Raw genomic sequence first — 71,662 nt, forward strand, 5'->3', positions numbered from 1 at the left:
TCCATGGCCTGGGCGTCTACAGTCTCAGGTCTGGTTCTGGAGTCTGGAAAATTCAGTCTACATTGGATTCTTGAAGAAGTTGGACTTCTTCTGGGTGCAGCAACAGGATGAACAAATTTTCCAGTGAGAGTGAGGGCAGCAGGCAAAAGCAAAGCTTCCATTTTCCGTGTCCTTCTATGTGGGTGGCCACAGGAAGCTGTTGCCTAAATATAGGGTGGGTTTTATGCTTCAAATAATTTCACTAAGGAAATCTCTCATAGGAGTTTCTAGAAGCCTGGGTTTTAGTTGATTTTAAATACAGACAAGTGAACAACCAAGATTAGCCATTTACTGATTGGATTTAATGGGCATTTTATTTTTTGAGCGCAACTACAGTCTACCTACCAATGCCTTGACTATGTTGCTGGGAAGGATGTCTTCTCCCTCTGTAAGCCATGTTTTCATTCTGAAGATGTTTCCATTCTTATGCAGAAATTTTGTAATTTCATGCAATCTCATTTGCCAGTTCTTGCTATTATTTCCCGTGCTACTGAAGCTCTTTTCAGAAAGTCCTTGGCTACGTTCATATCTTGCAGTATTTAATACCTGTGTTTTCCTCTGGAGGTTTCAAACTTTTCAATCTTACAAGTATGGTCTTTGATCCAGTTTGAACTGATTTTTATGCAGGGTGAGGGATAGGATCTACTGTTTCATTGTTCTACAAGGGGCTATTCAGTTTTTCCAGTGCCATTTGTTGAAGAGGCTGTGGTTTTTTTCCCCCGATAGATGTGTGGTGATTTGAGTGAAAACATCCTCTATAGGCTCATATGCTTGGATAATTGGTCCCCAGTTGGTGGAACAGTTTGGGAAGAGTCAGGAGGTGTGGTCTTGTTGGAGGAAGTGTGTCATGGGAGAGGTTTTGAGACTTCAAAAACCTCTTGTTGTTTCCCGATCAAGATGTGAACTTTGAGCTGTTCCTGCCCCCATGCCTTCACGCTCCCATTATGGACTCAGAACCTCTGACACCGCAGGCCTGTTGGAGGAGGGTCTTGCGCATTGTGCTTCCAGATGCTGATGTCACTGGCCTGAGGTCTGGTCGCAACCCAGACAAGCACTTTCTCACATCCAGCTGTCCTTGGTGTGTACACCTTGCTCTACCTAATTTAAAGTTGATTGGTTAATAGAAATGCTGAAGCCTGGGACTTGGCAGAAGAGAAGAAGGCAGAGATTAGCATCCTGGGCTTGGGAGTAAGGGGATCAGTAGGCAGGGAGAGGAGGAGGAGGAGCCGAAGATGGAGAAAGAGGACATGGCCTGATGGAGCAGATCTAGCCCAGAGAGGACAACTTTTGGCAAGTAGCTTGGGTTGTGTAGCTGAGAGATAGCTAGATAGCTTAGAAGGTTGTCATCTGCCCAGCCCCAGGGCTTTAAGCTTGTAATGAGTCACAGCCTCGGTGTATGGCTATTTAGGAAGCTGTCGAGGTTAAAGAAAACAGTTGCTTTCTTAACTGGCATCTGACACGAGCCCAGTGAAATGCCGTTTTCAATAAGTTGCTTCAGTCATGGTGTTTTGTCACAGCGATAGAAAAGTAAGTAATACTGTATTTGACACCTCAGTCAAATCCTGTGTGGCTGTAGCGACATGCTCTTATCTCTGGGTCCCCCATTATCATCTATTCATCTATTTTTGTTGTTGTTGTTGTTGTTACCTGTACCGTACTGTTTTTATCACTATGTCTCTGCGGTATAATTTGAAACCACTGCTAATTTTAATTTTGATTGCTTTAGCAGTTTGGGGTCTTATGTACTTCCATATAAATTTTAGGATTTTTTTTTTCTGTGAAAAAGAAACAGATTTTAAGGTCTCTTTTCTTTTTGGATTACTCTGTTACTCTGAATTTTCCTGAGTACAAGTGTTTCTTGTTTTTTGTTTCTAGTTGTTTGACATGGTAACTCATGACCACAAGACGCTGGCTTTCTTCAAGCATTTTATTAAGAGTTGTGGTCCTGTCTTCCAAGATATTTTCTTACACCTTTATTGAGAAATACTTCACGAGCCTGACAGATTTCTTTTCGTGCTGGAAATGGAACTACTGAAGCCACATCTCCTGACTTCACTCAGTGGCTTTTAGAATATTCACATACTGGGCTAGGATACAGCTCAGTGACAGAGAACTTTCCTGACGTGCAAAAAGTTCTTGGTTCTAGTTCCAGGGCTACGAGAGCAAAGGAAGAGGAATTCACATCATCTGTGACTCCCATCACGAGCTTTTTTTGGCCTTTCCACCATATGCTGCACCTTGGGGATCCCTGCGCTGTTAGGACTTCATTGCACAGCTCTTTTTGCTGTTGTAACGCGCAGACCAGAATACATGTTCTGTGTGAGATTTGCTGAAGCTTTTGGCTCTAAGAATATAGACAGACACAGAGCTCTGAACTCATCACAAAAGTATGTGCCTGAGTGTTATTCTAGTGACTTTTTTTCTTTGGTCACTCATTGGGACCATGTTTCTGCATTCAGCTCTAGGAGCAGTTCCTCCAGAGGCTCCCACTCCGACACTCCACACTTTGGACTCTCACCCATCCCTGTAGGACAGGCTCTCAGGAGGAAGAGTATGTTTGTGGTTTTGATGCAGAACCAAAGGATCAAACTTGTGTCCCCAGTATGCTTGCAGGTCAGAGCCTCCATCCCCCTGTCTTCTCTAGCATAGTAAGATGTCTGTAGGGAGATGGAGGCAGCTTACAGAAGATCACTGCTTATCTTTATCATCAAACCCCTCCCTCCCTGACCTGCTCAGACGGAAGCAGAAAGGACCGCATTAAAGCTGGACCCATCATAGGTCAGAACATCAGACTAGAAGCAGACATGAGAGTCTAGCTGCCTCCATACTCCTACCCCCAACCCTCTCTAACCAACTAGCTCTAAGGCTTCAGAAGAAAACACGTTGCCGCTTCAGCTTGTGAAGCGGAATAACGGTGATAGCAGTTTATAGTTGCCGTCATTTCATCCGTGCAGCAAGTGTGCCAGAGCGCCTGGTCTGGGCAGTGGTGGGGTTTTGCAGCTCTGCTACTGACTCTAATGCACTGAGTCACTTTGGGCAACTCAAGCTGGGTGGAATTCCAGGGACAAAGATTTCAACTGGGGGGAAAACCGTCAACTAAAGATTAAAATAAACACCAGGAGATGTCTTTTAAAAGCTCTCTGCAGGTGAGCAGGGAAATGACAGGAGTAACTAGAGTCTGTGAGGCCATTGTGGAGTTGGATGCTGCCTCTCTGTCTCACAAGAACTCGAAGAAGTCAAGTAAGGACCAAAGCTGGATTCTGCCTCCAGGGCTGTGAAGCCAGGCCAGCTGAACCTGAGCACCCTGCTGCTGTGAAGCCGGGACAACCAAGCCTACACACCCTGCCGTGTTGGTGGTAGAAATGTTCAGAAGATGACAGCTACGAGGCAGAGCTCCCAGCAGTACGTGGGAACTAAAGCCAGGCTGCTCGGCCCCAGGGTTCTAGAAGTTTGGCTGTTTTCTTGACAAGAAGAGTTCCATTTGTATTGCTCATAGTTCCCCCCGATTACGGAAGCCAATGGGCCGTGGGTGAGAGACAGAAGGTGACAGTAAAAAATGTCAGGTCATGGGCATTTAACCCAGCTGCCCATGACCCACTGCTCTGCTGTGTGCCGGCGCACGGAGGGGGAGTGTTGGGAGTGAGAGGGGCTTAGATTGGTGGGGTCTAAGTAGGTGCCAGGGAGAGGAAACAGAAGAACGGCGACGGAAAAGCCAGAGGTGTTTCCCTTTGAAAGCTCAGCCGCCACACAGCCGTTCTGTCTGCACCCTGACAGGTCGCAGCCCGGCTGTCAGAGGGCACCTTTCACTCTCTCTCACCAGCTGAAGTGCCCTGGCCACCTTGAGCTCAACACCTCCGCAATCTCAGCCCTCTTGCCAGAGCCACAGAGGAGAGAGAAGCCACCACGACTGTGGTCTTTTTCCACCTCCAGAAACCCCTCCAGATAAAAAGCTGACTCATGGCTCACAGTAAAGGTCCTCGCCACAAAGCTGACACCCGAGTTTGAGCCCTGAGATCCACGTAGTGGAAGGAGAGAGCAGGAGAGAACCAGCTTCCATAAGCTATCAGCAGACTCCACACACAGGGGCTTCCTTAACCATCTTATGCTCTCTCTCTTTGTCTCTCTCTCACATACACACAAACACACACACACAGAGATCACCCACACATTTATGCATGGACACAAATAAGTAAATACACTTTTTAAAAACCTAAAGGCTGATTGAAATTTTAAGATGGAGCCCCCAATAAGTGGTGTGTGTGTGTGTGTGATTTTTAACGTAACTGAAATTTTGAGAGCACCTAGGGTATAGCCTTTTATTAAGTGGGAAGGGGAGAATTGCTTCTCTTATTCCTTTCCCCCTTTCCAACCAAAAATCAGAGAGAAAGGAAAAAGCAACAAGTGAGGGCTATCAGTAAGGAAGGGGATTTCAGAGTGCAGAGTATCCCACAAAGGCATGATAATGGCTACGTGTTTAGATATTCCCCAAGAAGGACTCCAGATCCACTGCCAGGAATGGGATGTATCATTGTATGATCAAAGTATGTGCTGGATTGTGAGCATGCTTTGTGTTTCATGGAAGTTTCCATCCACACTACTTCAGCAGACACAAGCAGCAAAAGGCAGGAAGGAAATGCCATTTTAAAAAACTGGTCTGTCAAGGCTGGGGAGACAGCTTATTGGCTAATAGCTAGTACCCAAGTTCATTTCCCAGAACCCACATCAGTGGCTTACAACCACCTGTAACTCCAGCTCCCAAGGGATCCAATGCCTCTGGCTTCCAGAGACATCTGCACCCACATGTACACACAGACAACATACATCATACATGTAATTAAAAATGATGAAATTAAATCTTTAAAAAAGCAATAGTTATGTATAAAGCCAGGCAGCAGGAAAATGTAGAGCCCAGGGAAGTAAGAACAATTTCAAGTTGGCAGATATTTTCAGGCATCTCTTGCCAGCCCTCTGTTGTCCTAGTGACGCGGTGCTGTGTGACATGGGCTCCTGTAAAGTTGCAGTCCCGCAGACTGACACAGGACGTCACGAGAATCCCGACAGCCCCACGTAAATGCAGAACAGATACCTCCAACATCAGAATTATTTTTACCTGCACATGTATACTTGCTATAGAAATGAGATGTCACTGTTCCGGCCTTGGCCTGAACACTAGAAGACAGTTTTATTGAGAAAAGCTAGATTCCAAACAGTCCTAGCATTTGGAACGGAGAACGGGCAGAGGCTGGTGTGTTGATTTGTTATTAGACCTGCAGTTCTAGAGACAAGAGTGGAATCAGGAGGAGAGAGGCAGGAGAGTGGCGAAATCAATAGGAAGATGCAAGTAAGTCAAGTATGTCCAAGTGGGGCTGCTGCTCAGTCGAAAGGCCTTGCACCCCCAGGAAGAGCTATGGACCAGGGTAAGCATTGCCGGGATGGTGGGACCAGGAGTGGTACGGGGATTCTGCCCAGCACTGTTCAGAGGTTTGGCCCATCTGGCTCTGATTCCACCCTTTCAGGTTGCTCATGTGTTGGTACAAGCCCTTTTCAGGTGTTATCACCGTGTTGTGGGGAAATTTCTGGGTGAGGAAAGGAGCCGGTCCCGTCACTGCTGGATCTCACAGCATCCAGGCAACGGGAACAGCTTGGATCTCACAGCATCCGGGCAACGGGAACAGGAGGCAGGTAAGGTGGGAAGCACCTGAGGCGGGACTGAAGAGGGGTCTAACGTATTTATCACCCTCTTGCTGCAAAATGATCAGCATGGCTTCTTATCTCTGAATCCCCGTGTCCTGTCCTGACGCCCCTAGAGGCACAGACTAAAGGACCCCAGAGACTAACCCTCTTACTTGTCTCTGACATTCTTCTGTCACCACCCCTCACCCCAGACCTAACCAGTCCCTAGGTCTCCATGATTGGAGTCCTGCCTTTGTCCCTCGCTCCTGCCTGGCCACCCTCCCAGGCTCAGGGGTCAGAAAAGCTGCCATCTTTAACCGCTCCAAAGTATAGCTCCTACAGCTCCCACAGAAAGTTGGTTTCTAGTCTTTCAAAAGGATGCCATCCTCCTGGCCCCGTCATCCCCCTAACTTCCTCTCAAAATTTCTTCCAGATTCTGAAACAAACCACACCAACTCCGTCACTTGTTCTGCTCAAGTGTGGTGTGGTGTGTGGGGGAGGGGGTGAAATTGTGCTATTTGTCCCCACTCAGAGTCCCGTCTGACATGAGAAAACCACATTCCTCTCTCCTGCCACCCCGCATGGCCCCTCTTCCTAAGTGTGTCCTTCTGAGGCCCTCTCCCCTCTGGCCACACCGAGCTCTTCCTTCTTGTAATGCAGTCAAGCCTGGACGCTTGGCTTGGGTCAGGCTTCCCAGGTGACGGCTGCCTCCGGAGCCCTGACCTCTTGGGAAGCAGGGCGCTGTGCACACTCACCCCACGGAAGGCGTGTGAGGCCGCGGGGTGGAGGTCGGCCTCCCACACTTGCTCCAGCGCACAGCTGGCGGACCCTCTGCTGTCACAGCCGCAGCCTGGTTCCGGGACGGCGCCTCTTGCTAACCTGATTCCATTTAAGGGCGACGGTCAAAGCTCAGGCAAAGAAAAATGTTCCCAAGTATACGTTCCGTGGAAATGGGAGAAGGCGGCTCCTGGCAGCCACCCAGGGTGGCACCAAATTTAGTCCAAAGGTTGACTATAAATACATTCAAATTTTTATTGCAAAAATAACATGACAACACTAAAATAGCTCATAAAAGAAAGAGAATGAAGGCACCCCCCCCAAAGACCTGTCACACAGGCACAGCTGCCTTCATTCGGGTTGCTCTGGAGCCTTTGTTCTTGTAGGCCTATTTCTACACCTTAAAGCGTGGTGTACATATAATTGTCCGGCCTCCCCTTTCTCCCTAAGAATATATGATAAACACCGAAGACAAATATAACATTGATGGATATGTGAGTGTGGTGTGTCCGAGCTGTGTAGGCACGGCTCTTTCTTGAGCCTCTGTTTCCCCATCTGTAAAGTCCAGTAAGTTCATGGGATCGTCGTAAGGATGGATCTCAGCCCAGTGCCTAGCAAACTGTGAGTGCTTTACTGCAAGTCCCTTTTATTCCTGTTATCCAGATCTAAGAGGTTTTCAAGTTGACCTTCTCCCAGCCAACCATACCCTATACAGGTTTTAATGCTGGTTTTCCAATTTATACCTTTAAATCAAATACTTAGAAGCATAAGCCTGTCCAGGTCCCATCCCACTGAAATGACAACCCCAGGAAGGTTTAACATAAGTTCCCACCCAGTCCTGAGTCCCCATGTTGTTTGGGAGCACCCAAGGGCCTTGGCTTGGCTACAGAGCTCAAGTAAATGAACATTTCTGAAGGGCTTCAGACATGCATCTTTTTCTCTGGGGAAACCCTTGTTATCAAGTCCACAAGGGCCTTGAATCAGGGTGATGGAAAATTAGCCAGGGTAAGGGTATGGACAGGAGAACTTGAGCCTTGTTACCAAGCTATGACTTCCCCAGGGTTACAGGTAGAGTGATTTCAGAGTGACATTGGGATTCATGATAAAAATGACCCCCTCCCCCCATCTGCTACCATGGCTTGATGAGGTACCTGGAACTCTCACTATCGGTCCCCCTTTAGTTTTCGGGGTCAGCAATTCATCTGCATCTCACTGTGATTCTGCTATCAGCCTGACCTGGTTCTGCACCAGGGCTCCGAACTGGTGCCCTGGTGAATGAGCCAGCTCTCAAGAGAAAGCTTGGCTTTGCCCACATCAGTCTTTCTCCACTGGGTCTGCAACCGGCCAATCCAGACCAGGGGCTGCGGTCTGAGCTATGTTCCAGACATCCTGCCTGCCTGGTGTCATGGCTTCTACGGTCTGGCTTCCCTGCTCCGCCCTCATCCCCACTGCCCACTGTGTGCTGAGGTCTCATGCTTTGACTTCTCTGATGCCAAGGCTGCTCTGGAACACACAGTAGGTTCTTTCCCATCCCCTTTCTGCCAACAGGTCTGGTATCCACCTGGACCTTATGGCTAGGTTTGCCCTGGAGAAACCCCCATCTCCCTTCCCACGCCCTCTCCAGGGAACAAGCCTCACTTTGAAGACCCAAGGATGTAGACATTGGTGGAAATAATCATTGTAGTCTTAATTAAGTGGGGGCCTTTTGTCCAACCAGGTGTTGGTGTTTAGTTGATTTCATTGAAATCTTTTCTGAATGTTCTTTCCTTTGCTACAATGAAAGGTTTCTGTCCTTAAGATTTTCCAGAAAAAGGTATGTTTGCTTTGCAACAACTGGGGCCCAATTTTGTTGTAGGTGTCACTTGAATTCTGCATCTCTCCAAAATGTTAGGCATTACTGAAATAAGGGACAACTGTATTTTGGAGTTTCCTAGAAGGAAATTGGATTTTCTTCCTGGCTCATCAGCAGCTGGCTTTTCAGTTGTCAGATGTGAATTTCACACTACTTCCTCAGAAAGGACTTCACACTCGCCCTGCCCCCCCGGCCCCCGCAGCCCTGGTCTGCCCTAGTTTGCTTCTTTCATTGCATTTAACATGATATGAAATTCTGTAATCTCTATTCACTTGCATCACAGGGCCCTCCCTCATTAGAAGCTAGAAAAGGCACGGGCCACATCTGCTTTGTAATTCCTTTTCCTTTTTAAAATTAATTTATTTATTCACTTTCTATCCTGATTATTGCAGCCCCTCCCTCCTCTCCTTGCAGTCCCACCCTCCCTCCCTTTCCCCATACCCCCACTCCTATTTCTCAGAAAAAGGGGACCCCTCCCAGCTCATCAAGTCACATCAGGACTGAGTGTGGACTCTTCCCCTGTGGAGTCCATGTTGGAGACGGAAAGCTGTACTTCTAAAGAATGGTACAAGGCCTGCTTAGTGCAACTGTGAGCCCACTTGGGAGGCAGAAGTAGGAGGATCAGGAATTTAAGATCATTTTCGGCTTCAGAGAGTTTGAAGCTAGCCTGGGCTACGTGTGACCCTACTTCCAATGCAAAAACAAACACAAATTGTTAAATGCAAGTTTTTCTCCTTCCCAGTTAAGATAATGAAAAAAAAAAAGTGGATTGTCCACCAGTGTCTGATGACTATCAAGACAGCACCCTCCAACCCTGTGCTTTCTACTGATCTGTCATTTTCAAGTTCTGTTTGCTATCTAGGGGCCACTCTGAGGGCTGGCTGCAGGGCTGCCAGGACCTCCTGAAAGGGCCACTCATTTTGGCAGCTTCCCCCAGGCTCACTATTTTTCTCATTTACATATCATGGAAACAGTTCTTCAAAGAATCTCCAAAGTACCTAATGCCCTCGGTCATTTGTCTCTGGGCTGCCACATTTGCTATTTACAAAACCAAACCAAACCTGAGACTTTCCCCACTCTGACTCATAGCAGTGATGATAACATCGAATCACCGAATACTCTCTGGCCAGTGGAACGTGTCACCGGTGCTAGGAATTACTGCTTTTAGGATTGTTTTTTATTATTTACTTCTTTGTGTATGTGTACGCGAGCACATGTGTGTAGATGCCTGAGAAGACATTGTCAGTAACTGGAGCTGGAGTTACAGATGGCTGTGAGCCACTCCGTGTGGGTGCTGGGGACCACACTTGGCAGCCGTCACTCTTTACTGCCGAGCCATCGCTCCAGCCCAGGTAGAAGTTCTTAACTGACCTTCGAGGAAGAAAGGAAGGGAAGGGACCTGAAGAGGCCCCATCTCAGGATGTGTGTACTGTCTTATTAGTCAGCTGGTGCTCTTGCTGATGAAACAGTGTGCGGTGAAGAGAAACTTAGAGCAGCCAACCTCAAGGTTAAGATTTTACGTAAATCACCTAGATTTCCAAGGTCTGAGCGCCATCTGAACCATTCTATGCAGAGCCATGATTATAAAACCACAAGATGTATTGTAGATCCCTTTCCACGGGAACTACTTAGGCCCTGCAGGGCTGGAAACTTACCTTACTTGTGGGCAGGTGCCAGTGAGGTCTAAGTCCCAATACACACGTGATAAGGACATATCTTCGAGACCTCTGCAAGGAGCTCGTCCGCCATGACAAACAGGATCTGCGGGCACTGAAGATGATGGCGCTTCTGTTTTTTCCCTAGCCTTCGCTTCCTCCCTTCAGAAATAGCAGCCTATTTAGCGACAAAGGGCTAGGGTGCCCTTTTGACCCTGGTTTGGAGCTTGAATTACTTCACCGTTTTCAAAGACATCTGATCGCATTCGGGGGCCAGAGAGAAACCACCTGGCTGCTGAAGAACCTTCCTGTGCCTCAGTTTCCAGGACTCTAAAGCGGGGGCGCTAAAACATGTGGACAGCGGACCACAGATGTCTGTGTCATTCTTCAGGAGCCATTCACCTTGTTTGCTGAGACATGGTCACTCACTGGCCAGGCTGGCTGGCTGCTGAGCCCCGGGATCTGCTTATTTCAGCTCCCCCGGGCCTGGATTACAAGCACATGCCACCATGCCCCCCCCCTTTTTTTTTTTAAATATGGGATCTGTGGCTAGAGCTCAGGTCCTCAGGCTTACAAGGTAAGTGCTTTGCCTAAGTCGAGCTATCTACCTGGCCCACACCTCTGAGTCCAGGTCAGGGGTCTCCCATATACACTAATTTGCTTGTATCACTTACTGGAAACTGATGGTTCTTAGAATCAATAAAAATTAACATTCCAGTTATATTGGCGTGAGTGTGTGATGTGTGTGTGAGCATTCAGGATGTACATACATAAACACAGGCCAGAGGATAACATGGGGTATCCTGCCCTGTCTGTCCTCTAAACCTAGAGTTAGGCGGGTGTCTAGCAAGCCTCAGCAATCCTTGTTCCCACTCCCACGGTGCTAGACTTACAAGCCGATCACCATCGGTAGCGTTTTGTGCAAGTGCTGGGCTCTGAACTCACGTCCTCAGGCTTGCATATCAAGTGCTCTTATCCACTGAGCTCTCCTGGGTGCCCCCGACCCATAGTTCTTTTTATGTGAGTTCATTTGTTCACTTCAGGTAGATCATCCCATGAGCTCCCAAAGAGGAAGTTCTAGAATCATCCTTAAAACTTTGGGCTGGTATCCACTCCATTAAAGATACCAACAATTGCCACTCATCGCAAACTCTTACGCCCTAAATAGTGTGACATTCTCCTCTTAAGCGGGTTTGCATTGACAGCCTAATGGGGTGGCTGTCACCAGATCCTATTTACAGGTGAGAAACGAAACTTCAGATGTGCAGGGCCTCACAGCAGGCCAGGTGTAAACCAGCAGCTGGGATTTTTAACCCTTGGAGTCTTACTCCATGCTCTCCCTTCCCCTCAACCCTGCCTTCCTCTTAAGGACATAAACCAGAGTGAATGTGTAGAGACAGATTTTATTTCAGAGAAGTCACACGCATTATTTTCTTTTTCTCTTCTGAAAACCCTCACCACCAAAGGCTTGCCTCAGAGTTTGCTGATTCAAAAGCACTAACTTCAGAAGACATACCAAAACAGAGAAGCAGAATCTTAATGCCAGTGTCAGGTAATGCATGAAACGTTTTGAGGCTAGAACAGCCAGCCAATCTTTCCCAAGTAATCTTCATCTCTTCCTTTCTAACCATCAGTAGCATCCACATGCCATCAGAGGGACCCAGAGATGGCTCACGAAGGCAGAGATTGACCTCTGAACTTCACCCTCCTGTACTGATTTCTCATGCCTGTCCCTTAGGCTGATAAAACATGTAAGCTTGGCCCTCCCGCCAGACAACTGAAAATGAGGCAAGGAGACCCAACTTTCTCTACGAGTTTCCTTACCATTCTTTAGGACTTTCCTTCACCATTCTATCAGCATTATCATGTGTGTGCGCGCACACACACACACACACACACACACGGATGGACAAGCATGCGCACACACTTCTATTTTAATGTAGCAATGAGTTTATAAGTCTTGGTATCTGATTGTGAGCATCTTTCATCTACATAAAAAAATGGAAGACAACTAATATGGGTCCATTCAGTAGAGACCCCAGGCTAGACCCTGAGGAAGGCAGGGCTCTTCTACAGTCCCCCTTCGTAGTTCTCCTAAGGGTACCAAGGAAACACAGGAATCTTTGCCGAAAACAACTGGCGATCCCTCCCTGCTTCCATGACCCCTTGATGCCTCTGAGAGAGAGATCTGGAGCCTCAGTTCCCATCACTACCTCTTTGTACTCAAAGTTGGCAGACAGTGGAAGACATATATAGGATGGAAAATAGTTTTCCAGTGTTCTCCCCCTTCCCCCATTTTTCATCTTCACAGCAGAATTGTGGGGGACGGGGGTTCCCCAGAAGAACCTGAGAGGCACAATGCTCTCTTTGTTTCATTAAATCCTGGGAAAATTCCACTGAACTTGGTGGCCGGTCCCACGGCCAGGATCCACGAGAAGAAGGTGGCTTCAGACGTTCCTGTTAATAGGTTTTAGAGGAACTCTGGGAGAACAGGCAAGGGTGGATTTATCATAAAGGGCTGCAGGGTGACTGGCGGTGGCGGTTCCAGCGATACGTGTGCCCAGTGACTCCCTAGAGGTCTTGGCACCCTTTGAGCCGGGTGTCTAGCCTGGCAGAAAGACGGCAACATCATCAACGTGAGATGTTTGCCAAAGGCACATACCAAGGCACTTGTAAAGCTGATGGCTGGCGGAGGTCCAAGGATACCCTGGGAGGAGGGGCTGGGAGGAGGGAGATGTAGCCAATGGCAGCCCACAGTTACCTCACCAGTGCTCCAGGGTATAACCCATGGAAACAAACGAAAGATACAAGAACGATACAATGCAAATTATTTAATGAATTCTCTCAACCTTGGTCTCTTCCTTTAAAAAATAAAAATAAAAAAGGATAGGCCTAGTACCAAAGAAGCCAAGACTGGGGGTCAGGGCGGGAGTCTGTCTGGGGTGTGTTGCTGGTGTTAAATCCTCGTGTCTGTCCTCCCAGGCCATGGTTCCCGTCCCTGCCCACACTCTATTCAGCAAATACTGGTATAGGATGAGGAGGGACGGGACCCGAGGAGTAGTCCTGTCTTTGAGAACTCTCTTGGAACTGTAATTTTGAGGACTGATGAGCAAAGCCATCCAGAGCCGGGACAGAAGGATCACAGCGGTCACCAAGGACTGCTTCGCCCCTGCCTCAGCCTCCTGAGAGCCCCGGTGGATCACACGGACAGGTCATCTGACCTTGCTTTGCTGCTGGCCTTGCTAAGGCGGCGCTTGTCGCTGTGGTAGCAGCCGGGTGGAAGGCGGTGGCCGGGGGAGGCTCCGTTGGGCTCCTCGGGCTTCTGGCCGTACTGCATGTGGATGAAGCCCTCCCCAGGAACCTGCGGCTGGCCTGGCCCTTCCTCGGTGGCCAGAGGGTCTGGGTTCTTGCGGGAGCCCACATTGCCGAAGTCGCCGAAGAACTTCTCGCCGGGGCTGTTCTTCAGGCACTGGTTGAAGTCGGGGGGAGGAGTGAGGCCCTGAACGAGGCTGGCGGAGGGGCCGAGGAGCTGGCGCTTGTCCGCGCCCTGCCGCGACTTGAAGCGCTGTCGGAGCTTCTTCCAGCCCAGGTGGTAGAGCTCAGCCAGGCTGAGAAAGAGAGACAGCCCCGCCACGGCCATCATGAAGACGATGAAGACGTTCTTCTCCGTGGGCCTCGAGACGTAACAGTTGACCGGGTGGGGACAGGGGCTCCTGCGGCAGACGTGCAGGGTGTCCAGGAAGATGCCGTAGAGGAGGTACTGGCCCACGATGAAGGCCACCTCCATGGTGGTGCGGATGAGAATGGCGCAGACGTAGGTGTTGAGCAGAGTGCCCTGGAGGACGATCTTCCCGTTCCCTTCATGCCAGCAGGACAGCTCGGCCTTCTCGGCCGCCGCGTACTCGTAGGCCCCAGGCCCACGGTCCTCCTTGGCTCTCTCGGCATCCCGCAGCCTCTGCTTTTCCTGCATGCGCACCGTGTGCACGGCGTGGCCCATGTACACCAGAGACGGCGTGGACACGAAGATGATCTGCAGCACCCAGTAGCGGATGTGGGAGATGGGGAAGGCTTGGTCGTAGCACACGTTCTGGCAACCGGGCTGGATGGTGTCGCACCGGAAATCGGCCTGCTCATCGCCCCAGGAGGACTCCGCGGCCGTCCCCAGGACCAGCATGCGGAAGATGAAGAGGACGGTGAGCCAGACCTTGCCGATGACGGTGGAGTGCTTGTGGACCTCCTCCAGGAACTCCCCCAGGAAGCTCCAGTCGCCCATCTTGCCGAGCTTGGCAGACCGGTGCTTAACCTTCTGCAAACAGAGCAGAGAGGAAAGGATGTCTGTGAGGGACGTTTCAGGAGGGTTAGGAGGTCCCATCATGCTCTGGGCCATTGATCCATAACAATGTGTGCTTTAAGAAAGCGTAACTTTTGCTGGGTGTGGTGGTGCACACCTGTAACCTGGCCGCTTGGGAAGCGGATGCAGGAGGATCAGGAGTTCAAGCTCCCCGTGGTGTCATAGGGAGTTGTCTGGAGGCTAGCCTGGCCACACATGACCCTAGCTCACAAACAAATACGGACCGTTAAACATAAATCTTACATCCGGATGTGGTGGCACACGCCTTTAATCCCAGAACTCAGGAAGGCATTGGCAGCCTCCAGGACAGCCAAAGCTACACAGAGAAACCCTATCTTGAAAAACCTGATGATGATGATGACGATGATGATTTTTATAAACAAATAAATTTTACATGTCTACAAGATACCTTCTAATTATTAGAGGCTGCTTGTGTTTTTTTTTTTTTTTTGTTTTTTGTTTTTTGTTTTTTTTTTTGTGCTGTGACCTGGGCCTCTGGAGTTAGGTCCTTAGTAGAGTAGATCTGACCCACTTTTGTCCACGTGAACTGACAGAGGCCATGGCTACAGACACAAGCCAGGCAAAGTCCAGGTGGGAATGGGAGTGATGAAGTCCCCTCCCCTCAGCTAAGGAGTTACTGGCAACTGATGGCTTCTGGGCAAGAAGGAGACAGTTTGCTTCAGAGTTTTGCCCCAGGAGCTACCCAGCTGCAGGAGATGGCCCTTGCCCATGCTCATAGTGGAACTACTAAATGGTCTCAGTCAAAAGCAGAGCAGATGGAGTTGGGAAGAAAATGGGAGGATTGAAGGGAAGGAATGGGGGTGGGATGGACTTAGGGATTTTTTTTTTTTGCAAACACAAGTTGAATGAGGACAGACGCTGCAGAGATGGCTCAGCAGTTAACACTCCCTGCTCTTGTGGAGGACTCAGGTTTGGTTTCTAGAATCCACACCGCAGCTCCCAACGTCCTGCAACTCCAGTTCCGGGGAACCCAATGCCCTCTTCTGGCCTCCTGGGCTGCTACATGTGTGCTATTCATATGAACCCATGCAAACACACCCTGGCACACACACACACTGAAACATGCACACACACAAAATAAACAACTTTAAAAATGACGACAGTGAAATTTTCTTCAAGCCAAATGTACTGGAAAGTACCTTCCCATTCAGAAATTAGAGAGGAAGCTCTCAGCATGACATCCACAGCCACTAAGGTGTGGATTGCAATGTCAAGTCCATGTCTTGCCCCTAGACATTCCATTTCAGAAGGTGAAGTGTGATACATCATAGCCTGGCCTTTAAGACATTAGTCTCTCTAAGAGGACAGACCCCATCCCACCCCCAATTCCCAGCACCCCTATGAGCCCCTATGTTCCAGTGCTGGGACAAGAGAGTTAAGACGACTTGTGATAAGACCTAACAGCAGCCCCTAACTAATAGTCTTAACCAGTACCCGACTCCTCCATTCTCTTTGTCCTGTATATTACGCTGAACTAAATCATGGAACATGAAAGATTCCATCACCCCCTGTTAAAGATATAAAACTGGTTATTGCTTTTGCTTAGGGATTTCTCTGAGGGCTTTCTTTTCCGGGTCTCCCTCACTTTCATTCTATCATAATGGCTACCTCACATTCTTTTCTTTAAAAATTTATTTATTTTTATTCTATGTCTACGAGGGTTTTGCCTGCATGCATATATGTGCACCAAATGTACTCAGGCACCCAGGGAGGCAAGAAGAGGCCACTAGATCACCTGGAGCTAGAGATATGGGTGGTTATAAGCTTCCATGTTGGTGCTGGGAACAGAATCTGTGTCCTCTGCAAGAACAGCAATGTTCTTAACCACTGAGCCATCCCTCCAGCCCTTCTCTTCTTTCTTTAAGCTAACTCTTTTAGCAAAGCTCTTATGTGGGCTGTAACCTCTGAGGCCTTGTCATGTTGTATGTATGATTGTTCGGTTCTTTTCCTTCCTTCCTTCCTTCCTTCCTTCCTTCCTTCCTTCCTTCCTCTTTCTCTCTTTCTTTCTTTGTGTATGGGTGTTTTGCCTATATGTCTGTGTACCATATGTATGCAAATGCCTGCAGAGGGCAGAAGGCAGCATCATTTCCCCTGGAACTGGGCTCATAGGGGTGCTGGGAATTGGACCTGGGTCCTATGAAAGCGAATCTAATGCTTTTATCTGTTGAGCCATCACTCTAGCCCTGTGGTTGTTTTCTTCGAATGTCCCCTCCCCTCAAGGCCCAATCATGGTTTTGAGAACCTTCCTCCTAATAAAGCTAATTCCTGAAAAGTAATTATACAACAGTGCCTTTCCTAAACTAACCATTTCTGTTCCGTTCTTATATATGATGGGGTGGTCTCTTATGAATCTGGATTTGCAACAAGCATTTCGGATAACCGGCAGCAGTCCAGGCACTATGCCTGGAGCTAGGAAATTAAGCTTGGAGTTTGCAATGTGCCTCTGAGCACTTGCTTTCCTGAATCTGTTTCCATTTACTCAAGCAGAGCTAGGAGGAGCTATACCAGAGGATCCGGAGGGACAGATGCAGTGAAGAGTGTGACATCCAGAAATTCATACCATAAATCCTCCATATGTTTTGAATGGCTGCTAGGCAGAAAATAATTTTTCAAAGACTCCAAACATCAAACTGAGGTGCAGCAGGATCTAAGGAGTGAGGGAGGGATTAGCAAGCTGGGCTTCTCCAGAGGCGGCTTCTACTGACCAGAACCATCTGGAATGCACCAGCTGTGTGGAAAGACAGCAAACAAAAGCACACGTCGCTCACTCCAAAGGTAACACAGGCTCTCAGTGTGTCCCCACTTTCCACGCCCACAAGCTTCAAGCAGCATGGCAGACCTCCATGTCAGCCCTACAGTGCGGCCATTACAATGGTGGCTCCATTTGCTAAGAGTTCTGCTTACAAAAAAGTCATATGAATTTTCTTTGTCCAGCCATACCAAGTCCCACCAGATTCCCAGATGCTCTGTGGCGGTTTGAGTGAGAATGGCCCCTGTGGGCTAATAGGTTTGAATGCTGGGTCCCTGTTTAGTGGAACCATTTGGGAAAGATTAGGACGTGTGGTTTATTGGAGGAGGTGTGGCCTTACTGGAGCAGGCATGTCACTAGGCTTTGTGGTTTCAAAAGCCTTGTTACATCAGGCCTAGCCTCTCTCTCTCTCTCTCTCTCTCTCTCTCTCTCCTCTCTCCTCTCTTTTTCTCCTCTGCCTGTAGATGAGCATATAAAGCTCTCAGCTACGGCTCTAGTGCCATGACTATCTTCTTCCCACCCCGATGATGATGATGGACCAACCCCCTAAAACTGTTATGCTTTCTTTAGAAGACCTGCCTTGTTTATGGTGTCTCTTCACAGCAATGGAACAATGACTGAAATATCCTCCTTCCAGCTACTTCTTACGTAGCCCTGCACCCAAAGCTGAATCCCACGTGCAGCCAGTGCTTTCTCTAGGCTCCCATGCTGCCTCCTCGGCTAGCTTGGTGATGCTCAAGATACTCTTTTTCCCACCCGGCACTTGTTATCTTCTCCCCAGCAGGGAGATCTGTTCTCCCAGGATCGGCCATAGGTAGGTGCTTAATAGATCTTAGCTGAGCAAGAAAAGGAATAAGATGCACTGGTGATCCTGTCCAAGAGTAAAACAATTGCCTATTCCTTGCCTGTGTCCTATTAGCATATTGAACAACCCAGACAGATGGAGCCAGAGAAGTGGCTCAGTGGTTAAGAGCACTTGTTGCTCCTACAGAGGACCCAGGTTCAGTTTCTAGGACCCACAAGTTGGCTCACAACCATCTGTCACTCTCAAGGGATCTAAGACCCTCTTCTTTCCTCTGTGGGCACCAGGCAATTAAACGATGTACATAAATACATGCAAGGAAAACAACTCACACACAAAATAAAATAAGTAATAAATCTAAAAAACAAAAAGAGCCAGATGGCATTTTCTCAGCCTCTACCAAAGCTGGTGCAGGGCACTGAAGCATGGGGCAGCCACGTGTGGAAGGAGTGCTCTAGGAAAGAATTTTCATCCCCCTCACAATCCTTCTTGTCCCCGACGCTTCCTGCCTGTGGATGGGGTGATGTGAGTCCGAAGCTGTCCAGAGAATCTCAAAAATGTTGCCCAGTGCCCTGAGGTCTCTGAATAAATTTTTATCTACCTCCAGGTTCTTCTATGGATACCAAATGCCCTTACACTAACCACTCCTAGTCAGTAGATCAGGAAGAGAGGAAGGAAGGGAGAGAGAGAGAGGAGAAGAGAGGAGAGGAGAGAGATGTCCCCTTAGGGTAATATATTCAACTTCGAGTGAGACAATAGAGGTTTAACAATTTTGATCTTCATGTCTTGCAACCAACATACTTCTGGTTCCTATAGAACATTCTTCTTGTTTTAATCATGTGTGTGTGTGCTGTGTGTGTGCACACACGCGTGTGTGTCTTGTGTTCTGTTGGTACCTGTGAAAGCCAGAGGCATCAGATCTCCTGGAGCTAGAGGAATGGGCAGTTCTGAATCACCTGATGTAGGTGCTGGGAATTGAACTCAGGTCCTTATGGAAGAATAACACGTGCTCTTAAACACAGAGCCATCTCTCCAGCCCCAACAGAACATTCTTTGTGCTGCATTTCATAGCCCTGGCTCCCTCGACTACAGACTAGATGCCTTGAGGATGACCAGTCACCCAGCCAGGCTCTGCTTCTCCTCCCTGTTCTGTCTCCAGATCTCAGAATGAAAGGGGGTTTATCTCTGCTCCTCTACATATCAAACACCAGAGTCTTGAGGACTTCCTTCTGGGTTGTAATTAGAAATCTGCCCCTTAGGTGGTAAAGGGCCTACTCCTTCAGCCTCCGAGCACAGGAAACCGTAGAGCGTTTCCTCAAAAGGAAAATGGCTGATTAGATAAGAATAATTTAGAATAAATTAGAATTTGAATAATCTGTCATCCCTTCTGGACCTAGTGTGAGGTGTGGAGCGCCTTCAGCGACAGCCATAGATGTTATCAATTAGACATGAGGGAAGATTTGAGCGGAGTTGGACAGAAGCTGAGAGGCTGAGAAAATGACAGTGAAGGACGGAGAGGATGTTCAGCAGCTAAGAGCCTGTACTACTCTTGCAGAGGACTCACTTTTGGTACCCAACACTCAGAACTGTCTGCAAAGCCAGCTCCAGGGGATTCAACTTTCTTGTGACATCGTGGGCATCTGCATTCACATGCACACAGAGTTTAAAAGAAAAATAATGATCAAAAGGTGAAAATGAGAAGGGGAAGTTGGAAATGGAGAAAAAGAAACTATATAATTACTAGTTAAGAGAACATGGGTACAGGAGTTATTCAAACTTCAAATTCTTGTTGTTATGTGCTTAGCTTGAGCAGAAATAAGAGAGGCTGAGGCGCAGATGTGTAAAGATGTGGCAAATGTATGTGCCTGGAGAACTGTTGTGTCTCAAATAGTGAGCATGCGAGGAAGAGAGAGATCAGACAGTGCCGTGAAGGGTCTCGTAGATTCCAGTGAGGACCTCAGCTGAAGCAGAGAGGGAAGTTGCCACTGCATTCACTGCATTTATTCACGGAATGGGCAACTTCCTTCTATCCCCTACCCCCTCCCCACCAACATGCTTCCTGTCAAAAAGCAGAAAATGTCTAGAAAGCATCTCATGTGCTGTATACCCAGATAGCTCACTTAGTAGCTAATCTACAAACTTTTTTGGCAGAGATTGTCTGGACCCCAAAGGGACTCAGTGTAGCTACAAAGTTGGCTCCAGCCATGGACATTTCACATTTAAAACCTGAGCAGCTGGGATGTGGCAGCAATTTAAAATCGTTCCGACCTAGTCTGAAGGTCAGAAGGAAGTCATAAGTGAATGGTTCTTCATGTTCTTTCCTTTGCTAGAGACCTGGGGGTCAGCCTTACTCCGACGGCTCCCTAGAGAACTTGTATTATTCCCCTTAATGAGACATCCTTCCTAATACCGTGTTTCTGGTCTTCCATTTTTTTTTTTTTTTTTTTTTAACCTGGGAATTGCTTCTTCTAGGCATCACCCCTTGACCACAGCAAGGGACCCAGCAGTCAAGCCTCTTGACGATCAGACCAAAGCCTCACAGCGGTTGTCTGGAATTATTTTTATACTTCCTTGGGGACTTGCATGGAATGAGTGACAGAGCAAAAAGATCAAGAGAAAATTCTTCAAGGATTAAGTGTGGGATACTTGTCCCAAATCCTGGAAGACTATGTCATCTATTTTATTTCTTTTGAATGTCTGTTTTCTTCTCATGTCTCCTCCCTTTCTGTTCTTCCTTCCACTTCTCCTTTCTCTGTGCTAATGCAGTTTTCTCTCCTTTCTTTTTCCTAACGATTGTAGTTATTGAGGCTTTGGGTTTTGTTTCTCGTGTTCTCTGTTCTCAGTGTTCTTTGTATGTCACCCAGAAGCACTCTCTTAGTCCCATCTCTCCATCCACTTTGCCCGTGAGAGCCGTAGAACACAGACTCTTGTAAGTAACCCCACTAAAACTTACAAGCTTATCAAGCTGGACTCTGGTGGTATCTATCTGTACTTTGGTCTGTCCTTGGTCCCTAGGTGAGGTGAGCGGACATCTGTGTATGTGCCACCAGGAGCAGTGCCACACAACAGTGTTAGAATTTGGATTTAACGTGTGTTTGCCCCAAAACTCATGCTCCATTGAAAGCCTGGTCTCCAACTGGTGGGTCCGGGAACTACTGGGAGGCCCTTGGGACATGAAGGTATTAACCTAATCAACAAATTAGTAATTTCTGAGATCATAGCTGAATGTGCTATTAGGACGTTGGACTTAGTTGGAGGAAATAGCCAACTTTGAGTGTAACATTAAAGCATATGTCTTAACCATAGATGCTGTCTGCACACTCCCTCCCTCTTTCTTTCTCTTCCTCCCTCTCTGGCTGTCACAAGGCGAGCAACTTTCTTCTGTCATGCCCTTATACCACAATGTCCTGGTCTTGTCACAGATCTAAAAGCTATGAAGCCAAGCATAGACTGAAATCTTCGAAACTACGAGTCAAAAAAGTCATTTTCCCCCTCAGTTGTTTAATTTAGGTACCTTGTGAGAGCAACACAAAATCACTAACCTCTGACTAGACCAAGGACCAAGGATTATGTGTAGAGCAAGAATGGATCATTTCATGTTTTTATTTCATGGATGACGTGGCTAGAGATGAAGCTCAGGTGTCTGCTCTGGCGCAATCCAGTGTTTCTCCAGACACTACACTGTTTCACCCTATACAGCCAACGGTTTTATCAAGGAAACTCAAAACAACAACCAGATAAGTCATACACTCATAATCAGGACCCCTTCCTTTTCCACAGAGGAAGGATGAAACTGACACATCTTCTTAATAGGTCTCATCTCTTTGATGTCTCCTTGTCCCTCAATTATCTCCCAGCGTATTGGGTGCATTCTCGTTCTTGGTTAAATGCTGTCTTAGATTTGTTCTCTGAAACAGTTTTGTCCATCAGCCAACTCACAACCACTTTCCTGGGTTCTTTTCTATATTTCCACCATTGCTCTGGGTACTAGGAACATTGTTTGGGCAATGCCAGGTATGACATGATTTCTTTCCTTGTAGATTTAAGAGCTTTTCCTCTTTGAATACTCAGTAAACTCCTTAAAAACAAAAGGCCCATTTTCTTACTTACATTGCATTAGATTATCTCCTCAGGAATGCAACAAATACTCTCTTAGTGGCTGAAGAAACGTTCTTACCTAGCAGTATAATTAACCTTCATGGTCAACGTGACTGGATTTAGACTCACCTCAGATACGTGCCAATGGGTATATCTTTGGGGAGTTTCCAGTTAAACCAGAGAGCGTTAACTGAGGGGGTGGAGAGATGGATGAAGTGGGAAAGTGCTGTGCCGACATGAGGGCCTGAGCCTGGATCCCCAGCACCCACAGAGAAAGCACAGGGCTGCAGATATAATGCAGCAGTTAAGAGCACGTACCTGCTCTTGCAGTAGACCCAAATTCTGTGCCCAGCAACCACACCAGGCACCTTACAGCTGCCAGTAACTCCAGGTCTAGGGAATCAGACTCAGTCTTCTGGATTACAAAGAAACCTACACTCACTTGTACACAGACACACACACATACACAGACACACATGTACACAGACAGAAACACACAGATATAAAGAGCTGATGATGATGGTAGATAGATAGATGATGGATAGATAGATAAATAGATATAAAATAAAGTATTGTTACTCAAGGAAGGAAGATATGTCTTGAGTACACACGGTACTGTAAGTGAGGCCCTAGAATGAACAAGAAGGGAAGAGGATAAGCTGAGCTGAGCACCAGCCTTCATCTCAACTACACACAATGTGACCAGCTAACTTCCCTCTGGTGATTAGTTTTTGTCAACTTGCCACAAACTAGAGTCACCTTGAAGAAGAAAACACCAATTCAGAAATTGCCGCCATTGGATTTACCTTTGGGCAAGTCTGTGGGGCATTTTCTCAACTACTGATTGGTGTGGGAGGACCCAGTCCACTGTGGGTGGGGCCAGCGCTGGGCAGGTGGTCCTGGACCGTGTAAGAAAGCCAGCTGGGGGGTCCGTGGGGAGCAAGCCAGTAAGCAGTGTTTCTCCATGGTCTCTGCTTCTGTTCCCGTCTCCAGGTTCTTGTCTTCCCTCAACAATAAACTGTCACTTGGAAGTGTGAGCCAAATAGACCCTTTCCTTCCCAAGTTGCTCTTGGTACGTGCTTTATCACAGCACCGAGTAGCTAACTAGAACACTTCCACTCCCACCGCCTCGCCCCCACCACCGCAGAACTGTGTCTTGTTAGCCAAAACAAGCCTTTTAGAAATTACTTCTGTAAGGTGTTTGGTCACAGCAATGAGAAAAGTTACACAAATAACAACATCAAGGCCAAAGTGGTTCTGAAGAGGTTCAAATCCCCTTCCTGAAACCCTGTGATACAACTAAAAACCTATCCCGGCTCAAAACGTGCTTCTCTGAAGGCTTGGGCCAGCTCAGTGAACAAGCACCATGTTTTCTCTATTCAAGACTGAATTTCACCTTCGGGGTTACAGACATTCAGTTTTTGCTGTTGAATGGATGAACCCTTGTGAACACCGTTCGGTGACTACTATTATCTGTTTGGTGGAGGCGGAAACAGAGATGAGGTGGTGAACAAAGCAAAGACTATGTCATGAAGCAGACCCAGGGCTTCGGTTCGTCTTCAGTCTGGCCTACCGGTTCTCAACCATCCCAGCAAACTCTTAATACAGTCCCTCATGTTGTGGTGACCTCCAGCCATAACGTTATTTCATTGCTGCTTCATAACCGTAATGTTGCTATGATAAATATCCAATATGCAGGATAGCTAATAAAGGGGTCACAACCCAGAGGCTGAGAACCACCACTCTGTGCAATGCCCATAAGCCTCTTTCCATCTTTCCTGCAAGCATGGAGCTCATCAATTCTCAGGTCTGTGCACTTGGATCTCGACAAACTCCCATGAATGTTGGGTCACTGAGTGATTTCAGACATGAATCTGCTGTTTAGCGATAATGTCCAGGGTCAGCTTTTATGCAATCAAGCAAATATTTATTATGCTCCCTTGACTATGCTATATATAGTGCTGGGGAAAGTATGTAGGAAAGCATAACTCATATCATCTTCATAAACATTTCCTGAGTGTCTCTTACGGTAGCCCAGTGCTAGAACTTGGAGACCCAAAGTCACTATGCCTCTAGGTTAAAGAAACATTGTCCTGTGGAGGAATACAAATAAAGCCAGAGGCCGACTAGAAATTAAGTGTGGTGTGTCATACAAATGAGAAAAATAGCATTGCCCTCCCCTAGAAGGGAGAGTTGGAGCAGGAGGGTGGGTGAGAGGCCATCCCAAATGAGAGAACCTAAGCAGGTGTGATGTTTACAGGTGAAGGAGAGGCTGGAGAGATGAGGGCATTTCAGACCAAGAGAACTTCAGAAAGGAATGCAGTAGGATAAAAACTGACATGGCTTTGGCGTGCAAAGAAAACAAAAGGAGGGAGTTTTCTGAGGGGACCCAGGGTCAGATCAGGGGAGACTTCAGAGGTCACGCCTCGGAGTCTGGAGTAATCCTTAATCCAGTGTACACCGAGCCCAGCATGTGCCTTGCTTCTGAGGGCCCACCCTGAGAAGCAGCCCTCCAAGGCAGCTTGGGAGGATAGAGAGTGCACGGTTCATGATCTCCGTTTCTCTAACTTCAGTAACGGCTGAGGCATAAACGAGGCAGGTGTCCCCCAACACGCTTCCTAGATCGCGTCCTCGTCTCTCCTGTTCGAGAGTGCCTGCCGATTCTGAGTGAACAGGCAGCTTCCAAAGGGATAGCTGAGAATTGTCTATATTCTTGGGTAACAGTCTTATTCTTTGGGGTCACATGTAGCAAACTTGTTAACCTAATCTCTGACAACCCAGCTGATCCTCAGGGTGCACTGGAAAGTCTTTGGGGTCTCACAGACATACTGAGAGCTGCTTGCTCCACTGGCCATTGTAGTCTCCTTGAGGAACTTCCTCCCACGCTGAGCCATGCACCTGGTGGTACTATGCCGTAAAAACAACAATGGGTGAAGGATAGCATTCATGAGTCTCAAAACAACAAGTACCAAGTGAATCGAGGCTGAGCCTCCTCAGCTGCTTGAAGAAAAAGACCAAAATGAAGGCAAGTCACATTGTGTGCCAGTAGGCTCATCCTCCTGGGAAGCTGACTCAGGGACTCTTGTCCCAAGACAGAACACCAAGAAGATGGAAGCCACTGAACCGTCCTTCTGCCCGTGAGAGGGACCTCTATGTGACTAACCAGGATGGACTGTGTCTACGGCAAACGACTGCCACTGTGGACTGTCCCTTCATGCCTCCTCCCCTCAGACGACTAGGAGAGTTTGTCAAAATTAGATTATCAAACCCCTCCACAGAGGCTAATTCCGGACAGTGACACATGTTCTGGACAGTATCTTATAGATCTCTGTTTCTCAATAAAGGCTATTATTCATAGCAGTAATAATAGTCCCCCGGGCCTCTGCTGCAGTCTCGCTCGCCATGCAGTGGAATGCAGCACGGGGAAGGGTTGACTTGCTTCCCAATTAAGAAAATTGTGTCGTAAAGGGACCCACCGGGCCTCCTCAAAGAATGCCTCAGGCAGAGCCTCCTGCCGGTTCTGTTTCTGCACATAAAGTGTTTACTGAGTAGCTGTGCTCTGCCAGACAGCAAAGGTGGCTCTAAAGTGCTGGGAGGAAAGCCATCTCAGAGTGTACTTATTCACTCGTGTACGGTTTTCTGATTTCTCCCTTCCTAGTAGTTTCCCCCCCCGAAGACACACGGGAAGAATTACAGTAGTCTAAGTACTCTGCTATCACAGCCATCTTTCCTTCATCCTCGGAGTTCTCAACCACACCTTCTAGTTTATCTAGTGTTTTACACACACACACACACACACACACACACACACACACACACTGAATGTAGATGATGATGGTGGTGGTGGTGAGGAGGAGGAGGAGGAGGAGGAGGAGGAGGAGGAGGAGGAGGAGGAGGACATAATACTTACTGAGTTATTTCTGTGAACTGAACACCCACCCCATAGACGTTAAAGGCTGTTTTCATTTGAGTCTCCAGCAAGCTAAGGAAATAGAGCCATCCCCATTCCCTTTTAGAGCACAGAGTGAGATCACACTACAGCTAAAACATGGAGTAGAAGTCAAACAAGGATCCTGGAACATCTGAAGCCAAGTCCCATCTTAACAACTGTGCTAATTTCCACGTAAATCTCCTATCCTTCCTTTTGGCAAAATCTCCCCAGGAGAAGCTGATCACTGTTGTGTGAGGTCAGTGGATACTCATGGGACAATCATCACACTGGGAGTTGATTTAAGTGGTTGGTTACATTTCAGATTTAAGTTCTCAAGGGCGTGACCAGGCACCTGACAATGGCTACAGCTACTGAGCGAGCTGTGAGCTACTTCCTCGGCTTTAGAAGTTGACTTGCATCCCCGAACCTCTATCACTATGTAAGAGAGAGAAAGACAGAAGTGACAAAAAGGAGGAAAGAGACAGATGGGTGAGACACAGTACCCAAAACAGTTTTCCTCCTACTCAAGCCAATGGCAGATAATTGACTCTCTTTAAAATCTAATTATTTTATTCTGGCAAGGACAGATTGGTCGGTTCAAAGACACCTGCTGGCGCATTGTTGTTTTGAAGCCAAGAGGGTGAAGGGAGCAGGCAAAGTGAAGAAAGAATTATGTTAGGAAAAACAATCATTTTCTTCTTGAAATGTTAAAAGAAATAGAAGTGGGTGGTGTATAGAAATAGTCGATTGAGAGGTCCTTATTCATTACACCATGGGAGTTGATTAATTCCTGTGTAATTAGTAATGAAAACTCTCTTCATGATAATACTCCAATCTCTTTGTTGTTCCTATGGCCTTGTAACAGATTCACACAGCCTTGTAGCTGAAAGACACAGAGCCCGCTCAGACTCAACCCTTGTTTTCATATGAGACCACTGTAGAACAGGGACCTAGAACGCACAGCGTGATCGAGAGCGCAGCGCCTTTACATGTGCACACCTCTTCACACACCCTAACTTAAAGCCCATCCGTCAGCTTTCTTAGGGAAGTCCCGTTGTTCAGCTTCACAGAAAAGAAAATGGAGGTCCAAGGGTTTAGTAGCTGCTTAAAAGCCCCGTGATTAGCAAATGCTGCAAATGGACCTGAAGGTTATCACTCCGGCTCCAAAGCCCACACAACAGAAGTGCCTAGGACTGACAAGGTGTGATGAACCCGTGTCCACAGCACCAGGCTCAACCTGTGAGTGGACTTTGCTCACCTTATCCCATCCCACAAGAACCCCGGGGCTTTCTTCTGCTAGCTTCTGTTTTATTGGCAGGCCAGCTCTTGCCTAGGCTGTTTCTGGCATTCGTCGCTGCATCAGGGGCCTGGGCCCACAGTGGTCAGACTCTCCGGCATCTGCCACCATTTGGCTGGAATTCACATATAGAAAGTTATTTCCTTTTTTAGCCAGCAAGTGCTCTTGGCTGTGGCAGTGTCTGCTGCTGGCCTTCTAGCTAGCTGAACAGCAGGCTCCGAGGTCCCCTGGCTGTCGCATCATAACAAGGCCTACAGGAACAGTCACAGCTAAATGATGGACTCACAGTTTCTAAGAAATAGTGGGGCTAGACCTCTGATTTCATTGTTAGTTGAGTGATCTCCATTTCCAGCTCAGAAACAAGTGGGAATGGTTAATTATGAGCACTGAAGAATATATGCATATGAGGAAGCATCTAGAAAACTATTTGGCATACTGGAGGCATTTATTAGTAGCTTGTATTTTTTTTGCAGGGGGGGGGGAGGTTTCTGATGTTTCCAATAAGAACCCTCAACCATGACCTAATGACCTAACTTGGTAATTCAGGTAGCGAACCTGAAGGTACAAGAAACAGGTTGGTGACACTGCAAGGCTCTCGTGGCACTAGGTACTGGAAGGCAACTATCAGGGACGAGGAAAACATGGGTGATTGGAAGGACCCTCATGCGTCTGTAAGATGGACATTTCACTAGGCTTCAAGGCCCTCTGGGAAAGACCGGGGAAGCACAGAGGGGTATGGAGGTCCACTCAGATCAGGCCCCTCTGGTTCCTGAGGGAAACCCATATACGTTTGGCACTTGAGCATGTTCCATAGGACTGAGGAACTAAAGGCCTTTGAATGTGTTCAAAGCTCAAAGCATAGGAGAACCCAAGCATACTAGATCTGCTGGAAAGAGAAAGGGGACCAGAGACATCTTGGCTGGCCACTTCTGCCTTCTTCTCAAGTTCTGAACTGAGAACTTTGCAGGCTGGCATGGGATTCTCGAAGTCTTTTGCGGACACCCAGTGTTACCATCTCATGGAGGAGGCTCTTTCTGGCTCCAGCCACGTTGCTGTGGCGTTAAGACAGATTCATTCCTTTCCCTGAACCACAGTGCACGGGTGTAGCCAAAAGCAGTTGGGTGGAATAGTTGCCAGGAATAGTTGCCTCAAGCTGGTGTGTCTAGGGAGCCTGGGACTTGCCCAGCTCTGAGAGGTTGGTAGCTGAGTGACAAAGTCAAGAGATAAATCAGACTCCCTAACTCTTAGCCTAGAGAGCAGCAAGAGTGGTCATGGAGGAAAGAATCTGTGGTCAGGTCAAGCAAGCAGTATGTTCTCAGAACCGGATGCCACTGCTGGTCATCAGTACAAACAAACAAACAAACAAAAAAACAGCACTCTTGTATCAAGTGAGATGTAACTCAAAGAAGCTGGGGCTGAGAACTTGCATTGGACTCAGCCTTGTTCTGTTGCTGGTTGAACAGCCAGCATGTGATGGCCATTTATACCAGGCCGGGGACTACCTCAGCAGCTGGGAACCTGTGCTCATGTACCTGGACCCCAATGTGCAGCAGATGCTGACTAAGCCTTACAGAAGACTTCTTCCTCCCCCTGAAGCTGAGGATCAGAGACATTCAGTAATTTGCCTGAAGTCACCCAGCTAATTTCCAAACACACACCCAGCCTTTTCCTTTTGCCCTACATCTCAATTAGATACTGTTATACTCCTCTGGGTGAGTTCAGTCCCACTGATTCTGAAACCTCAAAGCTCCATTTATTTATCAAGGTGAATGGATTGCTGGATTTTTCTTGCCCGTTATTTGTTAATATGCCAGGAACAATTGATTCAGAAGGTGGCTTTAAGCTGTCATTCATGAGTCAACCTCGCCTTACAATAGAAAGGAAGTCATCTCTTCTTACACAAATCTCTAGACCTTCCAGGAAAATGGGCCTCTCTCCTCTCTGTCCAACTCAACTCCTAACCCCAGAGCCAGGCCTGAGTATACTAGTCCACACAGAGAGCTACTGAAATCCTCCGTGGAGCAGTCCTTCCCTGGAAAGCAGAAGCTTGACCTCAGTGATCTCAGATCCCCCTGCTCAGGGGGTTGCAGGTGTCCCACTTTCTGGGTGATAGACGGCTCACCTGTCCTCCTTTAATGGCCAATCCCCAGAGATGTGATCAGCCAGTACCTGAGAGGTTAGGTGGCATGGTGACAGCCTTGGTAACTGCTGGAGTCTGTACCCCCTAGCAGCCAGTGGATGTGAGGAGGGCCAGGCAGGCAGGCAGGCGGGCCAGCAGGTGGGTGTCTACCAATGGTCAGAACTGTTGAGCTGCTTAAATGAAGCATCGGGGAAAGATGGGGAACGATGGAAGAAGCAGAGCTAAGAATAGGGAAGGAGCAGGGTGTTATCTCTGACAAGTCACGTTCCCTCTCTAGGTTTTGGTCTTCTGCTCAAGGAGGAGTTTCCCTGGCCACGATGAGACCTCTTCCAGTTTTAATAGCCTATGGCATTAGGCTGGTAATAGGAGGGGGCATAGGAGTGGCAGCTGAGAGGTGAGAACAGTGGCCAGTGTCAGGAACACCTCTGGAGTTCTAAGACAGTGGCAAGGCAGAGCAGTGGGACTTGGTGAGTGTCCTGGCTGTGTGGACATCACATGTGTTAGAAAAGCAGGACCCAGAAAATATCCCTCTTGGAGTTTTCCACTCTGTACTATAGACTGCTCACTGGCAGCTGCTGCCTGAAGAAAGGGCCTGGAGGGCCAGCCAGGGGTTGCAGGCTCCAAACAGCTCTGCTGCCCCGGGGGTCAGGGTGGAGACCTGACAGGAAGGTAGAAAGTCCAGAGTCGTCCCTAGAGAGCAGTGAATCAGGCTCTGGCCTGGGCTATGACTCTGGGGACAGCAGGTAGAGTAGGTGGAGGCCACTTAGCCTGCTACTGTGAAAGTCAGGCTGGTGAGCCGGCTGGTCACAGGGTGAGGCCAGTAGAGAAGCCGCCTGCACACAGTGGCGGCCTGGGTCTCCACTCTGCTCAGCATCTCCTGGCCTCAGCTCTCTTGACTCTCTGTCCAGTGCTCTTCCACCATCCTGCCTTCTCTCAGGCCACTCTTGGCCACGCCTTCTCTAAACCCTGACCAGAAAATGTATGCCTTGCTGATGAGCTGAGTAGTGGCCAGGAGTCCTTATGGTGATGGGCACTGGGAAGGGGGTACAGGAACCAAGGGAACAGAGGCTGGAAATGGTGTCGAGTGTTGCCTTTTAAGTGGTTCTGGGTTACATAGGAGCCTACAGAATCACAGTTTTACATGGTGTTGCTACAAATTGGACAAGAGAGGGCCCCTTGGACTTCTAATATTTCATGGGAGAACAATGAGAACCAGAAGGAGGAAGTGTCACACCCAAGGTCAGAGAGCCACTCAGGGGACCAGCTCCAGGTTTCCTACCCACAAGTTCGGGTTATATCGTCACGTGGTCAGAAGAGAGGTAAGGAGCTCCCAGAAGCCTTGGCCTCACACTGCTGTCAGGTAGGATGGAGCTCTTCAGGCCTCCTCCCTTCGGCTACTTCTCTGGGTCTCATTAGCTTCAGTTACCCGACCTCAGGGACAGATGGGATTCTTGTATATAGGCATTGCACACTGGGGACATGATACACTGCAGGAAGCTAAGCAGAGAATATTTTTAAACAGTCCAGCATGCCTTATGGAGGAAAAAAAAAAAAAACAAAAAAACCCTCAATGCACTTTCTTAGATGCTGTGGAAAGCATTTCAAAAGAGATTCCATGCCTAGAGAAAACATCGTAGAACACTGTTGGCTTTTTTTTGTTGTTTTTAAAGGGCCAATTGCCACTTAACAAAAGTTCTTGGAAATGGACCAGTGACCCACTTCTTAAGATGCCCCCAGAGCACTGACTGCAATCCCGCAGGGGCAGACTGTGACCTGAAGGACTTCCCTCCCCACTCACATTTCTACAGCTCCTTTAGATCAAACAGGAGTCCGTAGCCTTCCTAAGCCTTCCTGCTTATGTTAGCCACGCTTCACGATGGCAGGAACAGAGTCGGGGAGGTATAGACTCACAGGTAGAGACGGAGACTAGCATCTTCCCCAGCCTCTGGAGAGGCAAGGCTCTCTCTTTCTGAGCTATTTCCCACTGATGTGTAGTTTTAGCTTTTAAAGTTCAAGGCCACCCTTACCTGCTTCTGTTCCTCCTCCCAGGAGCTGGCTTCCTCAGGCTCTGGCTGCTGTTCAACTGCCCACTGTGATTTGCTCTTGAGCCTGTCAGCTGCTCCCCTCCCACCCTCTTTTTAATCGGGATCCCCATAGCCCTCCCTCCTCCCACTTCTTCCTCCTCTTTCTCTCTCCACCCCTTTCCCACTCTGGGTCCCTCCCCCCACTTGTGCTCTTAGAATTTTGCACTCATTTTAAAAGTCATCTTCTCTCCCTCTCCTCATCAGCCTCCCTAAACCCCCGACACACCCCACTCCCCTACCCCCCCCCCCCAACTGCTGTCCTGGTGGCTGTCCTTGTCGCAGCAGGGCAGTCTGGGGCTGTCTGTGCACTTGCTCTCTCTCTCTCTCTCTCTCTCTCTCTCTCTCTCTCTCAGCTGGCTCAGCCACAGCCTCGCTGGGTCTTTTCCTGCCCACCCTCTGCTGCTGAGGCTTCATAATACTGCTTTCCTGAAGCACCCTGAGGAAAATCCCTCTTCCCCATCCTTTTTCTGTTACCAGAAAAGAAGGCGTCCATCCACACAGCAAGCCCTGAGAGAGCCCAGGAAAATGTACTTCTCCCAAGCCATAGCCATTCGGACCCAGACTAGGCACAAGGTTGACCTGAGATGGCAAAAGACCTCAACCCGGAGTTTCAGGTGGCGGAGCTGTGCTCTCCACCACCCAGAACCCCCTCCCTCCCTCGATCCCCTCCCTCTTCCCCTTCCCTCTTCTCTAACCAGAAGACAGCATCTTTTGTGTGTCTGGGCACTGGGCTAGGGGGCCACATTTACCAATGCCGAGATTCACCTACTCGGGTGATCTAAGGAAGTGTATGGGTGGAAGCACGCAGATGTTCCTGGTGTGGCTGGACCAGCCAAAGGCCTTTGTATAATATTTGTCACAGGAGAGCAAATTCAGAAATTGTGGTGTACCATTGCCTCAGACCGCCCCCTCCTCCCTCTTGTACCAATTCCTCTATTTGAGCATTAAGCAGTGGGGCCTGGTGGCTGTGTGTGTCACACACATGGGGGTGTGACAGATGTCAGAGGTGGAGGTTACTGAAGTCAGGAAAAAACAATGACTAAGAGCCCACAGATAGGACAGCTGAGGAAAAGAATCTCAGAACCCTCTGGCAAAGCCAGGGAAACTGAGGACAGTCTAGACTCCTTGACAGCGTCACACGCCGCATTGGGCGTCCGGTGCCGGGTCACCACTCGGCTCGGCCCCCTGCTCCCCACAGCCATCTACCCGGTGCCTTCCCCATCCAGAGCTAGTCACAAATGAACTCTGCTTTCCACTGTGGATGAGCTAAGGAACAGCAGCCGGGGACAGACCGTGGGGCTTCCTCTGCTGGGTCAGGAGAAGGGAAATAGCTCTGATGAAAACAAACGCAGGAATCTGGATTCCTCAGCCACAGGTTCCTTGCCAGAATGCTCTCTGCCAGCCTATCTGGGGTTCAAATCCTGGCTCTGCCACTTGACACCAGGCGAGCCACCCTCCACGAAGCCCGGGTTCTTCAGCTGTGAATTGGGGGTTAATAATGTCTTCTTCTCGGGGTTGTCACAAGGACTGACAGAGACCTGTGAGGACTTAGGTGAGTGCTAGCACAGGGAGATGCTGTGGGCCCGGCTGCAGAATGCAGCACAGAGTGGCCTGACAGCGAGCTGTGCACCCTGGGCTGCCTTCCTCCTGTGCTGACTGCGGTTGGGACCGAGGTCAGCCTGGGAAACCAACACAGATCCCTGGGTCCTCGGGGCCCAGCCACACCACAGAACAAGGTGCTAGACACTCATTGTTGTCTCCAGCCAGGGACAGCCGGTTAGGATCCCACCTGGGGGTGACCTGAAAGTGGGGAGGGTTTAATGGAATATTAATTCCTAGATCATGGGCTGCCAAAGGAGAAACTGAATGTCAGTAATTCAGTTCCTGGATGATCAGGGATACGGGGACAGTACCATTTCCCTTTGAGTACCCAGCAGGGAAGACATGCCTAGATGTAGGCCCAGCCACGAGGCTGGCCAGTCCAGGGTATAGCAGGAAAATGCTACCATCCTAGGATTAGCCGGCAGAGACATTGAGTGTGGCCAATAGAGACACTCCAGAAAGCCGCATCCAGGAAGCCATGCACACGGCTCAGCAATGGCGTCTAGACGGAGAATATTTTGATGTACACAAAATACTATGTTTTGGAAGGACTTCGAAAGAGTAGGTTATTTCTTGCCAGGATCTCTCTGGGACTAAGGCAAGGATTCTAACAAAAGTCAGGAAAATGTCATTCAAGTTTTAGGTCTGGAGTGCTTCTCTGAAGGGACCTAGGATGGCTGCCATCACAAGCCAAAGAACACCATGAGCCCGTGCCCAGCGCCCTAGAAAGAAGTCAGGACAAGGGACAAAGCAGAAATTCTGCCATGCTCTCCCCGTCCTCCTCACATTCAGTATAAGAAAGGGTCCTGGAAAGAGGCACTGAGGACGGGCTCCCCACACTAAAAATCATGCTGTCCAGCAAATGCTACCCAGCAGCATGCTACACATGCTTCACTTTTTTTTTTTTCCATTTTGAAATGAAAAGATAGAAAACAGGCCTAATGGTTGCTGTTTGTGGTGGTAGTCATGTTTTGTTTTGTTTTTTTAAGATTTGCTTATTTTTTTCTAATTATTTGTATATGTGTGTGTATCTGTGAGTGGAGAGGTACACATGGGTGCAGTGCCCATGGAGGCCAGAAGAGGGTGCCAGATCCTCCTGGGTCTGGAGTTACACACTCATGAGTGCTGGGACCCCAGCTAGAGTTCTCTACAAAACCAGCGAGTGCTCTTAACTGCCGAGTCATCTCTCCCACCCATAGAAAAACAATCTCATGAAAATCATCTGCACTCTAGATCATCTGCGTATAGATCATGGCCTTGATAAAGACTTATTGGCCACCTCTATGGGCTCAGTAAATGCTGAGAAACAAAGGCCACAAGGAGCTGCTGTTCTAATTGCAAAATAGAGTTCTTCACTGTAAAACAATTAATATAAATACATATAAATACAAATACACATACATATAAATACATATACATATAAAACAGTTAATATAAATACATATAAATTTATTGTATTGCATATACAATAAGTTGCTAAATTGTGTGAGAAAAATTAGTTGTGTGATTGCTTTGTTGGCTTATAGCAAAGTGGATAAAAGCAGAACGTTTTTAATTCACAATACTGCAGGATAAACAATACATTGTTTTTCCCATTTTAATATAAAGAAAGTCCAGACTCAGAGAAATTGAGTGACTTGCCCAGGGTTATTTAGGACATGAAAAAAGTTCTGCCTGTGATGAAAAGGCTCATCAGTTTGTTCCCAGCTGTGAAAAAAATATAAACTTCACTGGACTAGTAAGAAAAGGGCACAGGGCACCCCAAATAAGAACACAAGAAGAGCAGACTCCACCCCGGCACTTCAGTGTTTCCTATAACTAACTACAGAGGTGACTCGGCACACTCTGAGCTTTCCGCCTTCTCCAAAGTCTCTTAAAGGTGAAATCTCAAAACTTGCTTCTTTTCTCCCTTGCGTTTAGAAGCAAGGGGAGAAATGAGGAGACACGTTTTCCCTGTCCCCTTCACCCAGTGAATCTCTGGCTCTTCAGGTTTCCCTCCCAAGACACTGTGGTCCAGATGTTTTAATAGCTGCCTCCTTTACAGCCTACATGACAACGCGTGCAAGTAATTTCTGTCAGCAGCTAATTGCAAGAGCAATGAGTCCCCAGCGCCTAATTGGAGGGTGTAAATGGGTAATTGGAGCTGTGGTTAGTGGGCTGAGGTCACACTTTTCTGCTGGTTGAGATGCAAACACGGCAGGCTTAAGCCATTCCCTTTAGGACTTTCACTTTCTAGAGAATGGGGGGAGAAAAAAAAAAAAAGAGAGAAAAGAACACTTTGTTCCAAGAGGCAAAATGGGAAGCAACACAGACTTTGTTTTTGCTCCTGATGCTTTGTTCTCCACTCTCATTATATTTTAATTCCCAAAGACAAGGTTAAAATCTTATCCATTCCTAACCTTGAGATCCCAGACTTCAGAACTCTTATGTGATGGGCTGAGCCAAAGAAGAGGAAGAGGAACCGCCATCCTCACCCTCATGATCATCACCACCAGCACCCCAGTTCACCCAGGACAGCCCAGTTATTTCCTGCTGAAGTCAGAGTATGGGGGCAAATACTAGGCCTCTAAGAGTCCAAGGGTCTTTGTTGTTTTATCCTACAGAAAAAAAAAAAAAAAAAAAGTGGGATCTTTGCTTGGAATGTCTTGGGATGACATTTGCTCTCCAAGTCCTGGAAATCCTTAAAAGTAAACTATGGAGTCTTAAATGTTGGACCTGTTACAGACAAGATCTAGAGATTGGAGGTAAGTTCCTTCCTTCCTTCCTTCCTTCCTTCCTTCCTTCCTTCCTTCCTTCCTTCCTCCCTCCCTCCCTCCCTCCCTCCCTCTCTCCCTCCCTCCCTTCTTCCTTCCTTCCTTTTCTCTAACAAGGGACACATCCTTGCCTACCCCGTACCTCACAAGGACTAAAGAGGACTTGCTTCTCCTTTGAGTACAAGTTCTAGTACTGGGTGGTTAAACTGGTTACTTTTTGTGAACTTGACACAAGCCAGGATGGTCTGGGAGGAGGGAACCTCAACTGGCCTGGAGGTACTGGGTTCCATAGGAAAGCAAGCTGAGCAAGCCATGGAGAATAAGCCAGGGTGCAGCTCCACTCCATGGCCTCGTTGTCACTTCCCACCTCCAAGTTCTGCCTAGATGTCTCTCAATGATGAACTGAGACCTGAGAGGTGAAATAAACCCTTTCCTCCCCAGGTTCTCTTTAGCAGTTTTTAATCACAGCAACAGAAAGCAAACTGGGTTAGCGGTCTACTCACAGAAACCTTAAGATACAAACAAGACTGAAGAACTTTCTGCCAAATATACTGTGTGCTCAGACAACTTCAGAGAAGTCACTTCCAGACAGAAGTGGATCCCTATTCTGTACATGGAGGGACAATACCTTAAGCCCAGCTTGAAAATTTAGCCACAGATGTTCAACCCTAAGTTGAGGATAGAAGTTTTCTCTCTCCACACTGACTTTTTTTTTCCAAATTTTTAAAAAGTGGGGTATAAGCAGAATTTATTTTTTATTTTTGATTCATTTATATGCTGTATGTGTGGATTATATATAATATATTTACACAGTATATGTACTTTCACAAAGAGAATAATCATGTAGGCCTTACTACCACATTTTGAATAAAATGTATCTCATTCAATATGAGAGGAAGTCAGTGTGGTTCAGTTTACTTCCAGAGAAAGCCCCGGGAGATCTTTCCTAGCAGAGTGAGCCTGGGCCACTAGCGGAGACTGCCCACCACCTATGCACCTGTACCAGAAGGAAGACGCAAAGACGGCTTTTCCGAGTGGTAGCTCATGTAATCCTAACCCTTAGGGAAGTGGACAAAAGAGAATCAAGAAGAGTTCAAGCTGGGGCTATGAAAGATGGTCTGAAAGGAAAAGAAAAATCACCAACCTGAGACCCAACCTACTTCAGCTCTGGAGGGTGAGGGGAGAAGGGAGTCTTACCCTTCAGCTTTACAGCCAGTGAAACTGAAAGGTACATTCTTACCCAGCAGGAAGACTTGATTCTCAGGGGACAGATCAAATGCCACTGGCTCAGGACAGACAGTCTCTCTGTTCCTGCAGAGGCTGTTTCAGAGAGGTCCTAGCTTACTGTCAGATCTGAGGACGAAACCCCATCCCTGTTCCTTGCCAACTGTGTGGTTTCAGGCAAGTCATCAGGCCTCAATGTTTACATCTGTGAAATGGTCACACATTACACTGCCGTTCAGCTATTTCCTCTTCGGACACCATACACCCTAATACCTCTTAGGCTCTGGTGGGGGTGAGATTTCAAGAGACAGGCAGAGTCGCAAAGGTCCTTCCCATTCACAGACTCTTGCCTTTCAGGTGCCTTTAAAGTCCTTAAAAGAGAGGCCCTTAGACTGAGGCTATTGTGTTGTGGACCTGGCCAGCTCAGCCCTGTCCTGGCTCCAGTGCCCCAGTTTGTAAAGAAGGAATTGCCATCTAGCTAAAGGAAGTCAAATTGTTTTCGGGAAACAATAGCCAAGTAACTACAGCCATCAGCTTCCTCCCTGGGGCCTAAAATCAAGCTCGTCTGGAGAGCTGGAAGGGCTGTTAGCACTGTTTACTTAAAGACCTCTGGACAGGACCCATAAATTAATTCCTGTGCCTGGCTTTCTGGAAGAGGGGGAGGTGAGTCATGGAAGCAAGAGAATGCCCAGGATTCAAGTGATTCCTGTTTCTTCAGCTGCGGCTGAGTCTCCGAGGCTGGACCCGCCGTTTCTGGTCTTGTGGGTGGAAGTTTTCATTCGGAGCAGTGAGTACCCAGCAGACAACTGCACTGTGCCTGTGACTGGCTCCGAGTTTCTTCTCAAAGCTGGGGGTGGGGGGGAGAAGGGGTGCTGGTTTCCTACCCTCTGCCCTGAAGGCTTCTGGGAGGCCAAGTGCTGCTCAGACAAATCTCTAGAAAGTCTTCCCTGTGCAGAAATCTTCATGGTAACAACAGTGGGACTGACAAGCCGTGCCTTCCCTAGGTCATCTCTCACTGCCACACAGATAGATGTCAGAGAACCACAAATGCTGGAACGCCGGGAGCAAGGAAAATGCAAAGAAGAGGCGGGCAGACCAGAACTCGGAAGCCCTGACCGGCTGAGCAGTTTGTCTAGGAACAGAAGCCAGCTCTCTCAAGGAATCTAGGAAATCTGGAGACTTCCCTGGGGCTAGGCAGGGTTAGCAGCTGGTAACCCCTACATCTGTTAGAGGACTTAGCTGAAAATCCCTGAGCTTTACCTGCTAACGCTAGAGAGAAGAGGCTATTTCTTGACGTCGCTGTGCCCTGAACATCTTGACTCTCCACATGAGAGAACTGTAGTTTCTAAGAGAACAAGAATAGAGAGGTCATAACGCTTTCGCCCTAGAGCTGTCTGCTCTGGAGAGATGGCTTAGCTGTGCCGTGTAAGTGTGAGGACCTGAGTTCAAATCCCTACAATCTGCATAGAAAGCCAGGCATGGTGGCACCTCCGCGTGGTACCAGTGTTGGGGAAGCAGACAAGTATACTCCTGGGGCTTCTGCCCAATCCAGCCTAGCCTAATCAGACAGCCCCAGGTGTCAGGGAGAGCTTCTGTCTTTAAAAAAGCAAGGTGGGCAGCACCTAAGAAATGAAATTACAAGAATCTGCTGCATGTAAGATTTGGTATATGGGCCAGAAGGGCTTCCTGTTACATACATGTACCCCTAAAATGTCTTTGGTAGGCATCATGGGATAGAAAATTCTATCTAAAGCACAAATGTTCCTGACCCAGAAAAGTTCAAAGCTCGTAGCTCCAAGTCTAAGTCATCAAGGTTATTTCCTACAAACCTCCAGTCGGTGAAATGGCTGCACAGTCTACAGCAGAAACCCAGCAGAGGCCAGCATGCTCAGCCTCTTCCTTGACCTAGAGGTTGAAGTCTTTGCTCTCCGGACACAGACCGTCTCAGCTCATGTGTTGATCCCTTCAGGAGTAACTTTTCCAGACTCATACGACTCAACAAGACCAGCACCCAGTTCTCATCACACCTTTCTAGATGACTCTGAATCTAGCATCTCAACTACTAGGGGGCTATAGGATCACAGGCCTTGGGCATGACCTCTATAAATGTGTTGGGTCATTGAGCAGATATCTGCACAGCTCTGCACAGCTCTATGGACTGACCTAATTGGAGTAGCAGAAGAATGAGGAAAAGACGAACACACGGACACGGAAAAGCTGAGGTCTGGTGGTCCAGGCTCTCTCATGAAGAGCCCTGGGAGCACCCTGGAAGCTTAGCATGTTTATTATAGACAGGTGAACGGGGGGGGGGGGGCAGGGCTATTATACGCAGCTGCATGAGGGGATGGGGCTTATGGTACAGATCTGAACAAGGACACAGATGTAGCTAATCTTAGCAGGGGTCATCTCTGTAGGGGAGCGATCTTCAGGCCACAAACATCTGCAGGGAAACATTTGGTGGACATTTTCCGCACACCCTACCAGCATCTGCGCATGGACCAGAGGTTCTCCATCCCTCTGAGCCTCACCCTAGGAGGCTTTGGGTTCCTTGACATGGCTGTACTCATGTCAACAGCATACACTCTTTCAGGACTTCATTCACTCCTACGCTACCCATGAGACAAAAGCTCCTTTCCTTAAACTGTCTCCCAACAACATACAGGAAAAGGAAGGAGGGACTTAGGAGCAGTGGTACAGAAGATGCAAAATGGCCAGGGAGAGCCACCAGTGCCGATTTCCAAGATCCTTAGCAGCCCTGGGAACCCTTTGGCCCTGTGATGGACTGACAGATGAAGCACAAACCAGGGGGCTGACCCTCCATTTGCGATCTGCTACAAAACACTAGAGGTTTTTCCTGTTGTTGCTTTTGTTTTTGTTTTGTTTTGAATTTTAAGTAGCTAATAAATAAAGCTCGGACCAGGTAGGTCTCCAAACCAAAAACGGCCGCCTCCTAAAACTCCGACGTTAACTGGTGTTGTGAAATTCAGAGCACCTTTTTTTTTTTCTCCCGAAAAAAATTATGTCAGGAAAGATAATTAGCATCCCAGCCTAGCCCATGGAAATGTGCTTCAGGGATACTGTTGCTGAACAGCAGGGCTGAGAGCGCTGGAGACTCTGCAGCTAATGTGCCCTGGCTCGGAAAGCTCCTCCGTGCTGAGTGACAGCTCTAGGAATACAGGCCTCTCCGAACTTCAGCTGCAGGAGCCTCTGGCACACACCTGCAACGAAGACGCCTTCTTCCGGCCTCCCTCTCTCCTAGCAAAGGGAAATACATTCACTAATTTCTTAAGGCCAGGACTGCTCCTCTCAGCAACGACCCTTTCCTAAAGCTGTCTCCGAGTGTAGTCGCCACAGACTTGCTGTCGTGGTTTCTAGCTCAGGGCGTTTCCCTAACTATGAAACTGCCAGCGGGAGGCTGGAAGAATGGCTTGGTAGGCACAGCACTGATGGGACCGCTGGCATGCGCAGTTTCACCTGCACACACATGAGTGTGTGTGCTCACACATGCACACACACAGTAATAGCATACTACTGTAAACAAAAATTAGGTAATCCCAAAAGGTCCAAGTAACAAATAGAAACCACCCATCGTAATGGTTAAAAATATTCCTAGACAACCTTTCACCGTGTTTATGCTTATAACCTTGTTGTTTCATATTTAGAAATGCGTTATGAATACTTTTTTTGTGCCCTGCTTTTGGTTTTCATTAGCAATTGTCAGGGACTTCTGTGTTAACAGTGACATCCCTTTTGCCGAAAACTGATCCTCATGGGCAAGAGGATCCAAAGGCAGTGTAACGTGTACACCTTTTCTTTCTGCACGGATGTTACCACGGCACTGGAATTCTCGAAAACCCACACCCGGCGATGAATACAAGAGATATATACATCCATGCTCCACGAAGCCCTTCAGTGACATAGTTCCATGTCTGTGGACTTATCAAAATTCATTTAATGGCCTTTTAAAATCCATTTCAGTTTATAGTCAGCAAACTAAACAATTTTCGAGACAAGTGGTGGCCTCTTACTTTCTACTACAAAACAATTTTTCTCCCTGCCTCAAGTATGTGACTCCATGGGATCTGAGCCCTCCTTTCAAACCCTTGCCAACAGCTTGTGGGAAAAAAAACAGTTTCTGAACAAAACCATTCAAGACGAAACAAAAAATTCGCTTCCCCCATTCAACAACCCCCTTCCCCATCACATACACAAAACGCAAAAGGAAGTCGGCTGGGTGAGAGGTGAAATTATGGGAGAGATAAGAATGGCCTCAGCAGACCCTGGGAAAGTGCTCAGTGAGTCTGGGGGATGGGTGCCTGTGGGTAAGCAGAGGTGGGAGCTGGAATCCTGAAGAGCTAACAGTTAGGAGGGGTCAGGGTTGCCATGGAGCCCTCAGCCCAGAACCGCCACCTCTGTGCCACATGCCTCCTGCCTAGGTTTCTGCGGGCTCCCACAAGACCCTGAGGCCAAAGCACCAGCTCTTCACCTGATGGCAAGGCCAGGTGTGAGAGACCCTGGTTGGTGCGGTAGTGTGAGGCCAGCGGGAAATCCATGGGCTTGGGGGGCCAGGGCTGGGGGAGTGACACATAGTCGAGTAACTTTGACAGTCACTCTTTGGCTCTTAGTTTCCATCTTGAGGAAAGAAAAAAGGTTGGCTTAAATCCCACTGCAATCCCATTGCAGTCCTAACAGGCCATGAGTCTGTGACTCTAAGTTATTAGGTATCTAATGCCAAGCCAAATCTCGGAGAACAAAAAAACAAAACCCCTCCTTTCGTCTTGGGTACCTTACCATATTTGCTCTTGTTCTGAGGAGAACAATGGTTGTTCTCAGGCTGCTTTTACTCCAGGTGGTGGCACAGCATTAGGTCTGTGAGGGTACCCAGAGGAGGAGAACACAACAAGCCAACATCTGGAGCCATGTTTCAATCAGGTATCTCTCAGTCAGTAAAGAAAATGTGAACGGAGTCAACCAAGCACTCTGACCATCACCCTGTGACACATACAGGCTGTATCCAAGCCAATCGTAATGCACGGCCCACTAATTTTCATGAAATTGTCCGGTCTGGTCTTGAACTTATTGTGTAGCCCAGGCAGGGACTCGAACCTGTGATCCTCCTGACTCAGCCTCCTATGTAGCCCACCTAGTTGACTGAGCTGTTGCTTTATATATTGATTTTTTTTTTCAGCCAGCCCTTCATTTTAAATGCCCCCTGATTGCTACTGTTCTGTGCAGTAGATAGACTCCTGGCTCAGACATGGCTTCTGAATGAAAAGACCCAACCCTGAGGTGTCTTCAGCACTCGGCTAAGACTTCTCTGAGCGCCAGCTAAGGGGTACCGTAAGCCTGTGAGCATCCCATAAGACTAGCTAGACAGCTAGTTAGAATAAGATGATGTGTCAAAATTATCACGTCTACAAGAGCGCTGTCATATCTTCTGTCCGGACTGAGGGGACTGAGCGGTTCATGCTGCCGGGGACTGTTAAGGTATCAGTGTGAGCTGCGTGCTCAGGAAAACATAGAATGGAAATGTGTCTCCGTGTCTGTTCACCCGGTCTACACACAAGGGCTGTGAACTCTCATGCGCCTCCAGGTTCAGCTTGTTGACTGTGGATTGTTGACTGGCCTAACCAAGGTGGTTGATGCGCAGAGGGGGCCAATCGGGCAAACAGATAATGATAATGATGGCTATATGGCAGGAAGAAGCCTAAGCACTTTAACACACTAGCCCATTTAACCCTTTCAAAACCTTATGAGGTAGATAGATGTTCATAGTCCTATTTTACATAGGAGGAAACTGGGAATGGAAACCTTGCCCAAGGGCACACAGCTGGTCAGCGGTACAGCTGGGATTTGAACCGAGGCAGTCTAGTTTCGGCACACATTTAACCTCTAAATAAACACCACAGCGGTGTAGGCAAGATCAGAATCCATAACAGCTGAGGAAGAAACATATAAGGAAGGAAGTGCCAGGGCAGACCCTACAGAGAAAATGATACTTGTGGTATGAAGAACGAGCGGAAGTGGTTCAGGCAGGAATGGAGGAATAACAGCTGAGTTCCCAGGGACAGCATGAGCAAAAGCCAGAAGACTGGAGAGTATTTCTACACAGATGGGCCAACAGGTATGTGGGAGCATGATTCCCAGAGAAAGGAGAATCAGGAGTAGATGGTCAAGAGCTTTGTGGGCTATAAATCTCCTTGCAGGCAGCGGGGACCAAAGAAGAGGCTGAGACAGGACTTTCCTTCAGTCTCCAGGAGGAGTTCTCAGTTGGCCTATCCTGGATCACACCCAACATAACACCACTTTTGTGGCCAGCTTGCTTTGAATCCCTATAGCTAAAGCTCAGGGCTGGGTGACCCCATTTCTCCCTTCCTGGATAGTGACAGATGCACGGGTGCACAAACAGAACAAGGAGGGCACCCCTGCAGTGTCCCCCTTAGCATGCTTGTCCTCCAAGATGAAAACGTTGGAACCCCAAATCTAGGAAAAATCCAAATAGAGACCAACTAAGGGTTTGGTTTTTTTTTTTTCTTTTCATTTTAAAAAATATGTTTATTTTTTCTACATAATATTCTGAACACATGTCTTACAGGTGAGGGTCAGTATGAGTGCAGGATCGGAGAACTATGGCATTTTTTATGATTCAGACTTAATTAACCCAAACAAAGGGGAAGCATGCTCACCAGTGCCTCAATCTATCCCTGCGCTAAGAGGGCTCCATGCCATAGCTCAAGTCCTAAAGGAGCACGGGGACCTGGGTTCTGAGAAGGGCTCATCCCCCTCCCCACCCCTGTCCAGCTCTTCATCGTGTCCTAGACCCTCTCGTCCTGACACAGCTCAGCTTTACCTAAGGTAGGGTTTCTATTACTGTCTAAGTGACAGCAAAAGAAAGTCATTCCACGAGCAGTAGCTACTAGCCCTTCCAACCCTGATTAAAAGTCTATTTAAAAGCTTCCAACAACCAGTACAAGGAATCAGTAAGCCACCAGAGCTGAGAGCAAGATCTATGATAATAAAACCCTCACATACAAACTTCATTTAAAGCCTGGAAGATGCTAAAGGCAGTAATTTCAGAGGGTGCTACAGAGCCAATAGGTGTGTCTCCTGCAGTCAGTAAATGGGGGGAGTGCCTTGATGACCTAAGTTGGTGACAGGTTTGCTTTTGTCCCCAAATCTAAGAGTGCTCTTGAAGAGGTTGTATAATCTCTGTGACAGGGAGCTTGATAAAGGAGACTTGGCAAGCTGGAATTCAGAGCGGTCAGGGGTACCAGGAAGTCCCCCTTAGTCTAATTGATGATGGGCATTGCCATGCTGAGTGCCAGCACTCTCTTGTTCCACCACTGTGAACTGACTCCAGTATTCCAAGGGCACAGAAAGCAAGTGCTCCACCACCTTGAGCCAGCGTTTGGTGTCCTGAGATGCTGATGTCACTGGGTCTGGATTAGGCACAGCATGGGCAACTGTTGGAGGGTCAAAGACTTGAGCTAGATTGGCAATATCCCTTTAGCGTTCGGACTCCGAGCCACTCTCTGCAAGTGAGTCATGAGGAAGGCTAGTGTGTCCCTGTTGGCCCCGGGATGTTCACAAAAAGCCTGGTACATGGCAGCCATGCTGCTGTCTTCCTCTGTTATTTCTTCTGCCCCCATGAAGAATTCACTTAGCCAAAAGGTCAGAAAGGGTTCTTGGGGATTCTGAAGGAAGTCGTCCAGGTGGCTGCGGATGGCATGGATGCCATCCACTTTGCTGAGGAGGGGTACAGTTTCCACGTTGAGAAAATGCTCTTAGCTCCTTTCCATCCTGCCTGGGATCCTGCACAAGCCTGCCTTGGCTAGACCGCCCTGCTCAGTCTCATTTACACGACTGACAGCAGTAGGCAGGATCATTGAAGATGTCTGGGATATAAAACCCAACATTCCCTCTCCAGTCTCGACAGGTTTTCCCACCAGGCAGGAATGGGATATCAGTTCCAACCTTCTTAAGAGACCAAATGGCAATCTCCACACTTTAGAGACAGCTTTCCAAACATCATCCACTTTCCACCTTGGACACAAGGTTGGGCTTAGTAGCTGTCTTTGAAACAAAGTCACACAGCTTGTTCTGTCACTCTGCCCTCCGCATTCTGAACTGTGCCTGCACTGTCTCAGTTCTTGGCTCCAGTGGGCTATTGTTCAGAGTGGAGTCACTGTTTACAGGTTGTAAATAACCTGTTTTCCTTTGAGGACTGGTTCAGAGTGGCAATGTCTCAATAGAAGACACAGCGCCAGTGGGCCTGCCATCGCTGGGAACAGTCATTGTAGTTTTTGCCACTACTGATTGATTCGCCTGGTCTACCATCGAGCCAATGGAACAGCTTTTTATTACAGGCCCAGGAGGGCCATCAATGAACTGTCAGCTGTGGAGTGACTCTTTTCTCATTTCTTCATCTTGAAATTCTTCAGCAAAGAAGCCTCCTAGTCCGGTGATTCATCAGCCTTGTCAGAGCTGGTATCTGATCAAATGGAACCAGATTCATCAGCGGTTGACAGTCTAATGTTCCCAGAATTGCCACTGAAGGCTTGGCCTCGGTTGAGAAAAGCCAGAGCTGATTTTTGCTCCTCGGTTCACTGAAAGCTGCCAGATGTGCTACACGTGAGTGGATCTCAAATCAGCTGAATCTGTTGTTCCAGCTTCACACATTCAGCCTCAGCTCCCTGTCTCCATTTGAACCCTATATCCCTTGATTACATTCACGCTTCCGCCTAACATCCGTGCCATACCCAGTCTCTGCTTTCATCAAAACATCATCGGATTTCCTCAGCTCCTGGTTGGTTCTCAACGCATCTGCCGGGTATCCTCCAAAGCCCTTCACCACCTGGATGATGTCAACACGTTCATTTCCCTCACTGATCGCCTCCAACCAGCGCACAAAGCTGCTCAAATAGAGTCCATGAATTCAGTATTGTCATATCCGTTTCTTGAGGTTTCTTGGTCCGGAGCACCGACAGACCAACTTGGCCCAAAGTACTCAATCTCCCATTACTGCACTCCATGAGAGCTGGAATCCACAAGGTGTATACCTCAAAAGTTTGCTTATCTTACAATCTACGGAAGGAAGTTCTGGCTGTTTTTTGTTTGCTTGTTTGTTTGGTTGGCTAGTTAGTTGGTTGGTTAGTTGGTTGGTTAGTTGGTTGGTTCTTTAATTAATTAGTTCGGTTTGGTATTTTTATTTGTTGGTTTATTTCATCAACGTGACACAAACTAGGCTTCTTTGGCAAGAGGGAATGTCAGTTAAGGAATTGCCTCCATAGGACTAGCCTGCAGACAAGTCCTTGGGAGTAGTTTCTTGATTAACGATTGATGTAGGAGGGCCCAGCTTACTATGGGCTGTGTGACCCCTGGGCATGTAGTCCTAGCTTGTGTAAGAAAGCAAGCTGAGCAAGCCACAGGAGCACTCCAGTCAGCAGCATCTGCCACAGCCTCTGCCTCAGTTCCTGCCTCTACGTTCCTGCCTCGAGTTCCTCCATGACTTCCCTTCATGATGGACTATGACCAGGACTTGTAAGTCAAAGAAACCCTTTCCTTCCCAAGTTCATTTTGGTCATGGTGTTGTATCAGAGCAATAGAAATGTAGTTAAGACAAAAGATCCTGAAAAAAGGGCCTTAGGTTTGAAACTCTCCTGGTCTTGCTGATGAAAAGACAGATAAACAATACAAACCGAAAGGGGTTCTTCCACTTCCCCTATCCATCAGTGACAAACCTGTGGCCTTACCAAGTATTAACCTGTGTCTCTACACCCAAAGTTCCCAGCCTAGAGGCCCTTTGGGTGTCAGTGACCGATTTAAAGGGGCCACCTCAAAAAGAAAGTGTTGAAGCCCTGAGCCTTCAGAACAAAGCATGTAAAGAACCAAGGACCAAAATGCAAGCTGTGCCATTAGTTGCCTGTGTAGCTTTGGTCAAATTCCTTAGCTCCAAGTTTTATTGTCCTCATTTGTAAGGACAATGCCCTTTTGGTTTTGGGGGTTGGGGGGAGGACTCTTCTGCCTGTGACAGATCTGTTACAATACTGGAATTAACTAATCTGTTCCAACCACCAGGTGCCAAGTAAGGGAGGCCATTGTCCATCAGGCTATTGTTTTCCACCCCTTGGGCACTATTCAGGCTTGTTAGTAGCATACTAATAACCAGAAACAGCCCAATACAGAGTCAGGCCATGTCTGGGGCAGGACAAGCAGAGAACAGGAAGTAGTTTGTCAGCTGATGAACCGGTCAGGGTGGAGCTGGGGACAGGGTGTTGTCCTAGGGTATCTCAGGACCTTCAAGTGCCTCCCAACTCCAGTCTCCACCCTCACATAGGTAGTGTCACAGGCTCTGAGGCTCTGGGGTTGCCAACAGATCCTCGCAGGGACTGGGAGGAAGTGGGTTAACTTTCATATGAGGCCTTATTAAGTTCATGGGGTTTGGAGTGGGTAAAATGAAGATGCAAAGATGATGATTTTTAAACCTCAGATTTTTCCAGTTTGGTCAGTGGATACTACAAAGAGCTTAGTCTGTGGGTGGGTAGAGGAAAAGCAGAGCACAGAGGTGGATACACTAAAGGGATGACATGAACTTGGTACCTTGTCTTTTAAAAGGATGGCATGGGAAGGGTAATTTGGTTCATTCTGAGTCAGACTCTGAATGAGTGGAAGGGAGAAAGCTGACATCTTGTTCTTCTGAGGGAGGATTCTAGCATTCAGTCCTCCCAAATCCCATGAAGCATTACTATCATGTTTGACAGATGAGGAAACTGAGACACTGTTGCTGAACAGCTTGTCTCAGACACAAGGCAAGGAAATGACGGAGCCAGGCATCACACCTAAACACAGAGCCCCATGGAGCTGTTTGGGCCTGATATGAGGAAGTACTTTCTGGGAATCAGACTATTAGTTCACAAAAGGAGGCTGTTTTATGAAGTATCTAACTGAGGGGAGACTGAGGGGCCATGTTCAGGGGACTTTGACTTAGTAAATGTTTCTTGGCAGAAAGCGTCAGAAAACTAGCAGTGACTACTTTAAGCTGAAAAAGAAAAAGAAAGGTGAGGTTGTGTGTGTGTGTGTGTGTGTGTGTGTGTGTGTGTGTAGTGGGGGGGCAGGAAGAAGAGGGGGAAGGTTGGGTATAGATTTTAAAATGTAGCTGAAACTCTAGTTTCAGGAAGGACCAGGACAAAGGACCGTCCTGCATCAGGCTGCAGAAACCAATGGACCATTTCGGCAAAGCTCCTGTCTCCTTGACATTGAGCTCAAGACCCAGATTCCAGGAGGAGAACATTCCCCTGGCCCAGCCCTGGGGAAGAGTAACAATAAAAATCACTGCTATTTACAGCATGTGTATTCACCATCAGGCACTGTTTAAGCACTGTGTGCATTTATTTTTCTTCTCAAAGCAACCCTGCAAGGCTGATACTGACAGAATTAAGAAATGAAAACAGAGTTTGAAGCATCTACTTAAATTCACCCATGCTGTCTATACACAGAGGTAGAAATCAAGGCGAAGCTAGATGATAGCAAAGGTGATGTGTGATCTAATATCAAAATGGGAGGGGCCCAAGACCACAAGTTGGTGTGGATAAAAGGATGCTAAATAACGGAGTCTATGGATGGTCCCTTGAGGCTTGGCCTTCTCAGCCAAGAATGCTACATCAAGGCTTACAGCATTACTCTTTGGCCATTACAGGGATGGGGGAAGAAGAGTGAGAGAGAAAGAAAGAAAGAAAGAAAGAAAGAAAGAAAGAAAGAAAGAAAGAAAGAAAGAAAGAAAGGAGAGAGAGATATTGAGAACAGAAGACTGGATGAAAGTAGATGAAAGAGGAAAAAAGCCTGCAAAGTATGTCTTGAAGCCAAGCATGGTAGCACACACTTTGAGAAGTTGAAACAGGAGGATTCTGAGACTGAAACAGCTTGGGCTATGGTTCCAGACCATATTGACCTTTTCTGTTTGTTTGTTTTCCTTTTAAAAAAGCATTACTTGAAGAACAACAGAGAACGCAAATACTAAAAATACTTTGAGAGACTGTAATTAATTGCACAAAAGTAGAAAGGTCACCGCTCCCAAGTGGCACTTATGGAAGGAAGCTCTGGGCTCTGCTAGGACCCATCACAGTTCAGAGTTTGTCATCAGACTGGGACTTGAACCCCACCCAGACCTCACTGATCACAACTGTATCATTTTCTGAGAACTACTTGACGTTTCTGAGTCTCGGTCCTTGTCTGTAGTTTTAACGATGCCTATATCAGAGGCGCGTCAAGAGATGAAATAGTGGGCGTGAGGTGTGAAGCAAGTTCCTGGGTTGCCTTGCATGCTGGGCACTTGTTTGTTAGATCTTACAAACCCAGCATGGACTCGGGGCAAACATACAGAGCCCCTCTCATTGTTGGGTGCCTAGAACAGCCACTGCTGGAGAGTGATGGGCAGAGCCCATAGGACAGCAGAAATCTTGCTGCTGTCTAAAGAGGTCAGGAAAGGGCACTGCCAACAGATGAAAGCCCTCAGCAGACAATGAGCAGGTGAGGAACGGAAAAGCACCCTGGAGCCTGAGAGTCTGGGGAATGGAATGCTAGAAATGAATCTCTGGAAAAACTTTCTTCCCAAAATATAATTGTAAGGATTCCTTTTTTGTATAGCTCTCAAACATCTCCTTGAAGTCTCAGAACAGGGCTCTGGGCAGGCGTTTGGGAGCCTGGCTTCTGGCTTCTGGTGATACCCATGAGGCTCTGAGGCCATGAGCAAGTCAGTGAAAATTTCAAGGTTTGAACTTCTTTGTCCAGAAGAAGAAGAGATGACAATATTCACCTCTAACTATTAGAGGAAAAAAGTAAATGAGACATCTATACAACACCCAGCATAGCATGCATTGAACAAATGAAGGCTTCTCACCCATCCACCATTGATAAAAAATATCAACCAAGCAAATCAGGGAGTCAACCAAGGGTTGATGAGACAGGTGGCTGCTCTGAATCCCTCCGCTCCCAGGCCTTATATGCTTCACAGAGTCTGGAATGACCCCTCCATTGCACCCTGATCAAATCCTTCTTTAGCAAAAATCTTTTATTCTGCAAGACAGAGTTTAAATATCACGACCTCAAGGAATTGCTTCAGGGCGTTCATTCAGCGTGGGACTTGCTCTTCAATTTCTAGCTGATTTCCCTCTTGCTTTGGGTTGTAATTAGCTCACCTTGGCGTTTCCTTCCATCTAGGCTCTTATTGCACAGTTCTTTCTAAAACTTTACTCTGGTGGAGAATGGGGAGTGTTCTGTCCCCTGAACTCATGTCTCCATCTGGGGTGACACCTGCCTCCACTTTGGGGTCATTCAGTGTTTTCCACTCGGGAAGAGGAGATTCTCTAGTTGGGAAAGCTGGGAGCAAGACTGTTCACAAAGGGACAATTTATTCATTAGGCACTAGAGTCTCAGGTGCTTTATAAAACATTCAGAAAATGTTTTAATTTATTTAAAAACAAGTAGAAAAGATCATTTAAGTCAACAAAAAAATGCTTCAAATATAGTTTTAGTAGCATTCACCTAGTTCATATTGCTTTATGGAAGAGGAAGCCCATAAAAGCAACAATAGCCATGACCTAAAAAAACACAACGGTTGCCCTATAGGCAAGTAAAGTCAAGTCTGCTTCCTGTTCTTTCTCCCAGGAGCTGTGTGCCTATAGGAAGCGAGCATTTAACTCTCTCTACCATACTTGCCATTAGACAAAAGCACGGCCATTCCCAGCACTGCAAAGTGGCTGAGATGAAAAATCTACGCTGTTGCTCTCCCTAAGCCAGGCCTTTGAACTTAGTCCCGTCAGTAAGCAAGGTAATATAACACACTGACCTCCTTCTGCCTGGCTCCCCTGCCTATCCTTCTCACTGCTTCCTAACTTGGGCAGGGAATGGGAACGCCATTTATTGAGCCCGTGAAATCACTGTGTTGATCCTTTAATGATTCTTGTTGGTTGAGTATGACCTTTATTTGACAGAAAAAGACATGGACGGACAGGCAGTTTAGAGAACCTCGAGTTGGGCAGCTCATGAGGGGCCTTTGCACCCACTTTTGGAGTCTGAGGGGAACTCCTTTTCCACATCATAGCATACAGTAAAGGCTCAGTAAATGTGTGTTGGAATGAATCAAAATGCTAAGAAAGCATTGCCAGGCAGTGCAACACTTGGGAAAATTTCCCAAACTTTCTGACCTGGCAATTATAAGCTTCAGATGAGCTACTTGACTTTTGTTATTCCTGTAGCAACCTCTTTATAGAGCTTCCAATCCATTTTCCTTCCTTGAAGAATTGCCATCAGTTGGAGTATGTTTTTACACGATCTTTTGCCATCTCTGTAGGAACAGTCAGGGTAGCAGGGAGTCCTTTATCTACCAAAGTACTTAGAATAAAAATAAAATGTTTGACTTTCATGGAGACAGACTAAAATATGAATAATCATGTACTTTTTGAAGTTCATTTCTATCCCAGAAGGCTGAGACACAGGACTGGCCCTTTCTGCTGTCTCTGGCCTGCAAACCTCGCTACACTAGAAAAGTAAAGCTGCCTTGGGGGGTGAACCACGGACTCCGTTTCCTCTCAAGCAAAGGCCCAGAGATCATCACCCATGTTTAGAACCCTCAACGTTTGCCAGGAGAAATGTCTTGGAAAGCAAAGACTCCCCCACTCTCCTTCCCAGATGGAGTTCCAAGATTGTTGGGCAAGATGAGTTAAATGCTCTTTGTAGGCAAGAATGGCTGTTTTCCATATTGAATTTACAAGTGTTTCTATATGGCCCTCAACTAATGTTAAATTTTGAATCCTCCATATATCCACCAAGCCTTCCACAGCCATGCTTCAGAGATTAGATAAGCAAGCTCACATTTCTAAGAGAGACTGACATTCCTAAAATATCCTAGAGTAGTTTCACTCACAGATTAACCAGATGGGCAGCTGAGGTTGGCTGTCCTGGCTCTGACTGCCATCCATCTTGCTTTCTCGTTGAACTAGGTTCCACATGTGGAATTCATTCTTTCTTTCCTAGTACAGTAGAAGTTCCCCACAGGCAGGGACCATGTCTGTCAGGGTCACAGACCTGAGCACTCATGTGTGGCTCTGAAGAACATAGCCTCGAAGGTGAGATGGACCTGGATTATTTAATATCACGGAGCTATTTGCTAATAACGCAGATCTTACTCAAGTCTTTCATCTACAAAATGGAGGTGATAATATTTTTCCCCTCATAAAAGTACTGTGACAATTAAATGAGCTCACATTTAGCTTGACCCCTGGCATGTCTTAAGTACTAGGTGTAGAGATTTGGGTAAAAAATGTCAACCACGGGCTCAGCTACTTGGACATTTGTTTTCTTGTTGGTGGTGCTGTTTGGGGAGGTGGGAGATGAGTAAGTCACTGGCTTTCAGAGTTCCAGTCTGCTCTCTGCTTCCTGTGTGTGGCTGAGGTGTGATTGCTCAGCTTCTTGCTCTGCTGCCCTGTCATTCACCACATTCATGGACTCTCATCCCTCTGGACCCATAGACCAAAATAAACTCTTCTATTTTTCCTGGATTTCATCACGGCAACAGAACACTCAGTAGGTGCGCACGCTGTTGTGGTAAGTGCTAAATAAGTATTTTGGTAATTTTTTTTTTTCTGATGTGAGTGAACTTAAGCAAAAGTAATGAAGGGAGCCAGCCTTATTAAGGCTTCTGAGGTGTAAGAGAAGGCCACTTCCTCTTTTCCATTGGCTGTTTCCTCGGTGGGGTTTGCTTTTCAGTCTGAGCAAATGAAGCCTTCTCTGGAAGGGAGGGGCACCTCTTTCCTCCCTTCTTTCCTTGACGAGGACTGTTGCAGATCACTGGGCAACCCTTCTACCGCAGTGCACAAAGCCCTGCGTCTAGCTGAAGACTGAGGCCACGTGATTGCCCAGCATATATCTATGAGCCCGGATGAAGCGGTTTTGGGAGTTAGCTATCCTGAGAAGCAAGTGGCCAAACGGTGTCTCTGACTTTAACTGCTGCAATTACGTCATGGCATCAACAGTACGATTATTCGTCGCACTATTGCACTTGCAACTGACATCAAGAGTGTCGCAAAAAACCTGGCTGTGCCACGGGGAGTGGCCTGTGCCATGCTCTGAACAGTCAGTGTCCTCTCTTCTGCGATGAAGCTGGAAGCAGAGGATGTTTCCCTGGCAATCCTGAGTGGGAGGAGACAGGAGAGAGCTGCTCCTGCAGCAGCACAGCCTTCCAGCAACCACCGGGAAGCACCAGCTCTGCAGGGAGCAACAGGCCTCCAGGAGCGCCCGGCCCGGCTGAGTAGCTAGCTTCCCGAAGCAGGAGTTATCACAGTTCTTCTTCTGTCCAGAATGCAGGTGGTGGGATGATTTCTGCTCTCATCCACTTTTTTTTTTAAAGAAAGAGTCTAACTTGCAATTTTAAATAAAAAGGCATACTACATATATTCTCGTTTTGAAGAAGGATCTGTGCCTGTTTTTAGCTGCATAGATCTGATTAATGAATAATTTTTTTCTATTATAAAAAGAATCCTGAGAAAAATGCAAACAATGGACATGAGTTATGAGAGAGGATATAAGTTGTTTCAGTGGTAGATGAGTACATAAAATATATTCAATATAAAATATATTCAATACTAAAAGTGAAACTTCACAGCTTCTATAGAGACTATCAATTCTAGCTATTTATATAAAGTTATTAAGTTGTATACATTTGGGGTCTGGTTAGTTTTGATGTGTGATGTTTTTATTTATTTGCAAGACTTTTTAATAATGAAGTTATAAAATAATTTTTTTTAGATTCTCAGATCCAGATATGGTGGCACACACTTGTAATCTCAGCACTCAGGACTCTGAGGCAAGCTCACAAATTACTGGGTGAGGAAGGACGATAAGCAGGAGGGGAGAGAAGAGGAAAGAGGGGAAAAGAAGAGGAGAAATTCCAAGTAGGACATTGCTTGACTGGCTTCAGGGGTATGGTGGCAGGGAATGAGATCCACACCTGAAACTCTAAGGGGTAAGTGAGCAGGTAGTTTCCCAAAGCCCTTGTCTTGGTCCCCCAGAACAGAGGGAACTGAGCTATGCAGAGTTGTGACCCTTTGTTCTCAAGAAGAACATGATTCAGAGCAAATGAGACAAAGGGCAAAGGGTGGAAGTGTGCTCAGGTCCCGTACCTGCCCTGGACGGACGTGCAGCCCGGAGGCTATCAGCGGAAGGCCCACTCCAACTTCCTCTGCCATTGTTTAACACTCGCCCTCTCCAGATAACTGGGCTCTGGGAACCACTGCCAGATAGCCTAGGCTGCCTAGGGCTGGAGTGCAGTCTGTGAGGGCCTGGGCCTGGGGAGAACAGACCAAGAAGAAGCAGTCTGAGGCCTGAGGTCACCGCAGTCTGCAGCAAGTCCAAATGGAGGGGATAGGGCAACTTGTTGAACAACTTGCTTCAAGGGAAAGTCAGCCTGTGGGAACAGGTGGCAAGGCTATTTCATTGTTCCCCCAAAACCAGATGTCCCAGCTCTGGACACTTTCGAGACCACCTCGCTGTGGTCAGTTTAAGGAGGTGATAGAATAAAATCAGGGGCCAAATACTGAAAACACTGCATTTTAAAACACAGGTTAAAGGTTCGCTGACCTAAGACACTGCTGGTGTTCACAGACATTTTGCAATTTTTTTTTCCCCTTTAAGAATTATATCCTCACACTGATAGCTAAGTCTACCAAATGTACTCTGTGTGTGTGTGTGTGTGTGTGTGTGTGTGTGTGTGTGTGTGTTAGGATCAAACCCAGAACTTTGTGCATTTGAGGCTCTATCACTAAGCCACATGCCCAGACCTCTTAAGATAATTGTTTGTTTGTTTGATTGATTGATTGATTGATTGAGTCACTCTATAGCCCAGGCTGGCCTTGAACTCACACTCCCCCTATCTCTTTATCTCAAGTGCTAAATACACCACCATGTCCAGTCTTAGTATACTCTTGTTTATGCCATCTAAGTGACAGATATTCAGTATAAAATGAGAACAATCGTACATCATATATAAGGATACACATGCGTATATGCATAGAAATTCAAGCACCCATGCATCCCAGCGTTGGCTATGGAGCTCAGTGGCAGAGCACTTGCCTAGCATATGTAAGATTCCCGTGTCCAACCTTCAGCACCACAAACCAAACACCCCAAAAAGAAAGAAGAAAGTAAAAGATCGCCTTCGAGGATACTACTCTGAAATAACTGCCTTTTATATTCCGTGGTTATTGACTATATAATCTGTATGGACATAGATGTAAAAATAAAAAGCTATGACCACAGCTTCTACATAATGCCAACACAAGGATCTAGGGTGTGGGTTGGCACCCACTATATATCTCAGGCTTATCTGACTATGTATGACTAGATGTGGTACATAATAAACCACGTGTGAGTATGTAAGCATTTTCACGGCCAGCTGTACACCACTGCCTTGATGGAGATTGGCTTATGTGATGACTCCATGTTGGGCTGACACTCTGTAATGAACTCCTGTCTTATCAACCAGTCATGTGCATGGGGTATGTGGTGACTCCATGTTGGGCTGACGCTCTCCTGTCTCATCAACCAGTCGTTATGTGCGTGGGGTTGGCAGTGTGATATGTTTGGTCTTTTACAACTTTAATACATTTCTGATTTGTCATTTGACAGTTAATATAAAGCACCTGGTGACAAAGCACCGTTAGGACCTAACAGCAAGAGGTCCTGTAATGTCGGCTTATAAACTGCTGATAGCATTTCAAAATCCCAGAACCCAATACACAACCAAAAAAAAAAAAAGTCAGCTCTGCAGGGGGCCTCAAGGCCATCTGCTCTGAATCACTACATTAGGGATGACAGATGGGTCTGCTGAAGGCAGGTGATGTGAGAGGGGTCACGGACCGACTCGTGGCTGACCTCATACCGAAATGTGTTTTCTTAAACCATTATCTCACTTTCCCCACCTCATTCTGTTTCCTGCTCCACATAACACAAGCCAGAACTATTTCCCCTCTTTCTGATTTACACTTGCCCAGAGGAGACAGGCATCTATAAAGCCATCCTTTTTCGGAAACTGAGTCAAAGGTAGAAATGGGGAATGCAGGGTCCCCAGGAATTTAGACTATATTATGTCTAGAAAATGAAGATCGGAGGAACAACTGTCACAGCTATAAGCTTCCTATGTTCTGCTAGTTCACATGTCTGCGTGCTTATGCGCTCTGTATATGTCATTGAAGAAGCCAGCACTGGAACATAGTGAGTCCCTCCCTGCAGAGGAGAGAACCGGGACCCCCGGGAGTTAAGTTCCTTCCAGGGATGCAAGCTGCAGGGGGCAGAGCTAGATTACAGAACAGCCATAACTGTGAACTCCATCGTCTGTACCACATGCCACCACCTCTCACAGAGAAGGTTAGACAAGCCGCAGCTACTGCTGAAAGCTCAGAAGCAGAGCTACCCAAGGCCTTGTCACTGCTGTCCCGAGTGCCCTGGTGAGGGTACCCATGGGAAGCAGGCACATCCTAAACTGCTTCCTGCTTTCACTACCTGTTTCAAGACCACTAGACAGAGCTTGCACAACTTTTTGGGTCCTGTCTTTGTGTAATACTTTTTTTTTTTTTTTTTTTTTTTTTTTTTTGAGGGGACGGGGGACAAGGCATGTAGCTCTGGCTGGTCTGGAACTTGCTATGGAGACCAGGCTGGCCTGGAACTCACAGAGATGCACCTGCCGCTGCCTCCTCAGGTGCTGGGATTACAGGTGTGCGCCGTCACCTTGATCTACTTAATACTTACGGAAAAATGTCAAACACATGCATAACATAATAATCCCCATGTTCCCAGCTATCAACCTTCCATAATTATCTGTGAGTGCTAGTCCCTGTGGCTTTTTAAAAAAATCATATACTCAGTTTTTCACCCTTCTAAAATATGGCTCTTTTTTACACTCTATAATATACCATATGTATTAAATATCACCACACATTTTCTACCCTATAGATGAGTGAACATATTGGCAGGTGTCCTCAAACATAAGACACTAAAGAAAGCACAGCTGTTGGTTGTTTCAGATAGAACCAACATGTACTGGTGGGCACACAGTCAGAAAGACTGTCTGGGTTCAGGTTGGCTACATTGCTCACTGTTTAGTGGTGACCTTACACAAGTAAGGTCCCATTGCTGAGCCTCCCTTTTCTCATCTGTGCCACAGAGGTCTTGACATTCCTCTCAGAGTTGTTGTGTCAATCAAGTAAGACAAGGGATGTAAAAATCAATCACATGTACGGTGGCATGGACTCAGAAAGCTGAAATCCAAGATCAGGTCAATCAAAGGGCCACACCAAGAGAAAGTGGAGAATCCAGAAGTAACCCGGGAAGGCTGGTCTGTCTCCTCGACCTCTTGGTATAGCTATAGCCTTCATGTCAGTTGGGGCCCTATTCTTTCCTAAAGTCATGAGGTGACTAAGGTCTGAAGCCTGGGCCTTACTTTCTCCTCTTAACTCCCCTTCTCTTTGCATCTTATGCGCATTCCTTCTTTGGTTGGAATTTCCTCAAAGCTTTGGGTAGGGAATTCTTTCTGCCAGCGCTGGCCCTCTTGCTGCCTTTTCCCTGAGTCCCCTGGCCAGCCTACGGGATTCTGAGACAGCACTTCTGAGTGTTCTCTTGTGTATACCAAGTGTCTTCCTGTAACTGTGTATCGTTAGACAAGGCCTCCTACCAGTCCCACTCCAAGGCCGTAGCATAGACGAGACCTACCACCAACACTGAGTGGATCCAAGATGGCGCCAGGGCTGGTAAGAACACCAGCACATACCTGTGGCGGCCACAGACACCTAGACAACACTGAGCTGTGGCCACTCTCCTGTTCCCAGCCTCCCTGGAAGATCAGGAATGCCTTGGTCTCCATCACAGAGTGAACAAGCCCTCAGCCTGCCCTACACTTACATGAGGTTGCTAGGTTCCAAGAGATCCATGTTGTCATAGGGGAGACAGGGTATGACAAATGTAGCCCTTCTGAGTAATCACAAGTCAGAAATAAATAAACGCAGACACCGCACCTGCCACACCATGCGCACGGGGCCTGGAGTGACTGAACTTGGACACGGTTTATAAACCAGCCCGGGAATATTTTTAAATTGCGATATTTCTGCCCTTGAGTCACTCTGGGGTCTTTGCTCATCCGCGTGCCTGATGTCTGAGAACGGCATCTTTCCAGAAAGACTCATGTGTCAGGGTCACAAAGGCCACATACTCTGTGCATTTCCCCAGAAACCGAGCTGGTGCCACCAAACCCCAGGGGGATACTCGGTTATATGGGTTCAGGGCTCTGGGTGGCTCGTTCTTTCCCATATTGGGGCATGGGATTTCTCTCCAGCTCCATAGGGGGACTGCATGTACCCTGAAATATGAAAGCCGTAGCCTGGCTCCTTGAGCCGTGTTCCAAAACTGCAGGTGTTATTCTTATCTGCATTGACTCATTTGACTCATATTTATATCTCAGTTCCTAGGAAATCATCAGGCTCGGCGCGGACATGACATATGAAGGGTGGAGGGCAGCCTTTTAAGACCTAGGATTAAAGGCTGTTGGTAGCACGCGCCGTGGTTTTAAAGTACGTGATTGTTTTTAATTACCGAAGCTACTTCATTCTTATAACGAAGATGCCACTTGGCAACATGTTTGTGGGACAACTGTGGTACTGCAGAAGTTTGACTGAGATTATGGAAACAGAATGCAGCCTTCAAAAAGACTGTGGGGTAGGCTGGGACATGGCCCGGTGGGGAAAGGCTTGTACTGCTCTTCCAGAGGGTCCAAGCTCCAGGAGATCTGAAACCTCCTCAAGCGCCCACTCACATGCGGCATTTACACACTCTGTGAGAGACACACAGAGAGACACGCATAAAAAATATATATGTATTTAAAGAAATCTACATTATAAACAGACAGACTGACCTAAAGGATACAGAGAAAGTTGCTTTAAAGGAACTGCTATAAATTTTTATTAACACAGAATAGAGTGGTCATGCACATATGAAGTACCCTTGGACGTCTGACTTCACAGGATAACTGGCTTCATGCGAGAGCTAATGACTCAGAGTACGAGAAGTGGGGAGCAGGATGGAAATTAGACACAAAGGGATTCCTAGAAACAGGGTGGTTTTGTTCAAATGCTCTCAAACTGTTGTCTATTTTTTTTTTATTACTATAACAACATATCTGAGGCTGAATAACTTACAGAGAAAAGAAATTTGTTTAGCGTGTGGTCTTGAGAGCTGAAATTCCAAACAGCAGGGCACAGTTTCTGGCTAAGGCCCTGTTGGCTATATCACATTACAGTGGATGATACATAGAGGGCCACATTTTACAGATCAGTGCACAACACAGGAAACCAGAGCAATTCAAGGATAGGACTTGCTGGTAGTGGAATGATGCAGTGTATAAAAACACTTCAAACCGAGCCTGACAACAGGAGCTCTATCCCAGGACCCCCATGGTGTGGGGAGAGTACTGACACCCCCAAGCTGTCCTCTGACCTCCACATTGCACCATGACACACATGCATCCTTCCTGACACACACACACATACAAACACACACACACACACACACACACACACACACACACACGCGCGCGCGCAGAATAAACAAACAAATAAATATAATCTAAGAAAAAGATTGGGCTTGCTCTCAATATAGTCACTCTTGAAAGCTAACCCAGGGCTGTGTGGGGCTCCCTTAGCCCCTTCTGAGATGATGAATTTATTTTTACTTCATGTGTATGGGAATTTTGCCTGCATGTATGTCTGTACTATATGCTCACAGGGGCCAGAAGAAGATGCCAGATCCCCTAAGGCTGGAATCATAGATGGTTGTGAGCTGCCATCTGGATGCTGGGAATTGAACCTGGGTCCTCTGCAAGAGCATCCAGTGCTTTTAACCACCGAGCCGTCTCTCCAGCCACCCCTCAAGTCAAGTGAGCACTGCATGCTTGTCCTGAAAATTAGCATGAGATGTCCCCTGGCTTTCTGCTTCCCATCTCCGTGTCTTTTGCATGGGATTCTGGAATTGCTGCCTTGCTGGGAAGTTTCCTCCGGTGGGTGCGGGAGCCACGGCAGGCACACAACTAAACCGGTAAACCTCAACCAGCAAAGCAGTAGTGAGAGCTTTCAGGAACCCAAACCTTTGGGCTACTGCTGACTCCTGGGCGACCTAATGACCGTTAGGAAAAGGTGTCTCTTTTCTCAGGTCCTCCATCCCAGCACATGGCTTCTGTTATATGAACACCCTGCTCCTAGCCACCTGAGCCCCTCCACAAGAGTACAGACACGGAACGCCTGAAATACAGCTACAAGCCCCTTGCTGCGGCAGGCAGGCTGTGTATGGTGCAGCCTGAGCAACTACACACAATGACTTGGGGCTCCTGGACCGGCTTTAAAATGAGGCTGCTGCCCTCTGCGGCAGCACAGCCACCAGGAAGCCAAAGCAGGAACACCACAAGCTCAAAGGAGCCAAGGCTACCTCGTGAAACACTGTCTCAAAAAGCACTAAGGAAGAACTGTTAGGCTGAGGTCTGGGGTGTGGAGGTGAGAGTCCTGCCAGCTGGTCCCATTTAAAAAATAATTCCTGGGTAACAAGATAGCTCTGTGGGCTGGGCTGCCAAGCTTGGAGACCTGAGTCCGACCCCAGGAACCCACATGGTAGAAAGAGTGAACCAGCTTCTGCCAGCTGACCTCTGACCTCCACCCACATGACGCAGAATACAGGTGTGCTCACATGCACACCCTAACTAATTAACTAATCAATGAGATGTAAGAAAAGAATCAGAGAAAAAAGGGCAAGCAGCCCAGAGGCTGCCCTGTGTCCTCTGACATCCTCAGGTGCTGAGGGCGACTCACCTCGTATCACCACCCACTCAGGCTGTCTGCTACCTTTAGCAGGCAACCTGATCACCTTTGCTCTTTGTCACCTTCTCTGCAAGGCACCCTTAGCTATCTTGCTTAAAACTGCAGAGGCCAACAGCGCCTGACACCTTCCCCCAGTTATACAGCTTGGGGCACACTTCATGTTTAGCTCGTTATGTTTATCATCTGTCTCTCCCCACTAGACTGTGGGCTTGTGTGGCTAAGAGTTAAGTGGTCTCGGTTTGCTGCTAGACCTCCAGGCCTGAGAACAGCGGGTGGCACACTCCGATCCTGGCTAAATGAGTTAATCATCTTCCTCTGGGTGCTACCTTCCCTGCTCTCTCAGCTCTGTTGCTCTTGGAAGCTCTTTTTCTTCTGAATCACACTTCAGTCTGCCCAAGATCTTGAACCACCCAATTCCTCCATCAGCACCACTTCCCCTGGAATAAGATGTGGGAACCAATTCCAAGGGCCCTGGAGGCAAACAGAACCTTAACTTCAATCCTGTTATCAGTACCTGCGGGTGAACTGGCTGATAAGCTTCCCATAAGAATATGAACTGGTGAGCACACCCACAATGCTTCACTTTACGGGGTGGGGGTGGGGTGTGAGGTTCAGAAATGCTAAGCGAACAAAGCAGGGTCTCACAAGCAGAAAGCGCTGGAGTCGGGATTCTGACACCGAACCGCCTAAGCTCAAAGCCTTCATTCAGTCAGCTGCCAAATAGGGGAGCGGCTCTCAACAGGTGCTGAGAGGAGTAGTTACTGTGATTGCTTCACAGCAGAAATTCGCAGCCAGCATTTTCCAAGCAGGTTTCTTTGTGTGTGTTACATGCAGTTCCGGTGATAAGTCATTTTCACTGAGGCAGATGGCTTCCCACCTGGGGAATTACAAGCAAGGAAACCAAAACAGGAGCTGTCACTGTTCCATTTGAACTTGAAGAAGAGATTGTGCAGAAACCCGAGGCTGTTCCCGTGCTCCTTTGAGTGGGGTTGTTTTTCTCTGTTGGGCGGCAGGGCCGTGTAGACACCCTGGGGACTGTGATTTCTTAATGCTTGGCCATTTGTTCGTAAGAGCAGGACAGGTGGGATCAGAACAGAGGGCACTGACTCTAGAAAGTGATCCTGAGTGGGGCACTGTGGACAGAACATGGCTAGGGACAGTGCCAGGTGCACGGCCCAAACCCACTGATGGACCGAACCACAGTAGAGTGCTTGGGGCACCTGGGGTTTAATGAGGACGTCCGCATGAAGGAAGATGACTCGGTAAGGACCACATTCGGCCAGACTAAACTCCAGGTTCTCAACCTTCCTGGCGCTTGACCCTTTAACACTGTTCCTCATGTGTGGTGACCCCCTACCATAAAGTTATCTTGTTGCTACTTCATAGCTGTAATCTTGCTCCCGTTATGAATTGTAGCGTAAATATATGATATGCAGGATGTCTGATACACGGCATTAACGCTCCCAGGATGAGAAACGCTGCTCTAGACTGAGCCCTGACAGAGCTAGAGGATCTGTGTCCTCTGGCTCCAACACTGAAGAGGTATGAAAACAGTAAGAGCACTTATTTCAGCCTTTCTGTAAGAGAACTGTGCGCGGTCAGAACTGTGCGCGGTTAGTTGTCCCGTAGATAGTGAACATCACCACACACAGGCGCAAACACCTCACCATGAAAGCCCAACCCCTCTGTCTTAGTTGAGGGTTCAGTCCCCCCCCCTGACTGAAGACAACTTGGGGAGAAGTGTTTATTTCAGCTTTCAGCTCCGCGTCACAGCCAGTTATGGAAGGAAGCCAAGGCAGGAACCCAAGCAGTGCCAGAACCTGGAGGTAGGACCTGAAGCAAAAGCAAGCAATGTATGGATTCCGCTGACCGGCTTGCTTCTCATGGCTTGCTCCACCTGCTTTCTGATAGCACCCAGGACCGACAGCCTCGGTGGCCCCACGCACAGTGAGCTGGGCCCTCCCACATCAACTACCAATCAAGAAAACACACCATAGGTTTTCCCACAGGCCAATCTGTTTGGGGCATTTTCTCGACTAAGTTCCCTCTTCCTAAATGACTCTAGACTTTGTCACGGTGACACAAAACTAGCCTCCTTGGTGAAGCTGTAATGGCTCTTAGCCAGCAGTCTCAAGAAGGCATCTCTGTCTTGATGGAATCAAACTCCCTTTCTACCTCCTTTACCCTCATTCTCCTGAAATGTCCTGAGTTTCACACAACCTCTGTCCAGGAATTACCCGGGGGAAAGGTAGCGCTGTTGGCATCCTTGCTACTTTAATGAAGATCTCAACCCTTCCGCTGACAGTTTGTTCCAGAGAGCAGAGGCGTGTAGTGATTAATATGGGCTTGAACCCTTCTGGTACACACAGCAAGCCATTCACCCCAGTAGCCCCAATCATCTCGATGTTTCCCCCTCGGCTGCCTGCTGTCTCCCCCCATGCCTACCTGAAACATGGCAGGGTAAAAGGCTGTAAGCATGTTCTTTGAGGGAGGAGAGAGGGTGAATGGTTAGTAGAGCTGAAAACTGAATCTCTTTATTGGAACACAATACCCAGGTGGAGTTTTGCCTCTTTAACCATTTCATGCCCAATCTTGTGCAGCCCACACGGATCATGCCCTGAGCTCTGGAGAGACAAAGACCAGCAAAACTCACTCTTTATTTAGCTGCAGAGATACAGAGAAAACAGCTGGTGACAGTTCAAGATGACAAGAGCTCCGAGTACCAAAGGGAGTTAAGCTAGAGGCAGAACTGGAGAAACTTAGAAGGGTTTTTAAACGAGCTTTTTGCTAGCGGTGCAATCTGCTGAAAACCTACCAAGTCCATGCAAAGTTTTATGTGTGTGTTGGTTGTTGGATTAGTCTTGACCTCGTGATCCACCTGTCTCTTTTAGTTGCTGTTTTAGCCTTTATCGTCTAACTTCTCTAATTCCCAGCACTCAGAAACCACATTCTTCCCAGGTCTGATCTAGTATCTGCCTTCAGGGGGTCTTAGCTGCTCGGATTGGGCCAAGTCAGGAGCACAGCTGTGGAGAAATTCACCGGGTTTCTCATATGGGAATGTCTCCATGACATGGAAAGCCAGGCGGGCCAGCATCAGTCCAATGCGGTTGCCAACACACGCCTGGACATTTGACCCAGTGACTCTGAACTGCTGAGTAGTTGCGGTGTCCATGTGTGGCCAGCCTCCACCCTGACCCTGTGTCATAAAGCGAAGTAGATATGGCCCCTGGGAAAGAGTGACACTGCTTCTCAGTCAGCTCTCTCTTGGAGGAAGCCGGCTGAGGTAGGAGATTGGATTCCATGTTGAAGGCTGACACACTCTCGCCGCTCTCAAAGTGTTTAAGCGAGCCTCTTGACAGCAGGTTGAACAAGAGGTTTACAAGAAGTGTCCACGAGGAGGGAGGAGGGTGGCTGTTTGCCAGCATTTATCCTCCGTCCATGTGAGTGCTGGAAATGGGAGCAGGGTTTGGGGTTCCGGCCTGACTCTCCTTAGCTGTGTGATAAGCTTTTTAACATTTCCCCCCTCAGCTTCCTCACCTGTGAGGGAGCAACAGTCGTATCTGTTATTTGCTAAGTAATTGTTGTTGTGGAGGTTTACCCATTTACTTTTGTTGGGTGCTTCCTGAGGGCCACGGTGGGGCAAGAGAGTGAGCTCTGAGTCAGAGCTGAACCCGGAACTGAGCTCCACGGTCTAGGCCGTCGTTCAGCCTCCTCGTGCCTCGTTCTCATCCATAATATAAGCCGGCAATAGCACTCTCTATCCTGGCGTTGATATCGGAATTACGTTCCGGAATCACCTGGAATACAGCACTACATAAATATTGGCTATTTTTTTCCCCTCGTGCTGAACTGCCTGGAACTTACACCTTGGTGGATACGTCATAAATCAGTAAATTACTTAATAATGCTTTGGGAGGTGTGAGTGCTCCTGAGGGGAACAGAGCGCTGGGGTAGAGTATAATTGCTGCAGTCAGTGTGGACCTCATTGAGAAAGCAATGCCAGAGCAAAGAGGAAGGAGGCGAGGGGGCGATTCGGGTTATATCTGGCAGGGAGTATTGGAGCAGAGAGGCCAGGCAGTACACGGGCGCTGACCTGGGCATGGATGTGGCATGCTCCAGGAGCGGCAGTGAAGAAAGTGTGTGGTAATGGAAGTGTATAGTAATGGAAGACAAGAAAGGGAAGAGGAGGGGAAGCCGGAATAGGCCATTGTGCTATGGGAGATAGAGAGCCATTGCAGCTTTCTGGGTAGAAGGAAGGCACAGGACTGAAACATCTTCAAAGATCGGTTTCTCTATGAGAACAGACGGAGGAGAGCGAGGTCTAAGCATAGCTTCTAAAGAACAGCTAGGAAGTTGTTACAGTAACAGTGAAATGCGGAGGAGCAGTCAGTTGTTAGTGTGTTGCAAAGGTGGCACCAACAGAAGTCTCCGAAGGATTGGACGGAGACTGTGAGGAGAAGGGGAGCGGGATGAGGCCACACAGAGGAAGAGAGCCTTCAGCTAAGATGGGAACAGCTGAGGCCTGCTGGGGCTTGCTGCCTAAGACTGTTGCTGGAAGTGACTGTTTACGTCTGCATCCCTCTCCCTGTGACTCTAGATGATAAGAAGCCTGGGCTGGAACGGCTGCAGCTGGACCAGGCAGGCACGGCACAGAGGGGGCATCAAGCTGGGAAAGATAGGAGACCAAACCCAAAAAACCGGAAGAGGAGTCTGGGTCAGTACGGCTTATGGCTGGGAGATACAATGTCAGGTCAACAGCAAGCAGGGTATACACAGCAGTGGCCCTGGGCCACCTCAGCTGCCAGGGCCTGTGAGCACAAGAAGGCAGGGTTCTCACGGGCCAGGGAGTTTTCGAAAGGACAGAGGTAGCAGCAAGGTAGAGAGTTCTTCCCAATTCTCCCTCTTTAAAGACGAAGAACAAAACTAAATTAGAGCCCCGCTGTACGTCTCATTAGGCATGACCTGTGTGTCGCTGGCTGACACATGTACCCGAGACTACCCAGTAACTCAAAGATCCACCATCTTTCCCAGCACAGGCGTCATAAAAGACGCCCGGCCTTGGGGACATAAGTCATTAGTCTGCTGGCATGTTGAAGCTGGCATGCTTTCCCTGTCCCAACCTGCCTCTCTCCCGCCCCCTTCCATTTGGTTCCCCATTTTGGCAGTTGTTCCTCAGGGCTTCTCCCTGAGGCATGCCCTTCTCTGTGTTAAAGCTGCAACTTCCTTGTGGCATGGTTACAGGCATCTCTGACACAGCACGCAGATGAAACACAAGCACATTGAGAAGTGCAAAGCCCGACAGACAAGAGTGTCAGGACTAGTTTGAGGGTGCAGCCAATTAATCTCCTATTGGGACTCTGAAAGATGGTTTTAAATGTGCAGGAAGGCCTCCGAAAAGGTTTAATGAGTTGTGAGGTCAGGGTGGGAGAACACAGGAAGTCATGAGGCAACAGGGCTAAGGGTGGGGTGGTTAGAGAGATTTCCAGAACAAACTCCCAACATGGCCTGGCCCCTGGGCCCGCCTGGAGTAAAGTGGCATTCTGGGCAAGCACCAAGCCAGGGCTTCCTCTCTTGCCTTCTGTGGTGGCAAATCCCTCCTCAACTTAATTGGGTTTGGAATCACCCAGGAGATATGCCCCTAGGTTTGCCTGTGAGGGAGTTTCCAGAGGGATGTAAGTAAGGAGGGAAGATCTTCTCTGAAAGTGGAGAAAAGGAGAGACCCAGGGCACTTCCCGGGGTGGAAGAGGAGTGAAGGAGGCTCGGGAAGAGGGTCAGAGAAGAGGAGCTTGGGAGGCTCAGGGCGGGGTTCAGCGCTGGGCTGACGGTGTTCGGTGCTGTCGAACAGACCTTCTTAGTTTACGGCTGCTCTACTAGACACAGGAGAGTGTGAGTTTCATAATTCTGTGAAAGTGGCTTCATTTCTCTCTTGGCCCCTGCTTCCCCAGGTACAAAACTCTAGTGAGAGTTCCCACAACCCAGAGGAGTGCTGGGCGAGCGTGCAGTGCGATAACATTTGAAAGTGATAAGCCGGAATCTGACACTAGTGGTCAGATTTTCTGCAACAACCAATAGCTCCCAAATCTTGGTGGCTGGGAGTGTAGCTCAGTTGGGAGACTGTTTGCCTAGCGTGGACAAAGCCCTGTGTTCGAGCCTCAGTACAACACTGAACCAGGAATGGGAGCATATTCTTTCTTACAATCCCAGCACCAGGGAAGCGGAGGCAGGAGAATCAAGAAAGTTAAAGATCATCTTCATTGAGGATTTAAGGCCAGCCTGGGCTACATGAGAACTTGCCTCAAAACAAAACAAAACAAAAAATATATAATTTTTCCTAGGGTCTATGCATTGGATTTGGGTGTGTAGGATTCCCTTGGTCACTATTTGTCATATTCAGTGTCCCTTGATGAAGCAAGCTGTCCTAACTGGAAAAAAAAAAAGTGCTCCAAAGGTGGCGGAGCCAATCCATGCCATTCCACTAACCTCCAGCTGTGACATGCCTGCCAGCCAGGCCTGTACTTGTCTCAGTAAGTCCGGAAGTCCAGCCCCACTAGGGATGTCCACCCGACCTCCAGGGAAGTACGAGGTAGGGAAGCATGGGAAATTATCAGCAAGTAGGTCACCTACCACAGGCAACTTTCTCCTGAGCAAACGGACTCCCAGGTACCTCAGAGAAAGATGTTGATGTAATATCCAAGGACACAAAGGAAATGCATCACTTGGTCAAAACCCACCGCAAAACCTGTTCCATCACTCCAAATTCCCAGGGAATAAAATGAGTAAAAAAATTAATTGATTTTTTTTTTCAGAGATTCCTAATAACTCCCTCATCTCTTATTTTTCCTTTCTCTCATTTCTCACCAGCCAATGCCGAGGCTTCTGTAAGCATCTCTGAAGCACGGAGTGTGGCGCCGCCTCAGGGCATTTGTATTTCTGGCCTATCTGCTTGAATGGGCCGCCACAGGCCTCCAGGTCCTAGTATGTCGGATCTTCTGATATCTCTGCAAGTGTGGCCTGTGCACAAATAACAAGTCAACGCCTTCCACAGTCCGTTACCTGAGTCACAGGTCTCCACAGCATATTTTATAATTATTTGTGCTTACCTTTTGTTATTATTACATATGTTAACACAGCATGCATTTTATATTTGTTTATATTTTCTTCTTATTTATTCTCTCTCTCAGCATCTGAAATACAATCTCCTGACAGCAGGGACTTGTTCACCCTAAATCCAAGCACCTACCATGTGAGTGATTGGGGGGGGGTGTCACTAAGTATTTTTTGCCTAGTTGAGCAAGTATGTACCATGGACTCCTGGGAACTATACCGTATCTATCGCACGGCTTTCATACTCTGATTAATGATTAGGACTGCCTACGATGAGGATGTTAAAAGAACTCACCCAGGGTCAGGCAGCGTGGGGCTGTGAATGGGTGAGGTAGCCGGGCCAGTGTGCACCACAGGCTGAAGACGAGGCTCAAGCTGACTGTGCAGCATCTCTGTGGCCAGAGAGCCTCATGGACAGGCCACTCTGCATCTTCCTAGGATGCCAGGCAGAAAACAGAAGTCCCTCTACCTGGGAGGTGAGGAGGCTGGGGTGAGGGGTGGGGGTGGAAAGAGAGCTGGTCCACTCCCTCAGGTGGGAAGAGAGCCAGCTAATCCAGGCACATGAGCAACCCTGCTTGACTTTTCACACTTCCTCCTCCCGTCTTCGGGTCCCTGATAAGATGGCTCTGCCAGTGCCTTCTCCTCCAGGCTTCCTTCCCCGGAAGTCCTCAGCCCTGAGGAGCCTTTTCACCACTCAGCCCAAGAATGCTGTTCACAAGCCAAGGCCCTGTAGAGGTTGCCTCTGTCCTTGCCCCTTGTTGACAGGGCTTCCTCGTGGCCTGAGGGAGCACCAGGAAACTCCTCAGCAGGCTGACTGTCCAAGGCTGGCTCCTGTACCTTAACAGTTACCATCAATAATCTTCGTACACATCACCCACAGCCTGCCCTTGCCAGGACCTTCCTCTGGGGATTAGCAACCAATAGAGAATCACAAATGCAGGGATCATCACTCAACGTGCACACAGCAGAACATCTGTGATGCTGTTGAAGGCATTTGCAGTGCTTGCTGCATCATAGACACTCCTTGTCTAGCCTCACTAGACAGGCTCGGGCCCCACCTCAGAAGTCATCATTGGGCTGTCCGCCTGAGCTAGACACAGATGACTCAGGGTCAATACAGGGTCATTTCATTCCTTACGCCAATATTTTCTTGGTTGTTTTGTTTTGTTTTATAGACAAGGTCTCACTAAATAGCCCAGACTAGATTCAAACCTACAATCCTCCCGCCTCAGTCTCCCTCGTTTGAATGATGAGCATTCAAAATCCAGGCTCATCCAGCTGTGGTGGCAAAAGCTTGTAGTCCCAGCATGTAGGAGGCTACGGCAGAAGGATCATGAGTTTAAGGCAAGCATAGGCTACATAGCAAGACCAGGCTTGTCTCCTTACTCCCGTCACCCAGAAAAGACCCAAGAAACAAAGCCAAAGCTAGGAGCACCTAGTCGTCAGACAGTGTTCTTGAGACTACACTGGTATTAGCTTAACTGGAGCAGAGGAATTCTGAACTGATGGAGCCCGGCTTCACAGGGTGAGGCAAAGAATGGCAGGTCAAGGAAAGGGGGTTGAGGCTATAAATAAGTCAACTCTGACCTGACCCGGAGGTCAGCGGCTGAGCCCCTGCCACTCCAGATCCAGATCCAGATGAGATTGGCTTGAAGCTCCATCCCACGTCCCGCAGGAAGTTCGGTGCCCTCCCCAGCTGCCTGCCCTTTCTCAGGGCTGTTGCATTTCTGTGGTCTCTCTGGTTCTGGAATCAGCTCAGAGCATCAGCGTCTCATCTCTCCACACGTGGGGCTTCCTCTCCCACCGAGCTTTTGAGTGGCAGGCTCTGTCCTTGTTGTGCTCTGGTTTCTTGAGCAGGCACACACGCACACATACACACACACACACACACACACACGCACACGCACACGCACACGCACACGCATGCACACACACACACAGGCACACGCATGCACACACACAAATCTCATAAGGCCCTTGCCAAATTTTGAGGGAAAAGAAAAACAGACGTATCTTGCACTAGTAGAAAGAGGTTAATATTAAAAGCCTGTGTTTAAGGAGCCCCTCTTGGCATTCCAGACGCCTCCGGTTTTATTTTTTCTTTCTCTCTATTTTTCCTCTCTTTTCTTCTCTTGTCCTTCCCACATGCCCAGTGTCCATTCTCTTTTTGGTTTTCTGTTTGTTAATTTGTTTTGTTTTGTTTTGTTTTCCTTGTATTGTTCTGTTTGAGACATGGTCTCATTCTGTAGCCAGGCAAGCCTAGAACTCACCACATAGCCCAAGATGGCCTCAGACTTACAGCAATCCTCCTGACTCGGTTTCCTGAGTGCTGCTCATTTCTTATGCAGAAAAGTTTGCTCATCACCATTGCTGCCTCACTTGCTGCTAGTGTAGGATTGGCCCATCTAACCCAATGGATCTTTCTTAAATAAGGGCAGCCTTCCTCAACAGGAATCATCCACCTATGAAGATTTTTTAAACTGTGCTTTGCTGGGAGATGTTTAGAATAGTTGAAGGTGCGAATGACAGAATTGTGTTCCTTAATGCAGACGAAAAGTAGTGGAAGACAAAAAGGAGGGATTTAAGATGCTAAAGGAAGGGAAAAGAGACTATGGTTCAAGAAACCCCGATCAAACCCCACTGTACTGACTGGTATTTGCTGAGGTGTGGCTGTTCAGAGAAGGGACACAGGCTAAATGACCTATCGATGCTAGGTTGTTGCAGCCTGTGCCGCTGGGTTTTATGCCAACTTGACACAGGCCACCGTCATTTTGGAAGAGGGAACCCCAACTGAGAAACTGCGCCCCCCACGCGGGCCTGTGGGCAAGCCTGTGGTACATTTCCTTGAACCGTGATTGATGTGGGAGGGCCCAGCCCATTGTGGGGGTGCCACCCCTGGCCTTATAGTCCTGTGTGCGTGCTGAGCGAGCCATGAGGGACAAGCCAGTAAGCAGCATTCCCCCACGCCTCGACTGAGCTCCTACCTCAAGCCCTGCTTAAGCTCAAGCCCTGCTTAAGTTCCTTCTCTGACCTCCTTCATTGAAGGACTGTGGTGTGGAGGTATAAGCCAAATAAGCCCGTTCTCCTCAAGCTGCTCTTTGTCACAGTGTTTTATCACAGCATCAGGGACCTAACTAAGACCTAGCCGAAGGTAACAAAGGTGATGGAGATCCCTGGACTCAGCCTGGACTCAGCCTGGGCTCTGCCACACTCTCAAGAGGCGCTTTCTTCATCACTCTCTGACCTGGGCCTCACTTTCTCCATGTGAGCAGCAAAAGCCTTGGTCTTTTCTCCTAAGGCCCCCTTCAGGTCTTAAACTGTTTCAGTTTTGCTTTTATTATTATTATTTAATTGTTACTACCAAAGGAGCCATTTTAAAAAAGAGCTCAAAATCTGGACATACAGCCCAGTAGATAGAGTGGTTACCTGGTGTGCAGGAAGCTCTGGGTGCCAACCCCAGCACCTTTTTAAAAAGGGAATGATAAAGCCCGTCTGTCTGTAATCCCAGCATTCAGTGGCAGGCAGAAGCAGGAAGATGACAAGTTCAATGTCGTTCTCAGCTACGTAGTGAGTTCAGGGCCATCCTAGGATGTGGGAGACCTTATTT

The 71,662-nt window shown here is 47.8% G+C and overlaps 1 protein-coding gene and 1 pseudogene across 1 annotated transcript; both read right to left on the reverse strand.

The window, feature by feature from the left end:
• Positions 1-12,812: 12,812 nt before the first annotated feature.
• On the reverse strand, positions 12,813-31,510 carry Gja5 (gap junction protein alpha 5). The gene is made up of 2 exons (XM_021656137.2): positions 31,413-31,510; positions 12,813-14,302 (listed from the first exon to the last, which is right to left on the reverse strand). The coding sequence occupies exon 2, from the start codon at positions 14,267-14,269 to the stop codon at positions 13,196-13,198; it is 1,074 nt and encodes a 357-aa protein (XP_021511812.1). The 5' UTR covers positions 14,270-14,302; positions 31,413-31,510; the 3' UTR covers positions 12,813-13,195.
• A 12,651-nt stretch (positions 31,511-44,161) lies between these two features.
• Positions 44,162-45,966, reverse strand: LOC110560312 (rac GTPase-activating protein 1-like; annotated as a pseudogene).
• Positions 45,967-71,662: the final 25,696 nt, after the last annotated feature.

The sequence above is a fragment of the Meriones unguiculatus genome, chromosome 10 (genome assembly GCF_030254825.1).
Source record: "Meriones unguiculatus strain TT.TT164.6M chromosome 10, Bangor_MerUng_6.1, whole genome shotgun sequence".
Taxonomy (NCBI): Eukaryota; Metazoa; Chordata; class Mammalia; order Rodentia; family Muridae; genus Meriones; species Meriones unguiculatus.

Excerpts from the sequence above, each read along its gene's own strand:
- Gja5 (XM_021656137.2), bottom strand. The coding sequence starts at position 14,269 with ATGGGCGACTGGAGCTTCCTGGGGGAGTTCCTGGAGGAGGTCCACAAG.